This window comes from Nuphar pumila, chromosome 1 (assembly GCF_984573655.1).
Source record: "Nuphar pumila chromosome 1, dmNupPumi1.hap1.1, whole genome shotgun sequence".
Classification (NCBI taxonomy): domain Eukaryota; kingdom Viridiplantae; phylum Streptophyta; class Magnoliopsida; order Nymphaeales; family Nymphaeaceae; genus Nuphar; species Nuphar pumila.
Genome location: NC_143249.1, coordinates 26,224,894 through 26,283,663, shown reverse-complemented (window position 1 = coordinate 26,283,663; position 58,770 = coordinate 26,224,894). Strand labels below are relative to the sequence as shown.

Below are 58,770 nucleotides of genomic sequence, written 5' to 3'. Positions count from 1 at the left end.
TACTATAAAACATGAAAGTATGTATTTATTGTGATCGCTCGTATACGAGTTTAGGTTTGATACAAACCCAATAATTATGAAAGAGACACCGCACTATGAATGATACATGCATACACAGATGATAGAGTTATGACCAAAATACTTAATTGGCTGGTTCACCTTCACAGATGAAGCACTCATATGGGCTAAAAGTGTCCAAGCAATATTTGAATGGGTTGGGTACCTATGAACGAATCATAATTACCCTGGAGGGGTAGGGTTATTGAACCCTTAATTTTCTAATGATGTGAGGCATATAAAATGACAAGATCCTCTAATAAAAACCTTGTCACCCATTCAAATCTGTGAATTACTTGGAGTGGTAGGTGGTACAAACCATGAATGACAATATTATTTTTATAGTAGCAAGGTATCTCAAATGGTCTTCAGTCACTCAAAGGGTAGGAGATCGGGGCTATAAATATGTCCTAGGTGATAGATTATCAACTACCATAGCTAATTAAGGATATATCCTATTTTGTGTATATGTCATCGTAGGTTTATCCCGGTCACAGACTGCCTGCTCAGTTTGGCACTCCGGTAAAATACAATTGATGAATAATATACCCTTGAAATGTTGCAATTGCTTAAGGCAATCGTTTTCCTGTGTACACAAGGGGGCTGCAATCAAGAGAAACAAAGAGCTTCTTACTCACACAGTTTTGAAATAAAAATATGCCCTAATACTACACAATTATATTTTGAATAAAGATGCATGCTTCTTCATTGTTCATAACTCTGAAACATGTCATATTATTCCTATTAAACTATTTTCTGAATTGTATCATGCCTTGAGAAACTATATTAGAATTATATCATGCCTTGATGAACTGTGACATATCATATTGAAATGCATAATGTTTTGATGAACTATGACATCTCGTATTAAAATTGTAAAAACACTAATTTTTGAGCAATTTTCTTTCAAAAGTAAATTCAAACATTTAGGACAAGAAAACCCTAATTTTGAGGAGAGAATGAATTCACAATAAAATTTTGATGAATTTTGACTTTTATTTCATCAAAATTGAACTTGAATTGACTTCAAAACACCCTCAACAAGTTTTATGGGCAATTTGAGTAATTTTAAAGCCTTTTAGGGGTATTTTTGACTTCCAAGGACATAGTCATCCCAACCTTAGTTGACCAGCCAGGTCAACTGCGTGAGACCCATATTGGTCTCATGCACTTTGACTAGGCTTTGACTAAGGTAGGTTTTTTTTAATTATTTTATACATTAAGGTGTTTTGAAAAGTAGAAAATTTGGTTTTAAAAGTAAGAAGGGACATTCAAAACTACCTCTTATTGGGTCAATGCATGCAGAGCTGGGTCTACATGCATTGTCAACTCCTAACTTGTGCAGTGAGCTCATCATGAGCCCACTTGAGTGCTATGAACTCCCTTTGCTGCCCTCTATAGCCATTTAAAAATTGGAAAAAAAATTATTTAAAACATAATTTTTTTTTGCAATTTCACCTTTTCTGGGGCCAATGCACACAGAGCTTGGTCTACATACATTGGCAACAACAAGGTGCTACTCCCATTTGAAGTAGGGGTTGTTCCACCCATTTTGGCCAATTCATTTATTAGATTAAAAAAAAACAAAAAAAAAAGTAATGATAAAGAGGAAAGGAGGGGGTGGGCGTTTTTGCCACAGAGAGAAGGAGAAGAGGAGGGGGACGTCTAGCCCTCCCTCATTCACTTTCTCATTTCCTCAACTCTCTCTCTCTCTCTCTCTCTTCCCCTTAGTATCAACCCATTTTTTGTGGTGTTAGAATTTTTGAAACTTTGGGCGGTACCATTCACCTTTCCAGCCATAGTTGGTGTAGTTGAGGCGGTCAGCCAACTAGGGAGTTTAGTTGGTGGAGATTTTTAGAGTCACTCAGCCTAAGGGTGAAGGCCTAGTCAACCTGGGTAGGTCGGCTCTTCCGTCTTCATTTTCTTCTGTGTTTTCTAATTCTTAGGAGATGATTTTCTCTATTTTTCTTATTTTTTTTTAATTGTGTTTTTGTTCTGAACTATTTTAAGGAAGAGAACCATCAAAGAGTCACACTAAAAGGTGTGCCTAGCAATGCCTAGGGATTGTACTTGTCGGACTTTGCGAATCAAGGTAGGGGTTGACCCCTTCTATGTTGTAGTGGCATGTGTTAGGCCTATTTCGATTTAGGCTTTATAAAAAAAATTGTAATGGCTGCAAAATCTATGATTTTCTCTAGCTTTGTAGACTGGGTAAAATTTTGTCTTGATGAAATGTTATGTTGGATAATCTGGAAAAAAAATGTATAACATACATATCTATGTATATGCAATTTTTGGTTTTTGGCTTAGTTTTGCAATACTTGTTTGATTTGGACTAATTGAAGTTGAGTTAGGGAGAAAGGAATCTTCATATTATAGAAAATACTTTAGAAGTATTTTTGTGCAGGTCGAACTATAAACATTAAAACTAAAATTAGATTAATATAAATTTTTATTTGTAATGTTTTATGAATGTATTGGTGTAATTCGAAAATCTATCTAAGAAGACCCATTGTCAGTATTTTGGTTATAACTCTATCATCTGAAGTCAAAAAATTTTGTGGTTTAGCTCGTTGAAAAGCTATTGAACCCCGATAATCCTTATGTTTTACTTTTTTTCAAATTTGGCCATTATCTCAATCGAAAATATGATGGAATAGAGAGAACAACCACTGAGGTGATTGTCCAAGGTTGCGTCCAACCCACCATTCAATCCATATATGTGTTATCCGAACTCAAAAAATTATGATTTTCATTAAGTTGGTTGAATAATAATTTTATCTATTTTTTTTTTGTTTTACTCTTTTCCAAAATCGATCATTATCTTTGTCAAAAACATGCTGGAAGAGAGACGACAACCACTCAAGTGACTGTCCAGGGCTGCATTAGTCCAATCCATCATTTAGTTCGTATCTAAGACATCCAAAATCAGAAAATTCTGATTTTTATTGAGTTGGATGACTAATCATTTTATCTAAATATTTTCGTTTTACTCTTTTTCGAATTTGATCGTTATCTCTATCAAAAACATGTTGGAATAGAGAGCATAGCCACTCAGATGATTGTCCAGTGTTGTGTCAGTCCAGCCCACCATTTAGTCTGTATATGAGTCTTCCAAACTCAAAAAAATCTGATTTTTATTGCGTTAGATTTCTAACAATTTTATCTAAAAATTTTGTGTTTTAATATTTTTTAAATTTAGAAATTATCACTGTCAAAAATATGTTAGAACAGAGAGGACAACCACTCAGTTGATTGTCCAAGGTTGTGTTAGTCCAGTTCACCATTTAATTTGTATCCGGGTCTTTCAAACTAAAAAAATTCTGATTTTTTTTGCGTTGAATGACTAACAATTTTATTTACTATTTTTCATATTCGAGATTTGTCTTTATCAAAAACATTTGGGAACAGAGAGGACAACCACTCGGGTGGCTGTCCAGGTCTATATCAGTCCATACCACTGTTTAGTCCATTTTTGGGTCATCCAGACTCAAAAAGTCCTGATTTTTATTTTATTGGATCTCTAACAAGTATATTTACAACTTTTATGTTCTGTCAATCGGCAGAAAAAGTAAGTTTCAGCCTTATTCGAAACTGTCTTTAATTGGTCTATCCCAAGTAGAAAAAAAACAAGTCCACAACCAGTTTTTTGGTTTGAGCTGTAATTCGGCAGCCAATAGTCAAAATTTTAAAATTTTAGCTCAATATAAAGGTGAAAAAACTATCTACACTTTATGTGTTGACCCATTTATAGAATTGGCCTGCTGATAAGTCAAAATATAAGAAGACTGCATGGTCGGTCATAGTTATAAAAAAAGAGAGATTTCTTGCTTTTGTGCCCTACATGCGTATAAAAATAAATTTTTGCCATAGTTGATTAATTTTCTCATGTTGTACTTAGAATTAATATTTCTACATGCTCGATTCTCATATAGTTTATGTGTATAAAAAAAGAATTATATATACATATATATACATATATATATATATATATATATATATATATATATGATAACAAAAAAAAGTTAGTTTGGGGAAAAAAAGAAAGAGAATTGGGTATGCTTTGAATAATCTATCTAGGTACAAATAAATAAATCTAGAGATGAGCATGCATTCAACCCTTAGGGCTATTAAAAAAATAATAAAGAATATATATGTATATATATAATAAAATATTATATAAATAATTAGTAGAAAGAGAGAAAAAAAAGAAGAGAAGAAAGATAGAAAACTAAAAACTAGATTTTTAGTTGTTCTAAAGCCTTGAATAATGAATTATACCTAGAAATAAAAAAATATATAAAATCAAGAAAAAAAAACATTTAACCTATATAAGGGCTTGGGGGTCATTTATGAGGTTTGAGATTCATAAATTATGGATTTACCAATATCCTCAATTTTTTTTATTATTTTTTTTTAGGTATGAACCTTGAGAAATGATTTTTTCAAGCGAGAGATTACTGGCTAGGCACAATAACAACTCATTTAGAGTGCAAGGAGATATTTACACCATCTCTAGAAAATGACATTGTGAAAATAAATTTTAGTGTGTCTTGTTTGGCAAGGTCATGCGTACCTAAAGGGTACTTTGAGAAATTAGGAATTAATAATGAATTAAAAATTAAAATAAATAATATACACTTATTTTGGTTACTCCCTGAAAGATGGGGTAACTTGTCACCTTGAATGACTCTTCACTTGCCTTGAGAGCGAGTTTGCACCCAACCCCGTGAGATTGTGCTGAGTTGCCGACGAACTCCTTCTCAGTTGATGGTGGCGTGTCACTTTTATGGGCCCTACTTTGGTCACTAGGATGGACCAGTCCCCGACCATAGTGATTTAGGAGATGAGTACTTATTTTTGTTGTAGAGGTCCAGCTACATACGCTAGCGGTAGTGCACTACGACTCTTTTTCAAGGCAAAAAACTCCTTTATGAAGGATTTTTGTACATTGGTGCTGGCGACCTGTGTTCTTGTGGAGTTTAAAATAAAATATTAAATCACTCATGAATGCATACCCCCACATTGACCGACAAGACTATAGTGACCCGAGGCAGTGATGCCCTCGTGGGGATTATAATGAAACTGAGAACTAAGAAAAAATGTAATGTGCACTGGTAGAGAATAACAAATGAACCTACATAAAAGAAAAGAAAATTTTACATGCATGCATTTAGGGTATGTTCAGTTGTTTGTTTAACCTCTTGAGTTTAAATCCTGTTGAGTCAGGATTTGAGACTCATTGTTAGCCATGAACTTAGTTGGAGTCCAGTTTGGCTTGGTGACCTACCCATGTTCGCTATTGCACAGTGAGTGATCGTGTTACTTACTTAGGCTTGTGGTTTGTCTCACCCCTTTTCATTTTCTTTTTTCTAGAAAACCATGAGTAGGTGAGCTTGGCAGCGACATATGCACATAACTAGAGTATCTTTAGAGCTGGATCATGGACCTTTCTCTTCTTGGGAATGCTCTACATTTTAAGATTTTATCAGAAATGTAATTGAATAAAATTTTGTGAAACACAGTGTTAGTTTACCCCCTGAATTTTGTAATCAGTGATGAATACATGAATAAAATAAAACTTTTGTAAAAAAGTTTGTTTTTCCTTAGTGCTAGAAAACATTTGCAAAAAAAAGGGGGGTTGAAAAAATATTTTTAAAAAATAAATATTTGATTTTCTGATGTATGCTCTATTTAAAAAAAATGGCTCAATTTTTCATGTAATCTTAGTGAGGTTCTCACAAAAATATACCATGACTTGATGAACAATGATATCTTATATTGAAATGTATCATGCCTTGGTGAACTGCACTAACAATCTATCGAATGACATGAGATCACAATTGAACATGTTATACATTTTAGTAAATGACACACCACACCTAATTAGTTACTTTGTTAATTAACACATTGTTTTCTTAAGGGATATATATCACATATACGATTAAAGTATATCATAGGTATCTGATTGAATGAATTATTTTATCATTAATGTGCCACTTATATCAGCTTTGTACACTCACCACATGTTCTAGTATAGACCTATTAGGCTTTTACGAGTCTGACTAATTTTATAGGCATACAGGAGATTACAGGTTCAACTACGAAGCGAATGCAGGATGCTGCGACAACGTTGATGAACCAATCATTTTCTTTCTCTAGACACTAAATTCAGATACATATTATTATTGTTTTGGATTTTGTAATACTATGTCCTTTTATAATTGAAATACCTTAAATGAGTCATGCTATCCGTATTTGAATTCAGTATAATCATTTTTCTGTGAAACATAACCCACTTGAGGTTTTGAACCCAAGTTTAAAGATGTTTTTGCTGATGATTATTCAATAAAAATAAGTTTTAATTTTCACATATTTTTCAAAGGCTAAATTTTTTGGGGCGTCACAAGTAGTGGAGTAGGGTGAAAGAGACACCATGCTTTGGCTTGCTCAATGGGTGACACCCATGGGATTTGAAGCTATGCCACCTAAACTTAGGTCCCATCCCACTACACCAACCCCCCTTGGGGCAATAGCCCATAATGTATGCATTCTTATATTGGAAAAACATAATACAAGGTATGATCTCTAACAAACAAACCATGATCAACACATTTAAATGTTCACATTGAATCAATACATGTTATAAGTATGATTTCCACCTCATCAGATTCGTAGAACCATATATATATATATATATATATATATATATATATATATATAAGACGGTAATAGCCGCTAACCATATAAGGCTTTTGAAGGGTTTTTCTCATGTTTTACTTAAAGTTAAACATTACCATACAAATGTGTTTGGCATGATTGATTACTAGAAAAAAATACTTGGATCATGTTTTATGATAAAAAATGATTTTTAAGACTTTAATATTTAGGAAAATCTTAGACCATCGATTTTTAAAACTTTATAAAAATATACATGTGTATTAGAATTGGATGATCCAAGAGTCAATTCCCCAAAACATCAAGCATGTAGAAGACATATGTATGGCCAAATTTAAGAAAAACATGAAACCCCCCTTTGAAAGCCTTGTTAGTTGGGCAGTTAGATAAAAAGAGTGGTTAGCATATACTACTAAGGATGGCAGGGCAGAGGTGGGGGAGAAGGTCTCCACCCCACCCTGTTTCAAAATTTTTCCTCTATCCCTGCTTCCATCCCCACACTAGTTTTGATTTTAACCTTCATTCCTAGTTCATTCCTTGTTTCATGTCCTCCATTTTCAATCCAAATGGGCAAGGTGAGGTGGGGCCCTGTTTCTCTGGTCCTTTCGTTGTTGTCGCCTTTTGCCTTCCACCGCTGCCACCTTACGCTGTTAGAGGAAGGAGAATAGAGAAATGAGAGCTTGTGCTACTCTTTAGAGGAAGGAGAGATTCGAGAATGAGTTTTATGTTAAGGTTAGGAATATATATATATATATATATATAATCTTGTAATATGTACGAGGGTATAATAATAATTTTCTTAATAGAGATCAGGGATGTGGGAGGCGGAGCAGGGCGGGGGCAAGAATAAGTCCATTCCCGCCTCCATCCTTGCATGAGTTTTGATTTTAACCTCCATCCCCCATTCATTCTCTGTTTCATGTCCTCCATCCCCGATTCAAACAGGTCAAGGCGGGTGGGGCCCCATTTTCTCCTGGCCGACTACCATCTCTAGCTACCACTTGATGGTTCTATATCATGATACCATATGGTGGTATACCCTCTTGTTTGCTTGAAAAATATACCTTGTGTGTGTGTGTATAAAGGGAGAATTATCAGACAAACATTTACCGCTGATCGCTTGCATGTACTGGGTGTGTCCAACCATGTTTGACGTCCAACATGTTTGACGTTACATTGTATTATATATATAGTGAGAGAGAGAGAGAGGAATGAAAACCTACCCACTAAAAAACATGCCAAACCTACCCAATGGAATGTTTTTCGTATTTTTTTTTTAAATTTTGACTACACAATTGTGTTTATCATGATTGATTTACTAGAAATTGATACTTGGATTATAAATTTTGGATATAAAAAATGGTATTTGGAGCCTCAAAAAATTTTAAAAAATGTACACCATTGATTTTTGAAACTTATAAAGTCCTATCCTTGCATCGGAATCAAATGCTCCAAGAACTTATTCTTATAAAAACAACCATGTCCAAATTTTGAAAAAATTACTAGCAATCCAATAAAAGTGTAGTGGGTAAGTTTGACATGTTTTTTAGTGGATAGATTTTCATTCCTCTCTCTCTCTCTATGTATATATATATAGAGAAGGGAGACCTTTCAACCAAAGGAATGTCAAAAATCTACAACCAATGACGATGGGACAATTTTCTTTCTCCAATGCTTGAACATTTCATTGTTTGAATTTCATACATTTGTTCTTTGTAATTTATTTAGTAGGAAATATGCTTTATATGAAGACTTTACTGCATCTAGTCATGCTTTTGAAAACTTGAAAAATGGAGAGCACATAATACATTTAAAACTTTACAATGCAAAATATTGTGGGCCATTGAATTTTAGTGCTTTGAAAAACACATCTAAACATCGATAATTCATAACCCAAAATATGTCACCAAATGAATGATAAAAATCTAATATGTAAGGTTTGATCCATGAAAAACTATATCGTTAGAGAGGAATGCTGTCTATTATTATCGATTGTAGATTTTTTCAAATCTTTTTTGGTTGGTCGATCCCCTTTATATATAAATATATATAGTTGCTATAATCATTTACCAGAAAACACCATCTTTTTTACTTTTTATTTAGATTTAATCTTATAAATGTGATTTACATAGTTTCTTTATTACCGGACATGTTTTGTATAATGTTTTTGCAACATGTAAAAAGGTTTTTCATGAGCTTTAAAAATCAACAACCTCCAATATACCAAAATTTTGTGACTCCAAAAAATTATCCAACGAATAGAATACTGCAAACAGACGTCGGTGCTAATTCAGATAGGTTTGATACGGTTAGATAGGCAGCTCGGGACCGGAAAACTGGTCTTGTTAACGCTATGGCCACAACCAACGATACCAAGTCCAAGCTGCCAGCCCTTGCCTGCGTCAGATAGCGAGAGGCCAGTACTAACGAGGTTTGTTTTTTGACGGAGGGCATGTCTCTCTCTCTCTCTCTCTAACGACGACGATGATCGTTTCCCCTTCTACGCTCTAATTAAATCGCTTTCTTCCCTCCCTTTGCCTTCCCTTTTTCGCTTTGCTTCTTTAGGAACCCTAACGGAAATGAAAGTGATGACTGAACCTTCGCCTTCGTAGCCGTCGGCCTCTTTGACTGAAACTAAAGACCAATCGCAGTTTTTGCGCACAGGAGGGAGTGCGAGGTTCAATTTGGGCGAGGCCATGGAAGGAGGGTCCGGCCATTACAACCCTCGCACCGTCGAGGAGGTCTTTAAGGATTTCAGAGGGCGCCGTGCCGGCATGATTAAGGCTCTCACCACCGGTACTCTCTTTCTCTCTCTCTATATATATCCCTTTCTCCATGTATCTATCTGTCTACTGTGCAGTTCATGGTGGCTAACAGCTGCTTGCTGATGTTGTGAACAGAGGTCGAGAAGTTTTACCAGCAATGTGATCCAGGTGAACTTTTCCTTTTCTATCTCTCCAACATGTTCCCCCCCTTTCCTCGTTTAGCTTCTCTTGGTTGGCTGACGATTATTGAGTCTTGGGTTGTGCCCTATGCGTGCTTAGTTGATGGATTTCTTGTTCCCTTGCAGAGAAGGAGAACCTATGTCTCTATGGGTTCCCGAACGAGTCGTGGGAAGTCAATCTCCCCGCAGAGGAGGTTCCTCCCGAGCTTCCTGAGCCGGCTCTTGGAATCAACTTTGCGAGGGATGGTATGCAAGAGAAGGATTGGTTGTCACTTGTTGCTGTTCACAGTGATGCCTGGCTGCTTGCTGTTGCTTTCTACTTTGGGGCACGCTTTGGCTTTGACAAGAACGATAGGTAAACTTTGTTATGATACTGTGTGTGAGATATGTTTTGGGTCGCTTTTTGGGCGTCTCTTTGTTTTTCAAGAAAACAAAAATTCAAATATTTTTTTTTCATAAAGGTAAGGTGTAATTTGAAAAGTGAAAGTTACTTTTGTTACCCTAAAAATTGACCATGTATTTTTAAAAAATGTCATGGCTTTTAAGGTGCATTGATCATTTTAATTAGTTGAACATAGCTAATGTTAAATACAACTAGTTAATGTTATACACACACACACACACACACATACTAAACTATTCAATAAAAAACACCTCCTTTTCATTTATTTTTTTGTAAATTAGACTTTACAAATGTGATCTACATGATTTTTTTTAATTGCAAATGGGTTGTTTCATGTTATGTGACAAGTAGGTTTTTCAAAGGCTTAAAAAATCGATAGCCCACAATGTGCCAAAACTTTTATGACTTGGAAAATCTTGTATTACGTCTGAAAAACATGATCCATGATCTAATCTGTAGCAAATAAAGGATGTTGAACAAATCTATGTGATCAGATTAAGTCGTTACAACTTGCAGCTATGATTTTACCTCTAATTTCGTACACATTCACACACACTCCCAACCTTTGTCATATATGTACACGTGTTTATGTATATATCCACCATCCTTTGTATAAAAATTTTCTTTGTCTGGCACCTGTTTATGCTGTATCATCTGTCGATAAGTCATATTTGGCGATCATAAGAAGACAGCAGTTGTGAATACATTTCCTTTGTGTAGATTGTGCTGTTATACATTATGCTTCCATCAAAGTGGAACAATTGATTTTCTAGCTATGAACTAGTTCTGGAATTTATGTGTTACTAGTTTGGAATGTCTATTAAGTCTACAATCTTGTTATAGCTGTTGTTTCCTGCCTTTGTATAGATTTGTCTGGCGAAAAAAAGCATAAAATGGCTTTATTAGTCGCAATGAATGAGTTTGATGTTGGTGTAACTGCAAAATTAATATTCATCGTGTTGTATATGAACTCAATGGCTAGGTTACGCTTATCATCATATTAGAGGTACTTTGATGCTCTCAAATTTCTTGAGCAATAAAGCCTTTTGTTCTATGGTAGTGACATCATGTGAATCATGTGCTGTGCTAACTTCAACCGCATCTATATCTTGTTATTCATATTGAGGCATGTTGTCTAGACTTGGGTCCAAAGCTGGATCTGGATCTATATTGGATGGGGATCCGTATTGGACCACGACTCCACGTTGGAGTCCATATTGTATTGGTAGTATTTTTTTTTTTATTGTTTCGTATTCCTCTTTGCCCATTATTAAGTTATATTCTAATGCATTTAATAGTAGGGGTACTTTTTATACTTTGTCTTACATTGGAAAGAGTATTAATGGAGAAGGTTACCACACAATCTCCCACAATGGGAATCGTGCCGCAAGAACAGCCCCTATCTAACATCTCCTCTTCTTTCTTTCTTGTGTGAGAATACTTCAAAATCTATGCGGTACCAATGTTTTTTATGGTATTAGAGTAGTGGATCGGTCAATGGGACTCATCTAAGGTACATTTGAGTAGAACATGCTATTGACTTTCGTCCAATTCACTCTTTCTTTCATTTTTCTTCCAAAACTTTCCTCCACTATTTTTCCTTCCAAGGTTTTAAATAATTTTCTCATATCTTATTTCTTTAAGTCTTGCTTCTCTTCGTCTGGGTAAATCTGTTTTTTATTCTTATACTTGATTCCCAATCAGTTTTGCCCTAAAACTGCTTATTTACTCATGGTATATATGAATAATCTTACAAAATAGTCACTCACATGTACTGTTCTTTTATTTCTTCCAGATCCATATCACTCATGTTACTGTTCATGATGTTACTCTTCACGTCACTGTTCACGTCTTCTAGTTCCCTATTGTCTTTTATTATATATTGTTTTCCTAAAATAATCTTTATTAGTCTTTTTGTATTTTGTGTTAATAAGGGTGTTTTAGTAAAGATGCATTTTAGTGTAAAGTAAATATAATAGTCACAATGAGGCATGATTTTCCCTAATTGGGAATCATGAGAGTTCAGCCCAAACCTTTCTCTTGTCTTCTTTCTCTCTACAGGAACCTCAGAAAACCTAAATCTAACAGAACCATCCATTAGTTCGACGGGGCTGTTAGCAGGAGAATATACATATTTTGAGAAGACATCTCTCCTTCTTGCCATGTGATGGGTGGCTCTTGAATCAATTATTCATTTCCTAGACAGTAAATGAGAAGAGTTATGGTTACCCAAAGTTCTATGTGAGGAATGGGTTATTTTTGCCAAAGATGACATATAAGATTACATAAGGATCAAGCCTCTTCAATCTTCATCTCTAAACATTCAGCCCTCTTTCTCAATCTTGTTAGTGTAGAGGAATGGGCCTCAAATCTCAATATTGTCTCCAATACCCTTCCGTGTGGAGTTTGAGTTTGAAGAATAGGAGGCTCTATTTTTTTAAGAATAGACTCTTCCAACACAATCCATGTATTGTCCTCTTTTGATGTTCTAATATTCTGGGGCAACTCTTATTTTTTTTAGTAGGTCTGTGCCACCATCTTGCATTTTCTTTTAGAATCGATATCTCATTTCGGTTTGCAACTTTTCCTTTGTAGTACTTACTGGCAATATATGTGTTCCTTGTCAACCTTCTTGAGCTCATTTTCAAGAGACCTTTATCTTGAATCACTCATACATACAATTTTATTAAGCACACTGTTTCTTTTTTTTTTTACACTTTTGGAACTTACCCTAGAATTTTATTTCTTAGGGTTCAAACTTCAAACCCTTAAACTAGCAAAAAGAAGGCTTGCATAGGCTTGCTGCAGGCAGTTGATCAATCCCCAAAAAACATGAATGCTCCATTTTTCCACACTTGGGAGAGTTCCTCTCACTGATTCCTCTAAATTCACTTTAGGAGTCAATTTCCCTTAACATCGATCACCACACACAACCACTCCTCAATTAGCACTCTGCATCTCAATCTTGTCACCATACCAAGATTTAAATATTCCTTCATGTTCTCACGTTTCTTCTAGGAATCCACCGCTATCAGAACCCAGTAGTTCTCCATCAATCCATACCTGTTCAAGCAAATGAATTCACTCTACTAAGCCTCACGATACATTTAATTCAAAATTTAAAAACCAGTTCCATAGTTAGATACAAAAAAATTTGCATCTTTCCAATCGATGCTCCAAATCTCATTCAAAAGGCCTTAAAGTTTCTCTCTAAAATCAATCTGTTGTAGCTGCAACAAGACCCAAATGGGGGGCAGGTGCACTAATTGATTGGGATGCCCCCCACTTTTACCTTTTCATTTTTTGAAGAACAAAATAGGTCAAGTAGAAGCTTTGACCCCATTTGACCATGACTTGGATGAGGCATATGCTTCATGCTCAAGGTGCATTGAGGTGAAAGCGCACTTCGAGGCACATAAGGTGCATGCAGCAGACCTCAACCTAAATTTTACACTTTTAAGTGCACCTCGAGGCTTTTGGGCATGCTCCTTGTCTCAAGGTGCACTTTTGGGGCCTTGAGACATGTTCTTGACAACACTGCTTTTCAATAGTCCCTTTATGAAACCATCAAGCACTTAGCTTTTAGTTTTTTAGAATCAATACTTTCTCTCACAGGGTCATAATCTATCCAAAAGTGCTCTGATCTACATAGAAAACAAAATTAAGGACAACGTTAAAACTTAAAACACCTTATTATCACAAAATGTGGGGCTATTTTAAGCTTTAGTCCCATCACATTCAAGAAACCTCTGATCCATACCATCGTAGAAATGTTAGTTGCCACTTCCGTGTTTTTTGCTTCAGTGCTCAACCTTGCAACACACTTATATTTTTTGCTTTTCCAAGAAATAAGATTTCTTTTAAGAAATATGCCATAACTTGGGATAGATCATCTAGTGTCCCCAATCTGCCTTTGAGTATCCAACCATTGTTTTTAGCATATTTTTTCGTGTCGATTTTTTCGTAGGTTTTTGTTTGGCTAATGGACCCTTTATTATGTCATGATTCTCTTCAAGGCTTCCATGTGAGTGGTTATGGATGCACGCATAAACTGAAAAACCTGATTTATTGCACAAAATTTCTAACCTTGTTATGGTCAGATATTGAAGCACACCATGGTTCTTGGAGTAGCTTTCCTTTTCTTGATGGTCTCTTATTCACAACACAGAATCTCTATGAGCTTGTAATTCAGCATATTGAGTTTGCACAATTCATCTATTTCACATTTTTGTTGACTTGACTTTATAACAATATGATTTGTCAACTTGAATGCCAAGGAAATAACATAAAATGCCAAGGTCTTTGATCTGAAATATTTGGTGCAAAATTCCTCAATCTTATTTATCACATCAGAATCTCCTGTAATAATTATATCATCTACCTAAAGTAAAACACTGACCATATTTTCTTTGCTCTTATGACTAAATAAGGAGTGATCTATAGTTGCCCTCAAGAAACCTCTTCCACATGCTTTATGAAAACTATAAAGTCAAGTGCAGGATACTCATTTTAAACCATAAATAGACTTATTTGAGTTGCATAGATGGCTTTTAGGTCTGCTTCATGAAAGCATGCTAGTTGCTCCATGAGCACTTCTTCAAATCTTCATGCAAGATCGTGTTTTTAACATAAGTTCCATCAAATGAGAGCACCAAGGATAAAACAACTGACAATCTTCACGACAAGGCAAACATGTTTTACTGTAAACCATACTGCTGGTTGTAAAGTTCCCGTGATATTTATATTTAATTATATAGACCCATTTGCAATCTACTGCAATTTTATCTTTGGGTCTAGGCATAATATCCCAAATCTTATTATAATGCATGGCCTCTTATTTTATCTCTAGTTGCCTCAATATATTACTAGGTTCATATCCCTCCAAATTTCATTGATGAAAACCTTTTATAAGATACCCATCTTTCAATGGGATGCCTTTTATGTGTTGGCCTTCTTTAACCTTCGTGTGCTGGTCCTTTTCATTTTTTGGAAAAAATCTTGAGTGCTTGCTGTTTCATCTTGAGTGTGATCCATATTTGAGCAAGTACCTTCTTGGCTGATGCTTGCTTTGGACATTTGACATCAACTCTCAATTCCTCGTTTTGCATCAGCTCATTTGATGGAGATTGCTGCACACATGGCTGTGATTGCCTTAGTTGTCATAGGCACTAGGTGGAGCTTAGGCGGTGAGCCGCTAAAAAGGCCTAGACGGTACTCAAAATAAAAAAAAACATAAAAACCATAATAAGAAACATGTATACAACATAAAATCAATCAATAATAAGCAATAGACAAATAATGTTTTCTTCTTCTTATTGTTCTTATTCTTCTCAACAATAGACATAATACAAGCAATAGACAAATAACATGTCTTCTCTTCTTCTTCTTCTTTCTCCTCCTCGAAGAAGAAAACAAATGATGTCTTAAAAAAACTTGAAAAAAAAGAAAAGAAAGCCTAAGCTTTAAAAAAAGCCTAGGCGGTGACAACCTAGGCGGGCAATATAGGGCCGCACCACCAAGACCTGGTCGCCCGGCCGGTGGGGCTGCGCCTAGGTTCCGCCTTTGACAACTAAGGTGATTACCTATGGAGTCTTCGTTGAGTATCTTATCATTTTACTCTTCATTGAAAACAAATCTTTCACAATCTTCACTAGGACTATTGGTTATCGACCACTCTTTTCCGGTTTATTTATTGAATCTTTGGACCTTTCTATAACAATGATAAAAAAGACTCTTGAGACTCAACCTTTGCAGGGATTTATTCTTTTCTTGCATCTTGAAGCTTAGGTGGAGAGAAGAATATGTGCTTATCAAAAGGTCACATGTCTTGATGTTGGAATTCTCTTTAGCCTTGGAAAGTAACATCTCTGACCTTTATAATTATTAGGATACCCACAAAAATACATGGCTTAGGATTAGGATCTAGTTTCTTTTCGGATTCATGTGGTTGCTTTTCATCCATAAAATAAATTCTGGATTCCTAACATGAACATATGAAATAACAACCCCATTCTCATCTGTGTCCTCCTTGATGACATTCTGGTGGAGGGATGATGGACCCGTCAAGGTGTCTAGGGAGATCTTGACTCCTAATAAAATGAGTTATTTGCCTCTTCTAAGTTAAAAAATTGGAATTGTTTAATTTTTTAGAAACCAATTGCGGTAGAAAGGTTGAGGATTTGAATCCATGGAAAAGCAAAACCAGAATAAAAGATATGAAATGAAGATAATACTTGATCAATCACGTCAATACAAAACAAAGCCGGACCGACATGGATTTTTATGAAAAAGAGAGGAAGAATGTTCTTGAGTATCTTCAACAAGATACTAGAATAAGTCCCAATGTTCTTGATGAATAGTAAGTGCACACATGCACAATAAGAACACAAAGAACACTTGTGCACAAAAGCACAAATCAATCAATCTCACAAATGCACTAAAAATGAATAAAAAGCTTTATTGAATACTTGGGCTTTGACCCAAAGCCATGGAAATACAAAGAGGGAGAATGCCCCTATTTATACAATGAGGAGGGTTTTGGAGGGGCCAACTCATAGACGTTGGAGCCCCTCCAACAGTCACAATTGTGACAGTTGGAGGAGCCCAACGTCTATGAGAGTGGCCCCCCCAAAGTGCAGTGACTTTAGTAAAAAAGAAACGAAAAAGAAAAAATAAAAGGAAAAAAACCAAAATTACAAGCATATTCGTAAATTGAATATGCGCAAGAATAGAGAAATGACTAAACTATCCCTATGGCTAATAATAAAGAAATATGTTATATATATATAATTAGGTAGATACATATATATCATATATGTATATGTATCACCTTATATATATAAAATATATATGAGATTACAATATTTGATACATAATTTAACCCCCCCCTCAAACTTAGGGCAAGATGACCGAAAGTTTGCCAAGGAGAAAGTTGAATCGCGGAGCACACAACGCTTTGGTGAAGAAATCTGCCAACTGATATTCTGAAGTTACATATGGAAGATCAATGACTCCTTTTTAGGTAGGCTTCTCGAACATGGTGACAGTCCATCTCAATGTGCTTAGGCCGCTCATGGAAGATATGGTTTTTGGCAATATAAATTGCACTCTTGTTGTCACAACATAGCTTAGTGGACCCTTCTAATGTGATCCTCATGTCTTCTAGTAGTTGATGAATTTATACGATTTTCATGGTAGTAGTTGATATGACACGATATTCAGCTTCAGTTGAGGATAGAGACAGTTTCTGTTGTTTCTTGCATCTCCATGAGATCAGTGAGTCTTCTAAAAACACATAAAAACCAGTGGTTGAGTGGCGGTTATTTGAGTCACCTCCCCAGTCAGAGTCACTATAAACAATTAATTTTAATTCAGAAGAAGTGGATAAGAATACTCCCTTATTTAGTGTACCCTTTATGTACCTTACGACCCGCAAGATGGTACTCATGTGAACCGATGTTGGTACATGTTGAAACTGACTTGCAGTATGAACTACATGAGAAATATTTGGTCTAGTAATACTTAGATATATCAATGATCTCACAAGCTGTCTGTAAGGGGTGGGATCAAAGAGAGGAATACCATCATGAATCTTCATCTTCATCTTGGCTCCCACTATAGCAGAAGTTTCACAAACCTTATCATCTGTAATACTAGACATGTCGATAATCTCAGAGGCAAGTTTAGTTGGAGATAAAAAATACCCTCTATGAGAGTATGCTACTTCAATACCCAAAAAATAAGTTAGAAAACCCAAATCAAACATTTCAATTTTATCTTTTAAAATTGATTTTATGCTTTTAACCCCTTTAGAATCATTACCGGTTATAAGCATATCATCCACATACAAAAGCAAGATTACAATCCCTGCATTGGGTTTTCTAACAAACAAGGCCGTGTCAGTGAAACCGGAAGAAAAACTATTTTCTGACATTACGGAGTTAAATCTATCATACCAAGCCTTGGGAGCTTGTTTTAAACCATAAAGTGCTTTTCGAAGGCGAAGAACTTTCCCTTTGGGAGTCTCCATTCCAGGTGGAGCATCCATATATACCTCTTCATTTAGATTGCCATTTAGGAATGCGTTTTTAACATCCATTTGATAGATGTTCCACTTGTTGATGGAGGCAACGATGATGAGACATCGTACAATGACCATTCAGGCCACAAGAACAAAAGTTTCCTCATAGTAAATCCCATATTATTGACTATATCCCTTTGCAACTAAATGAACCTTATATCTCTCAAGGGATCCATCACTCTTAGTTTTTACTTTAAATACCCATCTACATCCTATTGCTTTCTTACCCTTAAGGAGATCTTGAAACTCCCAAGTTTTGGCTCTTCTTAGAGCATCAAGTTCATTCTCCATAGCTTCTACCCATTTAGAACATTTTCGTGCTTCCTTAAAATTTTTAGGTTCTACGTAAGAATGAATGACACTAAGACAAACCCTATATTTAGGTGAAAAAGAGTCATATGAGATAAACCTAGAGGGAGCTTTCCTAGGTCTTTCGGTTCTTCGCAGGTTCTCTTCTCTAGGAGGAATAGACCTACTGGTGTCATCATATCTTTCAAGAGCACTTTTGAAGGTGTTTTTATCTTTATGATCATAGGTGATGGGATCTCTAGATGATCCCTCATCGATATGCTGATGTGGAGGAGAGAGCAGAGGAGTGAGTTTCCTCAATTTCATTATCACTTGAGTCATTTTGAGTTGACTCATCATCACTTGTATCATCATCTTTAACTAACAATTCAAACAGAAAAGAATAATCCACATTCTCATTATGAGTTTTAAGACTTTCAAAGCCACTAAGATTTTTCAAAAAACTCACATTTCTATATACATATAATTTGTCATTTCTAACATCATAATACCTAAAACCCTTTTGGGTTTCCGAATAACCAAGAAAGACACAAGGAATGACCTTTGGAGAAAGTTTATCATTTTTATCCGTAAGGACAAAACATTTACAACAAAAAACCCTTAACCTGCTATAGTCAGGTTTTTTCTCACATAAATTTTCAAAGGGGGGAATTTTGTTCAAATTCTTTGATGGAAGTCTATTTATAAGATAGACTGAAGTAAGGGTTGCCTCAACCTAGAGTTTTTTTGGAATGTTTTGTGAAATAAGCAAAGTTCGAGTTGTTTCAATAACATATGCCTATGTTTTCGTTTGGCTAATTCGTTTTGTTGAGAAGTTTTGGGCAAGATTTTTGATGGAGAATACCACAACTTTCAAGATAACTCTTGAATTCATTTGAGAGGTATTCTTCTCCGGAGTTAGATCTAAGAATTTTTAAGTTTCCATTGAATTGATTTAAAATCATCATATGAAAAGTTTTAAAAGTCGAAAAAACTTCATGTTTATGTTTGAGAAAATATATCCAACAATACCTAGCGTAATCATCAACAAAAATCACATAATATGAGAATCCTCCTTTAGATATCATAGGAGCCAGACCCCATACGTTGGAATGAACGACTTCAAAAGGTTTTGTTGTAAACATGGATCTTTGATAAAATGGTAAACTTTTTATTTTCCCAAGAATACATTCATCACATACAAAATCTCATTTACAAAGGTGTTTAACAAAAGGTAAATATGAAATTTTAACAATGTTTGGATGTCCAAGTCTCTTATGCCATACATGAATATCCTTATTTTGGACAACATTACAAAATTGTTTGAACTTGGAGAGTCAACATAGTAAAGATCTCCTCTCCTAGAGCCTTCTCCAATCAACCTCCTGGACCGGCGATCCTGTATCCAACATTTATCAAAAGAGAATTTTATATCGCAACCATGGTTCGAGAGTTGAAAAATCGAAAGCAAATTCAAATTTAGCTTTGGTATGAATCTAATTTTTGAAATAAAAAAATCTTGTTTTTTGAAATTGTCTATTCCTTTAATTTTAAGAGATGTTCCATCCGCCGTTGAGACAAAAGATGAAAAAGAGTTTTTATAATATTCGAAAAGAGAACAAGCACTTGGGGTCATATGAAATGATGCACCGGAATCTAAAAGCCAATATATCTTACTGGGGGGTTGAAGAGGTTGTCATAGTGGCTCCGAAAGTTCCTCCCTTGAGAAGAGGTTGAAGAGCTTCCATAATTTGTTGTAAAGAGAGAGACACATTGAAAGATAATGGTCGTTCTTCCGGTTGAGATGTGGTAGCCATTGCAAGCAATTTCTTTTATTTTGGGCAAATAGGTTTGATATGCTCCGGTTCTTTACAAAAATGACAAGTTAGTTTGCTATAGTCTCTTTTTCCATTTTACCCATTTCCTCCTTGATTTTGATTTTTGAAGTGAGGAGGTTTGTAAGTCCTCACATTGTTACTCGGTCTTGAAACGACATTTACTCCTTCACTTTCTTCTTGAATAGAAGAGGTAGCAAAGATGCTAGGTTTGTTCTTACTAATACCCATACTGGTTTCTTCCCCACTCAATTTAGTAATAACGTCTTCAATGGTGGGAGATGTGAAAGAAGAAAGAAGAGAGGACCACATTTGTTCAAATTCGGGTCTAAGGCTATTTAGGAAGTTAAAAAAACGATCTTCTTCAAGTTGCTTGTGTCTAAGCTCGATAGCTTCACCACTCCATTTGGGTTCAAGTATAACAAGCTCATCCCAAATGGAAGACAATTCGCAAATTATTCCTGAATAGTCATCTCATTTTGTTGTAGGGTTAATGCCCTCTTTTGAAGGTAGTACTTGTGCGATAAATCTCTTAATGTATACATTTTTTCAAGATATAGCCAAGCTTCAAAAGCCTTTTTGAATTTGATGATGTTGGCATTGATCTTAATTTCAACGGATGAGAAAAACCACGATAAGATCTTGAAGTTTTTCATTTTCCATTCGTCATGTTTCTTTGAATAATCTTCAAGAGCTCTTTGTCTTTCTTCTCCTTCAAGAATCTTTATATCTCTTTTTTCCATAATAGTAATTTTTGGTTCGGGTTCCGGTATCGAACCTTGAACATACCTCCAAAGCCCCTTCCCTTTAATATGGGCTTCCATATTACCGGCCCAAACATGATGGTTTGAACCATTGAGTTTAAACCCGAGAGAGAACTGAGAGTCTTTTTCGCCAATTAGAGAGGATAGAAATAAAAGGAAACACGTATCTCAATAGGTTTTTAAGTCTTTCTTGACAAAGAAGACAAATATTGGCCGAAGAAAATGATCCACTCTTATTTCCAATGGCTTGAAGGCACATTTTTCGAGGCACCCAATAATGTGGAGAATGCACTCTCTTTCTTCCTCAAACCAAGTTCTGATACCATGTAAAAGTATCTTCAACAAGATACTAGAATCAAGACCCAATGTTCTTGATGAATAACAAGTGCACACATGCACAATAAGAATACAAAGAACACTTGTGCACAAAAGCACAAATCTATCAATCTCACAAATGCACTAAAAATGATAACACTGAAGACTTGCCTTTCTGCGTAAGGCACTGCACTGTGTGGGACAGGTCTGATCCCATGATCATCAACGTGTTAAACTTTGGCAGCATCATCACATTCTGGCTTCGCAGAAACTCCATACCCAGAATCACCTTGAAATCGTCCAGGGGCACCACAGAGAAGTTGGCTTTGCCGACCCAACTCCCCACTTGAGTAGCCACATCTCTTGCTTCACCAAGAATGAGCTTGGCCTCAGAGTTTACTGTTTTGATAGTCCTCTGCTTTGGCCCAGTTTTCAAGCCCAACCGCTCTGCCTCTTCCCGCGAGACAAAGTTGTGTGTGGCCCCGGAGTCTACCATTGCCGAAGTAGACTTTCCATTCATAATGACTTCTACGTACATAAGTTCCTTACTGACCTGCATGTTCTTAGCTGCGCAACTTCTAGCTGCGTTAATCGATCGCATGGCGCCCATCCTCGGTTGCATGGTCTCAGTGTCACTGCCTTTAGTATCGCTGCATTCTTCCTGTGCAGCATTGGCTTGCCCGTCGTCCTTTACAAGGCGCTTTGGGCATTGCCGGGCGATATGTCTATCACCACAGAACCAACATGTCACAACCGCACCCTTGTTGCTGTTGTTATGCTTTGTGTAGTTCTGTTTTTTTTCGGATTGATGGCGTGTCGACGCCTCACCTTTATCGTTGCGCTGCTCATCCTTCTTGCCTCCGTGGTCAGGCTTCTTCCCAACTTTGGTTGATGGGGTGAAAGGTTTGCGCTGAGTATCAACTAAGCGCTCAGCCGCCACATATGCATCTTCCAAAATACGGGGGTTGCTCCTTTCCACTTCGGACTGTGCCCATGGTTGAAGTCCCACAATGAACCAGTTGAGCATGTCGTCTTCTGGCATGTTAGGTATCTCCAGCATAAGCTTCTGGAACGTTCGGACATAGTCTTGCAACGAACCAGTATGTTTGAGTTCACGAACCATCCGGTAAGCCTGTCTCTGCGCATTTCTTGGCATGAAGTAGTTGCGCAACTCTACTTTGAAGTCGTCAAAGGTGTCTATCACACATTGACCCCTCTCCATGTCATTGCGCTTCCGCCTCCACCAAGCGATAACATCACCATCAAGTAAGGCCGCTGCAGCCTTGATCCTCAGATCTTCAAGGGTCACATTTTGGATATCCAAGTAGTCTTCTACTTGGAACAAGAAGTTCTCAATGGCCTTGCTGTCGCGAGAACCATTGAATTTTGCGGGTCTAGGTACATCAATCCTTGATGGTCTCTCACCATTTCCGCCATTCAGGGTCACCGTCCGCTGCAACGTACGGTTCCTCAACTCAAGATCGGTCACTGTAGTCGTCAACGAAGTGACCTGCCCCATTAGTAAGTTGTGCACAAAAGCACAAATCTATCAATCTCACAAATGCACTAAAAATGAATAAAAAAGCTTTATTGAATACTTGGGCTTTGACCCAAAGCCATGGAAATACAAGGAGGGGGAATGCCCCTATTTATACAATGAGGAGGGCCTTGGAGGGGCCAACTCATAGACGTTGGAGCCCCTCCAACGGTCACAATTGTGACCGTTGGAGGGGCCCAACGTCTATGAGAGTGGCCCCCCCAAGGTGCATTGACTTTAGTAAAAAAGAAACAAGAAATAAAAAATAAAAATAAAAGAAAAAAACCAAAATTACAAGCATATTCGTAAATTGAATATGCGCAAGAATAGAGAAATGACTAAACTACCCCTACGGATAATAATAAAGAAATATATATTTTATATATATATATATATAATTAGGTAGATACATATACATATATATCATATATGTATTTGTATCACCTTATATATAAAATATATATGAGATTACAATATTTGATGCATAATTTAACAAAGCAAACCAGAATAAAAGATATGAAATAAAGAGAATACTTAATCAATCACATCAATACAAAACAAAGCTGGACCGACATGGATTTTTAGGAAAAAGAGAGGAAGAATGATAGGAAAAAGATGGGAGAATGATCTGATCTACTCTATTTTGATGCAACTTTTACTTAATCTCCTCGTGGTTCAGAAAATGCTCTAAAACCAGATGTTACAGATCCAGATTTTTAGGAAAAAAAGCGGAAGAATGATGGGAAAAAGATGGGAGAATAATGGAAAATGGTATAAAAATAGGAGATAGTATAGGGAAATGGACTTGGCTAGTGATCAGCTAGGCTAGTATGGATTTAGGATTTTAGGGAGAGGATTAAGTGTAGTTTACTTGAGTGGGTTATCTGTAGCCTCAGACTGTTGCTTGCTCTAGAAGCTATTACACTCAAGTTTCATTGGGCCCAACCTATTACAATGTATTCCCAAACTCAATACGTCAACTCAAATGGACATGGGCCATTGTAGAGGAGATCCAACCCAAATGACTCCAAAGCACCCCAAATGGTGTGGCTGTAACAGTTAGATAGCACCTGAGGGTAGAGTCCATGTTGACATGGGTAGAAGTTGGGCTGGACTTATCTTACACCTGAAATTCACCTCCCCCCCCCCCCTGCTCACACACACGCAGACCATTTTGATCCCACCCTTGACCTAACCCCGTCTCTTCCTGTTGACCCAGAACTTTCAAGTAGTAGTAGGAGGAGGATGGGCCTATGGAGGAACCATCAGATGATATTGTGGTTAAGGTTGACAGTCATTGGATCATCATATTTTGGATCGACATACAGCTTTTAGTTTATGACCTTGCACTTCATGGGCTTATTGCACTGTACGTGCATTAATTATGGTGGATTGCCTTTCTTACACATGGAGGTTGTAGATGGAGGGATCAGGAATCTATGGTTGTAAGGTCGCCTTCTCTGTTAACATGCTACTTGTTTCTTTTAGCACATATGGACATTCACTTCCCAATATGCTTAGTTGGAAGCCTATGAATAAAATTTTTTATAGTGCTTTTGGAAAAGCTTTTTCCACCTAAAATGTGAGACAAATAGATTCCTTTGATCACATTCATGATTTATGTTCCCTTTTTTTCCTCTATTCTCTCTCATGTTTATCTTTGTGTGAACATCAGCTTAAAAAATTCGTGATACATTGATTGTTTGATGCTGATATGAATGATGCTTTCAAGTTTCTGTTGCGAATGTTGAAAGGCCAAATCTTCATTCTGGGTTTGCAAGATGTGTTTTATTATATACTGAACATGTAATTGCATTTACTTAGGAATGATCATGGTTTTCATTTGGTTGCTTGATTCATGCATGAGTATCAGAAATTACTGTGAGTGGTCTTTTACTTATAAATATAGTTAAAAGTTAGCGAATTATGTCATCACATGTTATTCTGTGAGTATGTGCAATGAGGACTTTGTTCAATAGAAGAATGGGAATAGAGCATTGTGGTGCGAGCACTTATTGTTCACTCCTTTTGTGGTTGATGAGAGATCATGGATGTATCTTCATATTCTATCTGTTTTCTAAAATGATGTCGGATTGCAGGAAGAGGCTCTTCAACATGATGGATGATCTCCCAACAATATTTGAGGTTGTGACAGGGGTTTCTAAGAAGCAAGCCAGAGAGAAGTCAACAGTCACCACCAATAGCAGCAGCAAGAGCAAGTCAAGTGTAAAAATGCAATCACGACAGTCAGAATCTCAAACAAAATCGACAAAGGTGCCTCCAACAAGGGATGAGGAGGAGAGTGGTGATGAAATGGAAGATGAGCATGGTGATGCACTTTGTGGGGCATGTGGGGAGAACTATGCATCTGATGAGTTCTGGATCTGTTGTGATGTCTGCGAAAGATGGTTCCATGGGAAGTGTGTGAAGATAACTCCAGCAAGGGCTGAGCACATTAAGCAGTACAAGTGCCCAGCTTGCAGCAACAAGCGGGCTAGGGTCTAGAAAGCCGGGAAGAATAGAACACATTCGGAACCCCGTTTTGAAGCAGAGGTGTATGAACATCTGAGCAGGTTTCTGTATGAGATGTGTTCCAGACTTATTTAGTTGCATTCTTCAGATATGTTTGTTTTTGTCAGGCCGTGCAAAACTAGGTTGTGTTTTTTGTGATTGGTTTCTGGTTCCCAATTTTTGGGTTGAAGTTGAAGCTTCTTTTCTGCGGATGGGCCTGTTACCATTTCTACTTTGCTGACAAACTTATCTTTGAGATGTCACCCACAATTCCTCACGTTTCACGTGTCGTCTGCTTTGAACCCGGGTAATGATCAAAGTTTCAAGTTAAATACCGCAAGGCAATCTCTCTCTCTCTCTCTCTCTCTCAGCACCCATCACTCTGTGAGTCTTTATCCAGTCTGTGGAAGATGAATAAAGATCAGTCAGTCGGAATGAACGAAACAGTGGCTGCTAGGCTTTCATTTGAGATTAAAACAACCTGGCTCTCTACTTAAAACTCTGTTTTTGCGTCTCCATGCGGTGCACTTGGATGAGGTGTATTGTTTTGCATGCGCCATTGACTTTGAACTTGGTTGCTTGGGTTCATGTTAGGTTAGAATAGGTAGAGCTAACGTCCCTATGTGAGGCCTCGGTTTCATCGATAGATAGTCCCACAAAGATGTAGCAGGTTCGTCACAGACACACAGATTCACTACCTCCTGAGGAATTTAAGGGATGGGGCTTCGTGTTTGGAGGAGAATTTTTCTTTTTTTTTGTTTAGCCAAGGGAAAACCTTCATCACTGACCACGCGTTGACAGACCTGCAGTTGGTAAAATCCTTGACGTCCCCTGCCCACCAAGAAATGCACCAACCTTCATCCTTGCATGAGAGACGTCCTCTTTGGATTTCAAACTCGTGATTCCTATTGATTTGGTGACATAGCCGCGTGACATCTCATCGGACCAGTATATGCATCACAGCTATAAACTCTATCGATATATATACTTTCTTTCAAAAAAAAAGTCTCCTATCGAGATTGTGATGTTCATGTTACTGATATCAGATGAGCAGAGGCCTCGTGTACGAGATCTTGTCATCCTTCATCATGCTTTCCATGGGCAGGTCGATCTAGACCTGGTTTAATTAGATTAGACTAGCTGAGGTGATATGACAAATGACAAAACGAGTTGTTTCGGCATTATTGTCACTGTCTATTCAAGCGATCAAGGGCTGCTGCTGCTGCTGCTGATGATGATGATCTCATGTGGCCATCACTCAGCAGTGTGGGCCCTACTTGTTTGCACAATGAACTGTGGTGACGAAGGGAGTGAAGCCGAAACACGACTGGTTCCTGAGTTGCCACATAATCTGATCCATTGCCCAGTTTAACCTTTGGCATAAATTCTGGCAAGCTGACATACCGTTTCTCAACTTTTTTTCCCTTCTCTTTTCGCTGAAGGGAATAAAATAGAGAATGGAGAGAAAAGTTGAGAACAATTATGGAGAATGACTTCTAATACTTTTACTCAAAAAGGCTCTTCACACTTTGATACCTACAATGACTCTTAGACTAGGCTTTTATAGCACTATTAAGACCTTTCTAGATGTATTGAGACTGCAAAAGATTCTTAGAAACTTGTACCTATTTAATAACTCTAGAAGACTCTTAGAAACTTGTACATACTCAATAATTCTAGAAGAGACTCTTAGAAACTTGTACCTATTTAATAACTCTAGAAGACTCTTAGAGACTTGTACATACTCAATAATTCTAGAAGACTCTTAGAAGCTTGTACATACTCAATAATTCTAGAAGACTCTTATTCAAGTTTAATTTATTCTCAACAATGCCTCTTCTAAATTAAACTTGCTCCTTACGCCCAATCTTTCTACATTTCTCTTGAAGACTTGTCCACTAAGTGGCTTTGTGAAAATATCTGCCATCTGATCTTCCGTTCTGCAGTACTCCACATGAACATCTCCTTCATTCACAAGTTCCCTCAGAAAATGATACCGAATCCGAATGTGTTTGGTCCTTCCATGAAGAACTGGATCTTTCGCAACTGAGATAGTTGAGTTGTTGTCACAGAAAAGAGTTGTTGGCTTATTTTGCTTCTGCTTCAAACTCTCCAAAATTCCACGCAACCAGATTAACTGACAACCTGCAAAAGATGCAGCAATATATTCTGCTTCCGTAGTAGAAAGCGCAACAATTTGTTGTTTCTTTGAGCTCCACGAAATTGCTCCACTTCCAAGATTAAATACATAACCTGAAGTACTTCTGCTAGCATCAACACTCCCTGCTAAGTCACTATCAGTATAACCAATAAGGTTGACTGCAACATTAGTTTCATAAAGAATTCCATAATCGATAGTTCCTTTCACATATCTTAGAATTCTTTTTGCAACTTCCCAATGATTTGAATATGGTTTATCCATGAATCTACTCACCAAACTGACAACATACATAATGTCAGGCCTTGTGGATGTGAGATACATTAGATTTCCAACCAAACTTCTGAACATAGTGGAATTGACAAGTTTTCCTTCACCTTCTTTAGATAGCTTCAAACCTGAAATGCATGGAGTCGAAACTGGATTAGCATTCTCCATCTTGAACTTCTTCAAGATCTCTTTTGCATAGCTCTCCTGCGAAATAAAAATTCCTTTCTTGGTTTGATAAACTTCAATACCAAGAAAATGATGCAATTCACCCAAATCTGTCATCTCAAACTCTGCCATCATTGAGTTCTTAAACTCATTCAACATCTGCATATCATTCTCTGTGAAAATTAGATCATCAACATAAAGACTTACAACAATGAATCTTCCTTCTGAATTGGCTTTGATGTAGAGAGTATGCTCATATGGACATTTTTGAAATCCACACTTTTCAAAATATGAATTGATGCGGTTGTACCATGCTCTGGGTGATTGCTTCAACCCGTACAAAGCTTTCTTCAACTTGTACACTTTATTCTCTTCTCCTTCCTTAACAAATCCAGGTGGTTGGTCAATATAGACTTCTTCATTAAGAACCCCATTCAAGAACGCAGATTTCACATCCATTTGAAAAAGCTTCCAATTATTCTGAGCAGCAAGAGAAATAATTAAACGAACAGTCTCAAGTCTTGAAACAGGAGCAAATACCTCTGTAAAATCTTCTCCTTCTTTTTGCTTGTACCCTTTTGCTACCAGCCTTGCCTTGTGCTTGTTGATAGAGCCATCTGGATTCATTTTTGTCTTGTACACCCACTTTACTCCAATAGAACTTTTGTGTGGTGGTAAATCTGTAAGCTCCCATGTATCATTGTTTTCGATTGAAACAATTTCTTCTTTCATGACTCTCCTCCATTTTTCTTCTTGACATGCATCATCAAAAGAAATTGGATCTTCACCTGCAAAGAAGGCAAAAAATATGGCATCATTTTGACTAATTTCTTCTGTGACGTCATATAATTCTTGGATGCTTCTCAATTTTTTTATAGGGCTGCTTGATGAAGTACTTGGGGAAGCAGGAGAATTTCCTGCTTGGGCACCATTTTCATTATTTTCAAATGCTAGACCATTCTCTTCTTCTTCAATCTCAAAAGGAAAGATAGGCAAATTTTCCTTTTCTGCCTCTAAGTCTTCAAATATAGAATTTTCATCAAATCGAACATCTCGACTGATCACAATCTTCTTTGTCACCGGGTTGTACAGCTTGTAAGCCTTGCTTCTTTCGCTGTAGCCTATGAAAATACACTTTTCTGATTTATCATCCAACTTGTTTCTCATAGCATCTGGAACATGAGCATAAGCCATGCTCCCGAATACCTTAAGATGGTGAACACTAGGCTTTGAACCATACCATGCTTCATGTGGTGTGCAATTTTCTAAGCTTCTTGTTGGTGATCTGTTAATAAGATAAACTGCACAAGAAACAGCTTCTGCCCAAAATCTTCTTGATAACTTCTTCTTCTTAAGAATGCATCGCGCCATCTCCATAATTGTCCGATTCTTTCTTTCACATACACCATTTTGCTGTGGTGTATGTCGGACTGTCATTTCATGTCGAATACCATTGTCCTTGCAATATTTTTCAAACTCATTTGAAAAATATTCACCTCCGCGGTCAGTCCGCAAAGTATTGATTTTCAGCCTAGTAAATGTTTCAACTTCCGCCTTGAAGTCTTTGAATTTCTGAAAAGCTTCAGATTTTTCTTTGACACAATACACCCAAACTTTTCGTGAGTAATCATCAATGAAAGAGATAAAATAACGATTACCTCCCAAAGATGTCACCGTCATCGGACCACAAAGATCTGAATGAATAAGCTCCAAAGGTCTTGTTGCACGCCATGATGATTGAGGAGGAAATGGATTTCTGTGTTGCTTTCCGAGTTGGCATGCTTCACAAACTTCATCAAGATGAACAATTTGAGGCAAGCCTTTGACCATCATCTTCTTTGAGAGAAGCTTTAAATTTCCATAATTCAAGTGTCCATATCTATCATGCCATAGCTTAGAAACTCTATTATCAATACTTGTAAAACAAGACAAATTTTTATTTTGAAGAGTGAGTGAAAAGAGATTATTTGAAGCAACTCCAACTTTTGCAATAATTTGCTTTTTCCTTGACAAGTAGCAAGCCATGTCATGAAAATGAATGTCATATCCCTTCTTCAAAAGATGCCCCACACTGAGCAAATTATTTTTTAAACCAGGAACGAAATAAATTTCAGACATTTTTTCAATTTTTCCTGATTTTGTTTTGAACTTCATTTCACCAACACCACTAATTTTGTAAGCCTTTCCATCTCCTACTTTAACTTCACCATAATTAGATTCAAACAACTTAGAAAATAAATTTTTGTTACCTGTCATATGTTTGCTAGCACCACTGTCTATGTACCAGACATCATCAAGACCTCCACCATGAGACACAAGCAACAAAGTGTCATGATTTTGCTCTTGGTTTTTGTTTTCATACACCAAACGAGCATCATGCCTTTCTTTCTCCTTGTACCAGCATTCACTTGCCATATGACCAGGTTTGTGGCAATTATAACATTCAAAATAGCTACGGCCTCTCCCTCTTTGATTTCCACGACCTCTTCCTCTTTGCGAGCTTTTGAAATTTTGATTTTGATTCAAGTCATTCTCCTTGCTTGAATAATCGCCTCTTCCACGAGCATATGAGGCTCTTCCTCTAAAGCTTTCACTTCTTCCACGACCACGTCCTCGACCTCTTTGATTTTTGAAATTCTCCTTCTCATTTATAGACAATTTCGACTGGAGTGCTTGATCCAAAACTACTTCTTTCTTCTTTTTGATTAGCCTTTCTTCATGAGCTTGCAACGAGCCCGTAAGTTCATCAATGGTCATGGAATTCAAGTCCTTTGATTCTTCAATGGCTACCACAATGTAGTCAATTTTTGAATCCAAAGAACGAAGAATTTTCTCAATAACACGAACATCATCCATAGTTTCACCATTTCTTTTTAATTGGTTAACTATAGATAATACTCGTGAACAATAATCAGAAACTGATTCTGACTCCGTTTTGTGCAAACATTCAAACTCACCTCGAAGAGTTTGCAAACGGACCCTTTTTACCTTTTCACCTCCTTTAAATGAACTTTCCAAAATCTCCCATGCTTGCTTTGAGGAAGTGGCACACGCAATCTTCTCAAAAGCGACTTCATTTGAGGTTACTCCTTGGTAGATTACCACAAGAGCTTTCTTATCTTTCTTTCTTGACGCTTTTAGACTCTCTCTTTGAGCCTGTGATATTTCTTCTTCATTTTCAACTTCAACATAGCCTTTTTCGACTATCTCCCACAATTCTTGAGATCCAAGAATAGCTTTCATTTGGATACTCCAATTGCCGTAATTTTCTTTGGCTAATTGAGGGACGAAAGGAAGAGGAATAGAGTTGCTCATTTTAATCGAACAAAGCTCTGATACAAATTTGAAGAGAATAAAATAGAGAATGGAGAGAAAAGTTGAGAACAATTATGGAGAATGACTTCTAATACTTTTACTCAAAAAGGCTCTTCACACTTTGATACCTACAATGACTCTTAGACTAGGCTTTTATAGCACTATTAAGACCTTTCTAGATGTATTGAGACTCCAAAAGATTCTTAGAAACTTGTACCTATTTAATAACTCTAGAAGACTCTTAGAAACTTGTGCATACTCAATAATTCTAGAAGAGACTCTTAGAAACTTGTACCTATTTAATAACTCTAGAAGACTCTTAGAGACTTGTACATACTCAATAATTCTAGAAGACTCTTAGAAGCTTGTACATACTCAATAATTCTAGAAGACTCTTATTCAAGTTTAATTTATTCTCAACATTCGCCATCCCCCTTTTAAGCTTTTCTGCATCATTCGATCGCTAGTGAGTGATCAAGTTGCTTGGGCCGTACAGCATCCAGAGAAGATGAAGGTGGCTGAGGGGAGGAGATGCTTGCAACGGGTGGTTTTGGCATCATCACAAGTGCCTATCGTGGTGGTCATCGATCCCACCAGTGGAGTGGAGCCGTTTAGGTGATGATTTATTTTTCCCAATCTTTGTTCACAACCCACTTCAATTGGTTTGCATCATTGAGCGATGTGTGGTTAAGTGATCGAACCAAGTACTTTACAAAGTACTCGGGCCACACAAAACACAGAAAATTGCTACCGTGTGCAGCCATTTATTGTATTGTATAACACACTCAAAAAAATCGCTATAAGCATGCATTAATTTATTGTGTAAAATACAAAACACAAAATTGCTACACGCACAGCGATTTTTTACATGTTTTGTGGCCGGATCACTAGATATGCTCTAATCATTTTCGAGAGAGGACATCGAGTAAACGGGCCGAGTACCTTGCAAGTTACTCGATCCGATCACTAGATGCAACAGATGACTGACTGGATCTACTCTGTAAGAGAAGAAAGGATCGGTTACGTACAACCTGAAGAAACATGAACAAATTTAAACAAGCGACGAATACGTAGCCGCTGAAGGAAGAAGTGGTTTTATCGGGTCCCTTCATAAATTTATTGGTTTTCCTCTAGCAACAAAACAAAACAAAATTGAACCTCCTCTCGTGTGATCAATTTTATTAATCGTAGTTATCATTATCACCATTGATCACCATCACCAATTTCGTCGTCCTCGTAAACAAAGCAGTCATCTGTTGTTGCCGAGAGAGGAGAGAAGAAACGAGAGGTCTCCTCCACCTTTTGCTTCCGTTTCCTTCATCAAAGCTTTGACAAAAGGATTACCGCGCCAAGGAGAAGAAGGAGAATCCAACAACTCCATGAAGCTCGTCTCCTCTTCATCGTCGAAGACGACCCACTGAGTGCTAACCTTAGTCTCCCACCCATAAGAGGAGAGCTTCTCCAGCTGCCCCACCGGAGGTTCTTCAGGCGGCTTCATCCCGTTGTTGGTCACCGTCTTCGGCGACGACGACGTCCGACCGCCAAGACCTGAACATATCTCTTCACTATCATCATCATCGAGTACTCTGGAGGTCTTCCCTCCTGAAACGCTTCTCCTCAGCTTCTCCTCCATCCTACAGACGTCCTCCTGAGATATGTCGATCTTCACGCTGGGGTAATCCTCGCACCTGACGCTGCAGACCATCTTGCAGCTCTCGAAGAACCTCACGAGCTCGCAGCTCTGGCGAGACGCCCTCCTCAGTATCTGCAGGGCGAGACCGCCACCCATCTGCGTCGACGTCTGCTTCAACGACTCCACCAGCGTCGTCACACCGTCGCTGAAGCTGGCGTACAGGTGGAAGCTCTCCCTCAGGATACCGTCCAGAGCCGCCTGAACCAACCGGTTCCTCCGTACGATGACCGACCCCGGGAAGCACTCCACGACGCGATCCAGTATCTCCTGGCATTTGGGCAGCACCGTTAGAACCGACTCGACCATCATTATCTTGTAATCCGATATGTCGCTTTCGATCCTATCCCAGGAGGCGAAGGTGGTGATGGGTTCGAGGCGGCCGGCCTGGTTGATGAACCATCCCATCCGTTGCTCGAGGAAGGAGGCGTAGTCTCGGAGGAAAGAGACGAGGGCGGAATTGGGGTTGGGAGGGAGGCCGTAGAACCTGAGCCTGAGTGCGCCCGAGTGGTGGGTGTCGCGGAGCTCCTGCTCGAAGCGGCGGTGGCCGCCTCGCAGGAGGCGGTGCACGAGCATCAGCAGCTTCAGCGCCACGACGGCGTCGCGGGTCCGCTCGAGGCGTTTGGTGAGGAAGGTGGCGAGGTGGAGGACGGAGTCAGGGGAGTTGGAGACGATGAAGAGGATCTCGTGCACGTATTTCTCGTCGATGGGCGACGCCTCGTCGTGGGTGGTGGCCTGGACGACGGCAGCCTCGAGTGCGCCGACGCCGTTGCCGGAGAACATCATCGCCCTCGTGAGGGAAGCCTGGTCCTTCACCAGCCCCACGGCTCGACGGAGCTTGCTTCGGACGGTGCTCACCATTTCTGTTCCCCCTCCTTCCTCCCTCCAACCCACAGTTGACTGTGCGATTTCTTTCCTTCTCAAAACCAAAAAAAAAGGCGTCGACACTCATCGATGGGAATTTATTTGACCGTTGGATGGAGGACAGAGACTGTGGAAGGAATCAAACTAAAGGTTTAGATGCTCTCTCTCTCTCTCGATTAGTTAAGATTGAGACCGTTTTTTAATGGAGACAATAATAGTTTATCTTTCTGTTTGTAGTTGAATTCTCTCTCTCTCTCTCTCTCTCTCACACACACACACACACACACATGCCCTGCATCATTCTTGCGGGTCCAATCCATCTTGCCCAGTACAATGAATTCCACCGTTTAGAATCCAATGGATGGTGGTGCCATATAGGTTTCTTTTAGAGAAATCAGGCAAAATTTCAAATAATTCAATGTTTAAATTGGCTTGAGGTGATTGGGACGAACACCCCATCTTCCTCTATTTCTTAAAGCCGTTTCAATGTTTAAATTGGTCTGGAACAAAGGCAATTTTTCAAATGGCAAGCACATAACATGGTCAAGAAAATGAATTCTTTTTAATTCCATACCATGTGGCACATCGATCTCTGTCTTTCATGCCACCAAACGTGTGTTTATCACAGATTATTCAGTAATAAACAGATATAAATATAGTTAAATATATAATACATGCATATATAAATAGTTTCTTGGCTTGCTGCGTGCTCATTTTACTCATGCCCACCACCATAGTCCCCATATGATTCTTAATCATGATGGTCCTCTGTACTCATCCTCAAACATTGCGGTCTTTTCAAATACACTTGTGGAGTCAACGGCATTATAATGGTAGAAGAACCTATGTGTCAGATGTCATCTGCGCGGAATGAATTCTACCGCACAAAAGGCCCCTCGCCATTTATGCATTCCTGTTATTGTTTTTTACTGTTTGTTTTCCTTTTTCAGATTCGTTCATCAACATCACACTTTTTTTAAAATTTTTGAGTGTGATGTGGATCAAAGCGATAGATTCTGTGCATGCTTTATTAATTTGACTTATGGCCCGTGGTGGAAAGTAAAGAACAATGCCCAATAGAATGGAACCCCATCTCTCTCTCTCATCCTAAACAGTCTTGTTATCGCCAATCATAAAAAGTTTGGCGTGTTCGCTTGATCTGAACTTAAAGTTGTCTTTTATATTTTAGCAGAAAATTTGCATTAGTTTAGGTTATTTCATGTGTCGATGTGTTTTTAAATGATAAAAATTTAACAGCTCATATTGCACTAGAACTTGATGGAATAAAAATTAAAAATTTTATTAAATTAATTTGATCTGAAAATGAACATGTGTAAAGAAAACAAGCTTACAGGCTTAAATTAAGCAAAAAACACTTACAGCTATACCCGTTTAGAAATGTTTAAGACGTTTAACACACACACACACACACACATATATATATATATATATATATATATATATATATATATATATATATATATATATATATATATATATATATATATAAAGTGGTAGCTGCTTGATCATTGCGTGCTTAACTCATACTTAATCACGCTGACCGCCCATCGCACATGCATGACAGTTAGCGAGCAAAAATGGCAAAAAAAATGCACAAAAGCCTTAAAAAGGGTGTTTAGCGTGCTTTTGAAGGGCAGCTAAAGGCCCTGCATGTTTAAAAAGTGCTTTTAGAGACATTTTTAAGCACCACTAAATCCCCAAAAATGTGTTTTGAAGTGTTTTTTCGCAGAAAAAATGTTGAGCATCCATCGATCATCAGAATCAAGATCCTGTCAAGTATTTATGAATCAAGCACCTCTCTCTCTCTCTCTCTCTCTCTCTCTCTCTATATATATATATATATATATATATATATATATATATATATATATATATATATACATTACAAGAAAACACGTTGTTAGCGACGGACGGTAGCGACGGAATATTTCCATCGCTAGTTAGCGACGGATTAACGAGCGACAAACATCCGTCGCTATAATCCATGAAGCATACAAAACCAGCGGCGGACTATAGTCTGTCGCCCAGTCCGTCGCTATTTAGCGACGGATTTTGCGACATACTATTTTGTCGTTACGACCGCACGATTTGCCGACGACTCTTGCGACAAACTCTAGTCCGTCGCTACTTAGCGACGGAGGATAGTCCTTCGCTGGTTTCATAAATTTGATTTATGTGGGCTTAGCGACGGATTAATTCCGTCGCTAAGTTTCGAATAACCCTAATCCCAGACATCTTTTCCTTTTCTTTTTTCGCTGCTCCCGTCGTTCGCCACTCCCGCCGTTCGTCGTTCGCCGGTCCCACTTCCGTCGTTCGCTGGTCCCACCGTCCGCTGGCCCCGCCGCCCAGAGAAAGGTAAAGGACCCCCCCCCCCCCCCCCCCCCGCGCGCGCGTTTTCCGGCAGGGGGTAAACCCCCTGCATTATCCGGCAGGGGGTTAACCCCCTGTTGTTCCGACAGGGCCCCCCTGTTGTTCCGACAGGGGCCCCCTGCCTTTCCGGCAGGGGGTTTAACCACCTGCCGGAACAGGCAGGGGTCAACCCTCTGCTTGCTCAGGCAGGGGGACGACCCCCTGCTATTTAGGCAGGGGGTCGACTCACTGGCGAAAAGGCTGGGGGTCGACCCCCTGCCCGAACAGGGGGTCAGTTAACCCCCTACGTTCTGTAAGGGGGTTAACCCCCTATGTTCCGTAAGGGGGTCGACCCCCTGCTGGAACAGCAGGGGAGTCGACCCCTTGTCAGAACAAAAATTTTTTCGTGGTGACTTCATTTTAAAATAGTGTTTTTTTGTACAGATTTTTCAACGAAACCAGTTCGTGCTCAACCATCTGTGGTAAGTGTCAAAAACAATGCAAATCGGATAAATACCCGTGGTAAGTGATGCAAGCGTATCATATGTTATTTAATTTATTAGATGTAACACTTTATTGTTCACACACTCACTTAGTTGTTGATATTTAGGGTTGCTTTATTGGAGTTCGAAGATCATCCTGAGCATGATTTTAATGTATGAATATTGAAGTGTTCTTATTTTTAGAGTACAGAGTCCATGCTGGACATGATAGTAGTTAGTGAGATATTGAAGTGTGTTTGCTGCATGTACATGTTTGCCATTTGTTTGATATGAATGATTATGATGTATTGCAATGTTTGATGTAATTGTATCCATGCTTGCATGTAGTTACTTTCAATTTGATTATGACTTCCATGTGAAATTGTATAATGAAAGCATGTTTCAAATGATTGTATCGTGTCATTAATAGTTTGCACATGAAAATATTAAGTTATCAATGCATGCATCAAAATTCTTGTTATTGTATGACATCATATATTGCATGATAAATTTGATATGTTCTTTATCGTAGCATTCTGATTGTTCTCTTTTAATTCGTTAGACTATTATTCATAACATCATAAGAAAATGACTACAAACCGTGAATGGATGTACCGTAGGATAGTGGACAATTAGTTATCACATGAATATATGGATGGTGTTGACAGTTTTATTGAATTTGCTACGGCAAGTGTCAGTATAGTGGATCCTTTAGGTCAGATTAGGTGTCCCTGCAAGATTTGTAAGAATAATCGATTTGTAGAACCTCATAGCGTTAGACATCACCTATACAGGAAGGGTTTTGTGAGTGATTATCAGAACTGGACGTTTCATGGAGAAGAATTTAGAAACAATTTTGATGCACGGGTGAATGTGGTGCACGATAATCCATATACGGATTTGATATTTGATGTCGCAGGAACAGAACTAGGTTATGCTATGAGTTATAGTGATGTAAGAATTACCGTAGATGAAGAATCACCAAACGATGCAGCTAGTAGATTTTATGATTTACTTAGAGATGCTGATGAGCCACTTTGGAACGGTTGCGAGAGTCACATTATCTTGTCTGCAGTTCTTCAACTAATGAATTTGAAGTCCGAGTATAATTTGAGTCAATCATGTTTTGACCATTTGTGCATGATTGTGAAGAGTATGTTGCCCAAAGATGAGAAATTGCCACAAAATTTCTATCGTGTGAAAGTTATGGTCAACGCTCTAGGTATGTGTTATAAAAAGATTGATGCTTGTACAAATCACTCCATGTTGTATTTCATGGAGCAGAAAAACAACATATCATGCTCGTCATGTGGGCATCATCGGTTCAAGCCAAAGACAAGAGACAATGGTAGCACGAGATCAAAGGAAGTTTCATACAAGTCGCTCAACTACTTTCCTTTCACTTCTAGATTGCAGCGATTGTATATGTCTTCAAGGACAGCTAAACACATGAGATGACATGCAAATAAAGTTCGACACGATGAAAACAAGATCACACATCCTGTTGACGCTGAAACTTGGAAGCACTTTGATCGTACTCATCAGAAGTTCGCAATGAAAGTGCGAAATGTTAGACTCGGTCTATGTACAGATGGATTTAATCAATTTGGGGGTAGATCAACTCCATACTTATGATGGCCAGTATTTGTAACTCCATACAACCTTCCACCAAGCTTGTGTATGAAACGTCCAAATCTTTTCTTGTCTCTGTTGATCTCTGGTCCGACCTCACCTGGCCAAAATCTTGATGTATATTTAAGGCCATTGATTGATGAACTAAAAGTACTGTGGGATGACGGTGTTACCACGTATGATGCCCACAAAAAACAAAATTTCAACATGAAGGCCGCTGTTCTATGGACAATCAGTGACTTTTCTGCATATGGTATACTATCTGGTTGGAGCACACATGGGAGGTTGGCTTGTCCGTACTGCATGGAGGATTCCAAAGCTTTTAGATTGAGGCATGAAAGAAAGCCTTGATGGTTTGAGTGTCATCGTCGATTTCTACCCAGCGACCATCTATTCCGACGACAAAAGAATGTGTTTAAAGCAGGCACAACTGAAACAGAAGGTTTATCCTCAAGATTGTCTGGCATAGAGATTCTAAGAAGATTGCGATACTTTCCAAATGTATTAACAGATGTCTGCAGTCCTACACCCTTCCATGGATTTGGTAAGGATCACAATTGGACGAAGAAATCTATTTTTTGGGAACTACCGTATTGGCCGACCCTATTGATACGACATAATTTGGATGTGATGCATGTGAAGAAAAATGTGTTTGATAATGTGTTCAATACAGTAATGAATGTTAAAGGAAAAATGAAGGATAATTCGAAGGCCCGTATGAATTTAAAATTAATATGTAAAAGACCAGAATTGGAACTCAAAGAGTATAATGGAAAAGTACTGAAACCAAAAGCAAAGTACGTGCTCGGACCTGATCAAATAAAACATGTATGTCAATGGTTGAGACAACTGAGATTTCCAGATGGATATGTCTCTAACATTGCTCGGGCTGTGAAGTTTGACGATGTACAATTATATGGGTTGAAGAGTCATGATTGTCATATCTTTATACAATGATTGATACCCCTAGCATTCCATGATATGTTAGACAAACCTATATGGGGGGTATTGTCTGAGTTGAGCGGATTTTTCAGAACATTATACGCATCGAAGGTCGTAGTATCAAATGTAAAGAATCTCGAGGACTCTGTCATCACCACTGTTTGTCTGCTAGAAAAGATATTTTCACCAGCATTTTTCGATGTTATGGAACATTTGATCATACATCTGCCATATGAACTAAGGGTTGGTGACCCTGTGCAATATCGATAGATGTACTCATTTGAAAGTTATATGTTTTTTTATATTTGTCTCTTTAATGACAGATATTTAAAATTTGAAATGTATATTCTTGTCAGATGCATGTTCGACCTAAAAAAAAAGGTTCGTAATAAAGCAAGAGTAGAAGGCTCTATTTGTGAGGCGTACACTTTAGAAGAGATTTCAAATTTCTCATCTATATACTTCGAACCTCATATTTCAACACGTTACACATGCCCGCCCTGTAACGATGATAGAGAACAAGTAACTGTAGCTGACAAACTGTCGATATTTCAACCACTTGGGCATGCATTTGGTAGTTCCCAATCAAGGCTATTGACAGATCGAGAGCAAGACGCAACACACATCTATATTCTTTTTAATTGCTTAGCGATCGACCCATACATCGAGTAAGTATATGTAGATGCAACACAATTATAAATCCTTTTATGTTCTATATATGGATACATGGCTCGGTAATATAAGTATTTGTGGTTTGCAGACGATTTGATCTGGAGTTGCAAAAAGAAGTTTCACATCTCACTGATGCAGAAGTACAAAAAGAACGTGAAACTAAGTTTGTGGAGTGGTTGAAACAGTTGGTAAAGAAGCTAACATAAATTTTGTACTTATAAACAACACTAAGTTACTTAATTGATCGTGATCACAATCATTGTTTATGTCTGTGCGTAGGTCCGCCATGGTGATGTTAAAGATCAAGGAATATGTGATTTAGAAAATTGTCCGACCAAAGTTGTGCAATGCTACAACGGGTATATCGTAAATGGTTATTGATTTCATATAAAAGATTATGGTATAAACAAATCAACGATAAATAGTGACGTGTGTGTCAAGGGTAGCAGCTACGGTGAAAATGAACATGATTACTATGGTGTTATAGAGGAAATAATGGAGTTGACTTACTTAGGCATAAATAACAAGGTAACTTTATTCAAGTGTCATTGGTTTGATCCAACTGCAACAAGACTTGACAAAGCTTCAGGCATTGTGGAGGTGAATCATAAATCCAGGTTTGGAACATATGAACCATTCATATTAGCCTCTCAAGCTCAACAAGTTTATTATACTTCATATCCGAGTATAAAAAAGTCAGATAGAAATGAATGGTGGGCAGTTTGCAAGGTGAAGTCCAAACTATACCCTGAGTATGATCAGTTACAGGAAGATGAGTTAGCTGAAGACAACGATTACTATCAATCAGATGATGTCTATGACTTCGCTTATGGTCACGATGTTGCGCATGATATGCATGTCATATATCCATTGGCCGATGAAACATTCATAGAGGAATATGATCCAAATGATGTACCAAGTGGATGGGCAAACAATGAAGAAGAAGAAGAAGAAGAAGAAGAAGAAGAAAGTCAAACTAGTGACGAGGAAGAATTCTCAAGCTAGTGAGCAAAATCTTGTACTACAAACCTCTATTTAAATGCATTGCAGTACTTGGTGTGAATGATTTGAATTATTTGAATGTATTATAATACTTGATGCGAATGAATGATTTGTATTGCAATACTTGGTGTGAATGATTAAAAATTTTATTTGAATGTATTGTAATACTTGATGCGAATGCATGAGCTGTATTGCAACACTTGATGTGAATGATTAAAAATTTTATTTGAATGTATTGTAATACTTGATACGAATTATTTGAATGCATTGTAATACTTGATGTGAATGATTTAAATTATTTGAATGTATTGTAATACTTGATACGAATGATTCGAATGCATTGCAATACTTGATGTGAATGATTTAAATTATTTGAATGTATTGTAATTTATGCAATGAATGATTTGAATTATTGAAATACTTGATGTGAATGATTTGAATTATTTGAATGCATTGTAATACTTGATGCGAATGATTTGAATGCATTGCAATGCTTGAGGTGAATGACTTGAATGCATTGCAGTACCTGATATGAATGATTTGAATGTATTGTAATACTTGTCGCGAATCATTTGAATGTATTGCAATACTTGATGTGAATGATTTGAATTATTGTAATACTTGATGTGAATGACTTGAATGTATTGTAATACTTGATGTAAATTATTTGAATGTATTGTATGACATATGTTATTTGTTAGAATATGGTTCGTGGAGGTTACAGTGGTCGCTCATCCAGTAGTAGCCTGACCCAACCTTCATCTTCACGGGCTCCTGTGATAGGTATATCATTTAACTATATGGATGCTTGATTAGTTCAAGTACGCATTCTGAGAATTTCTAACATATTTTTTTATAGATGATGTTTCGCCTATACACGACCCACCTACACCAGTTGATCACACAAGTCAGGAGCCAACACAGGAAGCATGGTCTTCTCAGTCTGACACAAGAAGACTTATTCGAATAGTGTATATCGATAATCGACCGTAGGTATTTCATTTTTAATTATTGCCTATCTTATAAATATTTTATATTGATATTTACTGTGTAACAATTCATGTGCAGCATGGGGTTTGAGCCACAAGAAGTAGTACGGGAGATTAGGAATTCACTTCTTCAATATCTACCAGGACCGGTTGCTCAATAGAAAAAGTACCCAAAGGAGGTGTTAGATAGATTGTGGTCCTCATTCACGGTATATAGTTGTTCCTCATAGTTAATGTGTTTCATATTTAATTTTTTTAAGTAATGTCTACTAACTTTATGAAAATATTTGTAGGCTTCGAATCGCTTCGCATCTACGGTGGAACAAAATGATGCAAGGAAGGTGTGGCAGAAGGTGGCTGCCAATCGATTTGCAGACATGATGCACACTATGAAGACTGCAGCAAAAAAAACATATGGCATAGTAGATGACCCACTACAGTAGAAGGGCCATGGCCCTATTACTATCAGGAGAGATTACTGGGATGAAATGTGCGATAAGTGAGCGAGAGATGCATTTCGAAATCGCTCTGCGAAGGCTGCACAAAATCGAGCGAAAATGTCCGAAGCCCATCTACACACAGGTGGATCTAAGACATTTGGGAGCCACCTGAAGAAAATGGTAACTCATTAATATATAATATTAATTTTATAAGTATTATTGCAAACTTGTGTACTAAATCTTTTGTCTTTTAACTTCGCAGGAAGCAGAAAAAGGAAGCATTGTACCATATAAGGATGTGTTTGTTGAAACACATAAACGGAAGACCATGGGAGTCTTCGTATCAGAGAAGGCGATAACGACAATGGTATGTATTTATTCTATTAATAATCATTGCAATATGCAAGTTATCATAATGTTATCATTAATTATTAATGCATACTTTAAACATTATTTTGTAGGAGGCATATGAGCAACAGATGGTAGAACGATATGGCGATGACGCTACTCAGCATCCATCATTTGATCATGCAGCATGAGTGACTGCAGCAGGTAAACCCAAAAAAGGTCGTGTGTTCGGGTTTGGGAGTAATCTGAATACTTCACCAGTTATTGCTTCTTTCGGTTACAGCTCACAGACTACTTTCGCCGACATAAGCTCCAAGCAGCAGCCTATTCTTTCCGGTGATGATGTACGCCAGATCATTAAGGACACAATGCATGACTACTTCCATGACACCGTCGCCCCCTTTCTTCGAGATGAGATCACCAGTATTGTGCTGAATAGAGGATCTTCGATTGCAGGTCCCTCTTAGGTATAATCACATATTCAATTTTTTGACTGCCTTAGCACACATATGAGCATGATAGAATCACATGTATAACTTTTTGCCTGCCTTAGAGCACATATGAGCATGATAGAATCACATATAGAGTTTTTTTATTGCCTTAGAACACACATGAGCACATGATAGAATCACATATAGTGTGTAATTTATTTTATTATATTTTGTTTATCAATACTGACTGTTCTTTTCTTGTGTAGGCTGCTAGCGATAATCAGCGTAGCTGAAGGGACAAATAAAGACAATGAACAAGAAGACGCACAAAATCTTGGCGATGATTAGAGAACTGTATGAAAGAAGTTCTATTTTTTTATGTTTCCTAATTGTAATTGTTGAATTATAAATAATTAAACTTGTTAATTTTAAGGTGAAACGATTAATTGTTGTCGATTCCTTTTATATAGAATTTTTTAGTGTAGTTTGTTTTTTATTTATAGAAAATATAATTTGTACCGTTCTCGGTATTTAATTTTCAAATATTTTTTTTTTAATTTTTTTCGTGTTTGCGACGGAAACATCCGTCGGTATGTATATAAATCTAGCGACGTCTTAGTGACGGACGTAAATCCGTCGCCAAGCTGAGGTCGCCGTTTAGTACCGACGGATTGGCGACGGAATACATCGCTCGTTAGTCCGTCTTAATTAGCGATGGACCTGGCGACAAATTTATTCCGTCGCCAGTTAGCGTTGAAAAATTCGCGACATAAGCATACCGTCGCCTCGTCGTCGCTAATCCATCGTTACGCCTGTTAGTGACGGAATAACTACGGAATGTGGTCGTCGTTAATCTACTGCTTTGTTGTGGTGATATATATATATATATATATATATATATATATATATATATATATATATATATATATATATATATAGAGAGAGAGAGAGAGAGAGAGAGAGAGAGAGAGAGAGAGATATGCATTCGTCATGGTCCATTTGCTTGGAATTGACAATTGGATCATCTTAATCCGATCAAAAAATGTGATTTTGTATGCTTGCATATTTATGAAAATTGAGATGTTGATATTCAAGCCTTAAAAGATCATTTTTATACATTATAGATCTCATCCATACAGTGAAATTTTAGATAAAAATAAAAAAGACATTGAATCTTGGTGCCTAAAGTTACCCTATATATATATATTCATTGAAATATATTAACTGGAAATATGTGAACCACAGTATAAACTAGGCATTTTCAACACTTTTTTGTAAATCCAAGCTTGCAGATGCAGTGGGAGTGGTCCATTTGCTAGGAATTGACTGTTGGATCATGTATTTTTGAGAAAAAATATGATTTTTGGATGTGAATATTTGCGAAAATTACAAGCCATTGATCTTCAATGCTTAAAAAATTATTCTTATGCAACATAAATGGATGAACCAAAAATCTGTTTCTATAAAACCAAACATCTAAATCACAACCATATGGCAAAATTTAAGAAAAAAATAAAAAGAACCCATACAAATCTTGGTTCGTACTTCACTTTACATATTTTAGTGAACAAAAACAAACGCACCATGTTGGACTGATCATATGCTAAGACTACATTTATGGATGGTCAATGACTGTTGGTGAAATTTTTTGAGTAATGTTGGCTTTTTGGTGCGCAGACCGTCTGTTTTTGTTGCCCATCCAAGGGTGGAAGCAGCTGCACTCTCTCACTATATATATATATATATATATATATATATATATATATATATATATATATATATATATATATATATATTGGCTACTAATTAAGATAAGAAACTAATGAATAGAGAAATTACTTTTTTCTTAAACAATTTTGGATTTTTTTACATCAAATGTTATAGATGTGTTCTTCATGGTTTTTTAGTAGATAATTTGTTTTGAATCATGTGAATATGACAAATAATTAGGTTTTTAAAGGAGTCAAAATATCAATGACCCACAATGTACCAAAACTACATAACTCAAAACATCACATTTTTACATTAAAAAAACATGATCCAAGGCTTAATCCTTATCAAACAAACCATGTTGAACACATCTATATCACTATATGGTTAGATTGAGTCAGTACAACTTGTACCTATGATTTCTAGCTCATTAGTTCCTTACCTTTATTAGTGGCAAATAAATTTCTCTCTCTCTCTCTCTCTCTCTCTCTATATATATATATATATATATATATATATATATATATATATATATATATATATATATATATATATATATATATATATATATAAAGGGAGTGGACTACCACGATTGAAGGAGAGATTTCTAAGTTTTTCCTAAATTTGACTACGTCAATTTGCTAGAAAATGACACTTGGATCGTAACATGATTTTTTAAGCCTAAATTTTAGGCCTTTGATCTTCAAACCTTATAAAAAGATACTTGTGCATCAAAATCGAATGTTGCAAGAGTCCATTTCTATAAAATCAAACACGTCGAACATATCTGAACAGAGTTAAGAAAAATTGAAAAAGAACCCTCCAAAAGCCTGGTAGAAAGCAGTAGGCACTTTTATATATATATATATATATATATATATATATATATATATATATATATAGAGAGAGAGAGAGAGAGAGAGAGAGAGAGAGAGAGAGAGAGAGAGAGAGAGAGAGAGAGCATTTGCCATAATGTCATGTGGCCTTTGACATTAATAGCCCCTTGTTGTTTTGATCCAATCAGACCTCATAGATGTGTCAGAATGCTCGAAATAGTATGAACTAACTTTTGAATCATATCTTGAAAACATAATTTTATGACCAGAAAAAATATCACTTCTTGTAGGCCATTGAGTTTTGAAGCCTTATAAAAACACACCTACTTGTGGTAATGAGGCAATTCAAAAACAGATTCACAAGAAAATAACGTAGACCACATCTGTAAGGTTGATTCCATGAAAACATTAAAAGAATTAAAAAAATAAGAAACCAAGTGTTTATACCTCTTTTTTTTGAGAAAAAGCAAGTGTATTCACGTAATATATCTATTTTACATAATATATTTACAGCTTTCATGACAAAACTAAAACAGAGCCAAACAACTTGTTTATTCCTCATGTCAGTGGTACCTGCCTACTGTGCAAGACAGTGATGAATCATAGAAACAGCGGTCGCTAAACCGCTGGTAAAGCCCTTTTAGGCTGAAAAAAAATGATGCGCAGAATGCTCGATTCCGCTCAGGTCTTGCCCAGAACATGTGTTAGGCAGCTACCACTCACTCTCTCTCTCTCTCCATCTTAGAGACCTCCCCTTCCTTCTGATCAACGTTCACTCATCGGTGGTGCCTTCTAGTGCAACGGATCCTGGTTGAGCTTGGCTTTGTGTCCGTTGCTATCTGTCTCTAGTTTCTTTTTTTATAGCTTTTTATTTTTCTATATTTCTATTTCTAGCTATCTTGTTCGGTTTATGGGTTCAACATTTTGTTGATCTTCATGAGTGGTAATGTTGATCTTCTTTGGTCTCTCTCTATATATATATATATGTGTGTGTGTGTGAGGAAGTTTTATGGCATGTTTGCCAAAGCTACGAGGTTTAAGTTTGTCATGGTTGACGATTGTTTTGCTTTTGGAGGGAGTTGTCACTATGCTCGGGTTCTTTTTCGAGGTGCCAATCAATACTGAAATCGAACACTAATTTTTTTATTAGTATGGGTGGTTAATTCTCAGGTGACCTACAAATTGCGCTTGAAGGCTCAAATATTTTATGTTCTTCCCGTCGGTAAAAGAATCACAATATAGAGATTTGTCCTGTTAAATCTGGTAATACAAGATCTCTGCAGGGATAAATTATGTTCAACAAAGTAAGTGGAAGATTTCTATTCAGTGTACCCCATAAAAGCCTAGCAAACAACAGGCAATTAATGGTAAAGACTCCAGCTACGTTGAGTTGAATCGATTTTTTTGTTTTAAATTCCGAAGGCTTCTTTGCTCTTTGATAAATAGTGCTTTCCTTCCTCTTCGAAAAGAAAAAAGAAAAAAAATGAGCAGCAACCGATTGGTGTTAACTTTACAGAAGTTTCCTTCTCGTGAAAAAAAAATATTCTGAAGAGCATATTATACGAGATAGTTCACGTCTATTCTTCAATGTTAATAGTCTGAAAAGTGTTCCAACGCCAGGCACAAGGAACACAGCCTTTTTTCTAGTCAAAACAGACACTGAATATGGTACATTTGTTACAGAACAGACAAAACCTGTCTTCTGTTGTTCCTTTCAATCTTGAACAAGCAATCAAACACACGCTTAGGTAATATTGTTGGGCAACCAGTTTAAAATTCACTCTGATGGGTCGTCCTAAGTTCTTCCTAATGTAAAACTGGCATCTCAAATGGGTTGGTGAAGGATACTTTTGACATTAATTATGATAATCATGCTATTGGATCTGAAGGGCTGGAAACCATTAGTAGAAAGGATGGTGAGAGGGCTTAATCAGAGTTGGGGTCTTCTGGGCCGGGAAAGTTTTCCTAGTGGGACTCTAATTAATCATAGGCAGTCTGAATTGGAAGATGACCAGGCAGAGGATTAGCATAACTGAAAGTTTCCTAGTGGAATCAAGATATTGGCAAGCAGGTTGTTCCTTCTAATTTGGTAGTTTCATATATGTTGACCAGGATTCTTCTAAATAGAACCATGAACAATTAGAGGATGAGAGACCGAATGAAAATAATTCTGAGTTTGAAGGGATTTCACAGCTGGACTTAGAAGTCTTCCCAGTTGAAACTGTAGCCGAGGAGATTGAAAAAGAACGAAGTTTCAGGTTTCCAAAAGGGTTCAGTACGCCTCCTCCTAAGAAGAAGGGGTGCCCGTTTGGATCTAAGAAGAAATCAGGTAAGCCGGGGTCATGTTATATGGTTGAGTGATAGTTTAGAATAAGGCATGTGATGCGGGATGCAATTTTAACGACCGTAAGTTTCAGTTATGCGAGGTTTACTAATTTGGTTATGCCAACTTCATTAGATCCACAAAATAATATGCAAATCTACATTTAATGAGACTTTGCGATACCAGGCGAGAGTAAAATATAATATCGCACAAACCTCAGGAGGTTCTCTTTTGTGAGAGAGGGTTGTGTATTTTCGCCCCCGATGATTCACTGAATCCCACGTCTGTGTTCGGGGCTTTGAATGAGCACCACGTATACAAGCACATGGGGCTCGTATTCCCGTGTATGTTGACATAACTTTGCATCGGACTCTGGTGTTGTTGCAAAGACTTAAGTACCCTTTATTGCTATTCTTCTCATAAAGTGATGGTTTGATAAAATGACAAAAATGCCTTTCATTCAAAAAAGAAAAAACAAATAGTTCAAAAAAAGGACAAACATGTCCTCCATCCAGAAAGTCGAGGATGATGTTGACTCTTCAAAGTCTTCTTCTTTTTCTGTTCAAAAAAAGGACAAACATGTTTTCTTCTTCTTTCTCCGTAAAACACTGTAAAACCTTTTCTCTCTCTAGAGAAGAAACATGTTCATCTCGTTCCGGTGACGGGTGTTCTACGAAATGTAAATCCCCCCTTCTGTAAGGGCAAAAGGCCATGAACACGTTGGGAGGAGCCCTCAGACCCCCCTTCTGTAAGGGTAAAAGCTCTGAATCAGACTCCATAACTCTTCAAGTTGAATGATGCTACCCACACTGGGAGGAGCTCTCAGACCCCCTTTTCTGTAAGGGTAAAAACTCTAAATCAGACTCCACAACTCCAGGGAACGAGATGAACACCCGTCACCGGAACGACGGCTCCGCTGAGACCTCCTCGCTAGGGAGAAGAAGACGACGTGGTGGAGCTTCTACTGGCCATCCTCAGCGCGACTGCACCGACTGGGTTGCTGTCGAGGAGGAGGGCGAGAACGGTGACTCTTAGCTTGGGCAATCTTTCTTTTGATGATTGTGGTTGTAATGTATCGTTGAAGTTAAAATGGGGAATGAAATGACAATAGAAATTGCTGAAAATTTCGAGAAATAAACTAGACTCAATAACGAAGACACCACTTTTTACGGATTTGGAATATGACCTCCGGTTAGGGAGATATGACTCTGACAAGTTGGTCCTAATTTGCGGAAGACACTACAAATCGCTATAGCGATTTGCGGAAGACACTACAAATCGCGGATTTGGAATATGACCTCCGGTTAGGGAGATATGACTCTAACAAGTTGGTCCTAATTTGCGGAAGACACTACAAATCGCTATAGCGATTTGCGAAAGACACTACAAATCGCTATAGCGATTTGCGGAAGACACTACAAATCGCTATAACGATTTGTGAATCGCTATAGCGATTTGCGGAAGACACTACAAATCGCTATAGCGTTTCGCGATTTACGGAAGACATTACAAATGCTACAAATTGCTGTAGGAAAGCCCGATAATACTATAAATCATTGTTGGAAGGCCCAAAAAAAATTTGGTCCGGAGGGCGCTGCCCCCCGCCAGGGGCGGCCCCCTCTGGACCCCTACCCGCTGACCGCGCAGCGGGATCCGCGCCGGGGGGGAGCCCCCGGACCCCCCTCCTGTAAGGGCAAAAACTCTAAATCAGGCACACAAGTAGAGAGAGAAGGGAGAGAGAGTGAGAGGGTTGGTGTTCATGGCCTTCTCCATGAGGAACCCTTTACGAAGAAGGAAGAAGAAGAAGATGACGATGCAGCAATGTAGGATCGTCTGTTGGATATGCACAGAAGTAGAGAGAGAAGGGAGAGAGAGTGAGAGGGTTGATGTTCATGGCCTTCTTCAGGAAGAACTCTTTGTTTTCCTTGATTTCTTCTCTAGAGAGAGAAAGGGTTTTACAGTGTTTTACGGAGAAAGAAGAAGAAAACATGTTTGTCCTTTTTTTGAACAGAAAAAGAAGAAGACTTTGAAGAGTCAACATCATCCTCGACTTTCAGGATGGAGGACATGTTTGTCCTTTTTTTGAACTATTTGTTTTTTCTTTTTTGAATGAAAGGCATTTTTGTCATTTTCTCAAACCATCACTTTATGAGAAGAATAGCAATAAAGGGTACTTAAGTCTTTGCAAAAACACCAGAGTCCGATGCAAAGTTATGTTAACATACACGGGAATACGAGCCTCATATGCTTGTATACGTGGTGCTCATTCAAAGCCCCGAACACAGACGTGGGATTCAGTGAATCATCGGGGGGGGAACATATAACCTGCTTTGCTTGTGAAGGTTAAAAAGGTTCTAAAAGTCCTGCATTTGTTGCATATTTCAAAAAACGCATCATTTTTTGTGGTAAAGTAATGTATATGTCCTTTTGAACGTGCCCCTAAATGGAGATCGTATAAGCAGATTTATATCCTTTTAATGAATGGGAGGGTCTCTCTCTCTCTCTCTTTATATATTTATAGTAGGCACTGTATGCTCACTTTTTAAAAGGGTTTTTTCTAAATCTAACACTACATATGATTTTATAAGAGTTGGCTCATGGACACACAAGTAGGTTTTTATAATATTTAATAATCAATGGTTTATAATTGTAAAAAATATTCAATACTTAAAAAGTCATGTTTTTTTTTATCAAAAACCATGATCCATGTGTCATTTCCTACCAAATCGCCGAATACATTTCCAAAGCTAGATTGCCAAAAACAACTAGAAAACACCTATTTACTGGTGATACTTTAAAAGTGGTAGGCAACTACCATTTTTCTTTCATATATATATATATATATATATATATATATATATATATATATATATATATATATATTGTCGCGAGTAAGGACCCACCTAGTTAGAAGGGAGGTTGTTTAAGGGCATTTTCTACTAAACTCTATATAAATCACATAGGGACATATGTCTAAAAAAAATTGAAAAAAGAAAACATTACATTTTTTCACTAGAGAGTTTCTTACCCATGAGGGTAGCAAACATTAACCTCTCTCTCTCTCTCTCTATATATATATATATATTGCTAATTTTGAAGTTTTAATGCTTGTTTGGCAAATTGACCATACAAATGTGTTCAACATGACCCATTTGCTAGAAATCAACTATTGGAGATTTTTTTATGAAAGAATATCATTTTATGAGTTATTAAATTTATAAAAATTGAGTCAACATTTTTTGAAGCCCTATAAAAACTTGCTCACATGTTATAATTGGGTGATCCAAAAGCCTATTCTTACTAAAAAGACTAACCCACATTTCTAGGTCAGATTTCAAAAAAAAAAAGTAAAAATGAAATAATACGATGGCCTGCACCTGCCTACCGTTAAATGGAACCAATGACTAATATATATATATATATATATATATATATATATATATATATATATATATATATATATATATATATATATATAGTAGATTATAAGAACTGAAAATATGAGAACTAATGTGTGAACCACGATTTCATGTTATTTTTGTTCTTTTCTCTTGAATCTAACCATACCATACGGATGTCATCTACGTGCTGGGTTTTATAATAAAACGCTCTTGAATAATCAGATTTTGATGCATAAACAAGATTTTTTTAAGACTTTAAAATCAATGGCTCATAATCTTCATAAATATTCAAGCATTCAAAAATCACATTTTTTCATCAAAAATACACAATCCAATGTTTGATTCCTATCAAATTCACCATGCTAAGCACATCCACATGGTTGGATTTGCAAAAAAAGTGTTGAAAATGCCCATATATCTTTATCTCATATTTCAGTGATTATATCTTGTTATCTTGCAAAAAAAAGTTTTGAACTTTGAAAGTTCAAGCAATTATCATAAATTCTCATATCATTGATCCTAAATACTAACAATTACACGCCACTGGACTTAGACACTGACAATTACAAACTTATTGGGTGTAGGTGGGTTTGTTATTATTTGATATTGTGCATCGGGAAAAGATTGGACTGCCGATCCAGTTTTTTTAAAAAAATTTGTTGAAAATTTCACATTCAATTTTGAAAAATCGTGGGATCCTACGAATACAAGTCCTTGTCCATTAAAAGAGATAACTCTAACAAGACTTGGGCTTAGATTCACTCCTAAATATCATTTACATAGTAGTGTACTTTGAACAGGGGAGCTTCGATGGTGTTGAAAATGCCATCATTGCCAAGAAAAGGGTAAGTACAAAATTGAAGGAATTAAAAATCTAAAATTATATATATATATATATATATATATATATATATATATATATATATATTAAGAGAAAGAACTTCAAAAAGCTAGGACAAAAACTCGAGAAATTAGAAGCCGAAAACAAAGAGCTTAAAAAATTCAAAAAAAGCTTCGAGAATTTGAACTAGCAAAGCAAGCACTAGGAATAAAACAAGAAAAACCATGAAAATCTCGGTTCAATCCCCAGTACACATATTTCCAGTTAAGAGGGAGAGAGAGAGAGAGAGAGAGAGAGAGAGAGAGAGAGAGAGAGAGATTATGTTCTCATAAGATCCCCACCCCATTTAGTAGATTTGTTAATTTCTCTCTTCTAATTGTTCCCATGTAAATAGCTTTCCTAATACTTTTCTCTCTCTAACATCTCATAAGATCTCATGCAACTAGATTTTCTAATTTTTTCTCTCTACTAAAATACATATAACCTACAACGAATTTAGTGAATGATAATAAAGACCGCAACACTCACCCTATCATTATATAAAATGATGGATGACGTAGGTACTCCCATGAAAAACAAACACAAAACCAATTTAGTAAATTACATTCCCTTACTCCCTTCTTTATAAGTACTCTCTCTCTCTCTCTCTCTCTCTCTATATATATATATATATATATATATAGAGAGAGAGAGAGAGAGAGAGAACTGAATACATTATGTCCCATTTTTAGTTCTGCCCAATAGTTTTGAAGTGTTTTATGATAAATCTGAACAGCTCGATATGTTTAACATGCTCTATTTAGTGAAAATCAACTCTTGGATCATGTTTTTCAATGAAAAAACATGGTTTTATGAGCCAGAAAAATTGGTACCTTCATAACTATTTTTGATCACCAAAAAAACCTGTATATGTCAGAGACTCCATCGATCCAAAAGCTGGTTACCACTAAATAAAACCTATGGATCACATCTGTAGTGTTAGATAAAAAAAATGCCAAAACGATGATTTTTGAGGGGGACAGATCACATTATATATATATATATATATATATATATATATAGCAAGACAGTCTTGGGGAAGACCCATCCCCATTTAAAATTTGATCAGAGTTTTTTTGAGCTGGGGTGTTGAACCTAGGTGTGTCAATAGGGGTGGCAAAATCTGACCCGACTCACCAACCCGCTTCTTAGCCTGGTTAGGGTTTGGCTTAAATGGGTTTGTGTCATAAACGGGTCGACCCGCCTAACCCGTTTATTAAACGGGTCTTGTTCGTGTTAGGGGTATGCCAACCCGCCAACCCGTTTGACCCGTTTAATAAATGGGTTAGGCGGGCGGGTCAACCCATTTACACGAACCCGTCAACCCACAACCCGTTTATATATATATATAACTTATCTAACCCTAACTCCTAACTTTATACTTTAATCACCCACCTAACTCCTTCCTACCCAGCCGCAGCCGAGAGCCCGAGACCTCTTCTCTCCACCTTGTTGCCATCACCGCACAGGCGCACACCACCACCCTCTTCTCTCCTCCCTCTTGTTCCTCCTCTTGGTTTGGATGTGAAAGTTTAATTAACATAAAACATAATGCAGCTGATGATTAGTGTTTAATTGTTATTGTGATGTGGAAGTTTAATTATTTATGTTTATCTTGATGATTATTTAATAAACGGGTCGTGTTCGTGTTGAGGTATTCTGACCTGCCAACCCGACCCACCAACCGCCGACCCGACCCGATTGCCACCCCTAGGTGTCAATGGGTCCGGTTTACCTGGACTAGACCCGGACCAAACCTCCAGGTATTGTGACAAATAAGAAGACCTGATCAAGACTCCGATCCGGATCCAAAAGTCTAATTAATACATGGATCCGGGTATAGTTTGTGAAATTTTATACCAGACTCAGGCTCGACCCGAGTTTCGATTAAGACCTGCACGTAAAAATAGAAAAAAATATTATTTTGCCGGGTATGGTCTGAGTCTGGTTCATATAGTTCTTATCTGGTCCGTGTATGATTTCTCTTATTGTAAACCTCACCAGACTAGGGTTCAGACTCGATACCATACCCGAAAATTTAATCCAAATCTGGTTCCAACTGGGTCTGAACCAAATCCGACCCGTTGACACCCCTAATTGAACCCTATCTTGTAATGCTCGGTGGCTAGTATTTAACCTAGGTGGGCAGGCTGTGTGTGTGTGTGAGAGAGAGAGAGAGAGAGAGAGAGAGAGAGAGATGCCAATATATGTTGGTGATCGTCCCATAGCCTCCCACCCGAAAAAAGGGATGGTCAAGGGAGGAGAGGGAAAGACAAGGGGTGAGCGATTTGGAGGAGGGTAGGGCAGCATCAAAGTAGCTAGGTAGAGAGAGAGAGAGAGAGGCAACATCAGACAGTCATGGTGCTACTTGTTCCCTTTTCTACTCACACTCATATATATAGGGAAACTGGAATATCTTTACCAACCAAATATGTTTGATGTTATGAATCAAGATTTTTATAGTTCTTTTTTTGTAAATCTAACCCTGCAAATGCATTCGGCGTGGTCCATTTGCTAGAAGTCGACTATTGAATCATTGTAATAGGATCAAAGAATGTGATTTTTTATGCTTGAATATTTACTTCTTATACATCTAGATTACATATGTTCCTATAAAACCAAGTGTCTAGATCACATCCGTACCATAATTTTTTTTAAAAAAAAAGTAAAAAAACTTATTCAAATCTTAGTTCATACCAGTAAACATGTTTGGTTGGTAAACATATTTCAGTTACCCATATATATTTATAGAGAAATAGGTAGGTGCTTGATGCTTTTTGTGTCTATCGCATGCCTACCAAGCTTGGATAAGGGTTTTTGAAAACTTCGACCTTACAGATGTGTTCTGCATGATTGTTTTTTCTAAAAATTATACTTGGATCATTTTTTTTGAGAAAAAATAATTTTTAAGCATTGATTTTTTTTTTAAATTGTAGATCATTGATTTTTTATTATTATAAAAACCTAACTTTGTGTTGGAATCCAACGATCCAAAAGTTAATTCCCACAAAATCAAGCATGTAGATCATAGTTGTATGGTCAGATTTTTGAAAAAATAGAAACAATCTTTCCAAATCTCCGTAAGCACAAAAAGACTCCATATATATATATATATATATATATATATATATATATATATATATATATATATATATATATATATATATATATAGAGAGAGAGAGAGAGAGAGAGAGAGAGAGTTGAACATATTAGGTCTCATTTCTCATTACATATTAGGTCTCATTTCTCATTTTTTCCCATGGTTTTTAAGTGTTTTATGATAGATCTGAATTATTAGATGTTTTTAGCATGCTCAATTTAGTGGGAATCGACCCTTGGATCATGTTTTTTTTTTGACAAAAAAACATGATTTTATGTGCTGGAAAAATCTGATACCTTCATAGCCATTGATTTTAGATCACCGGAAAAACCTGTATACAAATCAGATTCCCGTGATCCAATAGCCAGTTTCATTAAACAAAACCTATAGATCACACATCTATGGTGTTAGATGTGAGGAAAAAAATACTCAAAAACGACATTTTATGAGGAAGCAGAAGGAGAAGGTAGGCAGGAGGAGCCCTATATATATTGAAAAAAAATGTTTTGCTACCCTTGTGTGTAGGGGTGGCAAATTCTGACACAACCCGCCAACCCGCTTCTTAGGCGGGTTCGGGTTTGGCTTAAACGGGTTTGTGTCGTAAACGGTTCGACCCGCCTAACCCATTTATTAAACGGGTCGGGTTCGTGTTAGGGGTATGTCAACCCGCCAACCCGGCCGACCTGTTTAATAAACAGGTTAGGCGGGCGGGTCAACCCGTTTACCCAAACCTGACGTGTCGGGTTACCCGTTTAATAAATGGGTCGGGTTCGTGTTTGCCACAGCCGACCCATTTAATAAACGGGTCGGGTTTGTGTTGAGGTATGCTGACCTGCCCATATGACCCGCCAACCCGATCCGATTGCCACCCCCTACTTGTGTGTCGTAAACGCCCTTCTAAGCCGGAAACAGATCAGGTCATGCCGAGCATGAGCGTTTTTGCTCATGCCGACATAGTGGCCATCCGATTTGCATTTTAAAAAGCTCAAAAGTCAACAAATCCACGTGGCATTCATCCAAAATGCAAACAGACGGCCACGATGTCGGCATGAGCAAAAACGCTCATGTTCAGCATGACCATATGCTTCCTTCTAAACCTGTTTCGACCTCAATTGAGAAGGGTAAAATCATGCTTGGGTGATATAGCTGGTTCCATCGTGCCACAGTCAAGACAAGTACCAGAACATCCCGTGGTCATCGTTTTGACATTATGGGAGGCTCAGGAACTTTACTGCAGTGATTCTGCTGTTGGCAATTGGGATCAATCACGTCCATCAAACAGTTCTGTTCCCTTGTTGACATCTTGTTCTTGGAGATGAAACGTGCAGACAACCGGTGGTGGGGAGCCTTCCACAAGTTCACACATCACGTGATAATGCTATCAAAAAATAATGGTGGTGTATGGGGGCATCCAGAGAAGCACATGCAGGTAACGGCTCCTTCTCGAGATGGGGTGACCACTTGTCCCTTCTCTCTCCTCCCAGGCCCACCTACCATTGAAGGATTAAGTTTTTTTTTTTTTTTTACTCGGCCCTTCAGGCGTAGAGACCTAGCTATGCTGGCTCAGCCTGCCGTACTTACGGTCGCTGTCCATCTCGGAGCCAGCCGTAGTTACGGTCACTGTCCATGTCGGCGTAAAACTCTGAGTTTTTACCTTCTCAATCTCATGGAGTCGTCAAGCTTTGACTTATGCAGCGGTGATGCCCATGGGATTTGAATCTAGATTGTTCGTGAAACGGTCTAGGCTTCATCCCACTATGCCAAACCCCTTGGGGTCTATCGAAGGATCAAGGTTCAAACATTGGATTTCAAGACTTGACTAGAGAATTTACAGATTTAAACGGATTGGGTTCGGGTCAGATCTAAGCGTTACCGAGTCCAACCTAATCGGTTCTGGCTTAATCGGACTAAGAGTCGAATGGAATCAGATAAAACAGAATCTGAATCCGACTAGCTTAAAACCTGATATTTACACTTAATCCGATGGTCAGATTCGGATCTTGGTCAGATCCAAGTTAGGGTTTGAATGCCAACCCCGAATCCGATTATTAATCAGATCTACATTTTGGGTACTGTATCCGAATAATTGGATTTGGATTCGGGTCAGAAACCCGCCTTTTTTCCAGAAACAGGCGCCGCCAAGAGAAAGTCGTTTCCCCATGGACAGAGGTGCAGCTCTACTTTCACACGAACGAACCTATCAGTTTCTTGTAAAAGTGGTGGTCCTCAATGATCCTTTCCTGCGAGGGCGTTACTTTCGCTTTGTAACTTTCATGTGAAACATCGCCATCAGGTTTTTCCCTAGGAATCCAATCAGAGATAGCTGCCATACGATACGAGTTGCGAGTGTTGGAAGGTGAATGGGGGCACATCACAGCTATCATCCTCATAAGAATGATAGCCCATCGTCGTAACACCTTTGGACTAATTCAGTATATCGTTTAAATCATTGAGGTTGGGACTCCCACCTCTTGTCGTGGTGCATGCAATAGGCTTAGCCTTCCTGGGATGTCAATTCAAACTTCAAAGTTTGTTCCATTATTAGTATGTTGGGTGAGCATGCTTTACTTTAGTATTCTTGTGGGATCCCCTGGCCCCTCCATTCATAGATTGGCCCCTTACATCCTAATCAATTAAAGATTCTTCATGCATGCCCAGCCCAAAACATGGAGTTGTCTGCTTTTTTTTTTATACACATCAATGTGGTCATGTAGCTGTTTTGAATGAAATCTTTGTTAACAACAAACGAGTTTTCATTGGCCTTTTTTGGTTGTCTTTGGAAATTTTAGGACACGTTTGGAAGCAAGAAATTGATATGATAATTTTTCTAAATGAAAAATTTTCACTTGTTTGAGTAGCATGGAAGAAATACAATAAAAACTCTTTAGGAAATGAGAGAGGAGGAGGGTGGTGGTGGTGGGGCTACTCCGGCAATGTTTTTTGAGAGGTGGATGCGATAGAAAGGAGATCCAATTCAATGAAGAAACCGAGTTTAAGATCAAAGATGGATCCAACTCGGAGGATACTACATCAAGCGATCCGAATGTTGTCTTATCTAGCCAACGGAATGATCCAGCTAAAGACTTATCATCAAAAGAATCGACCAACACATTTGAAGGTGATCCAGCTAAAGCTCGATCTAGAGATTTATCATCAAGAGAATCAACTACCACATCTGAAGGGTTATCTTCAACAGGATCGAGCAAATCTTGGGCTCTATCTCAAAATCATAGAGATAGATAGAGACAAAGCCCTTACCATGATGTAGGTGGATCCCACCGATCCACGTATATTGTGTGTATTGATTTTACATTTATGAGTTCTGTCACACCATTGC

At 37.6% G+C, this 58,770-nt stretch overlaps 2 protein-coding genes across 4 annotated transcripts; one reads left to right on the top strand and one right to left on the bottom strand.

Moving 5' to 3' along the window:
* The first annotated feature begins 9,012 nt into the window (after nucleotides 1–9,012).
* On the top strand, nucleotides 9,013–25,624 carry LOC149848448 (PHD finger protein ALFIN-LIKE 4-like). Of its 3 annotated transcripts, none has more exons than XM_090011544.1 (5): nucleotides 9,013–9,166; nucleotides 9,301–9,531; nucleotides 9,636–9,668; nucleotides 9,806–10,034; nucleotides 25,001–25,624. In XM_090011544.1, the coding sequence occupies exons 2-5, from the start codon at nucleotides 9,432–9,434 to the stop codon at nucleotides 25,404–25,406; spliced, it is 768 nt and encodes a 255-aa protein (XP_089867670.1). In that variant the 5' UTR covers nucleotides 9,013–9,166; nucleotides 9,301–9,431; the 3' UTR covers nucleotides 25,407–25,624. The 3 variants fall into 3 exon arrangements, with proteins under 3 accessions (XP_089867670.1, XP_089867688.1, XP_089867679.1); XM_090011562.1 differs by having other exon boundaries at nucleotides 9,031–9,166; nucleotides 9,400–9,531; XM_090011553.1 differs by having other exon boundaries at nucleotides 9,104–9,166; nucleotides 9,387–9,531.
* A 6,945-nt stretch (nucleotides 25,625–32,569) lies between these two features.
* Nucleotides 32,570–33,871, bottom strand: LOC149848447 (putative clathrin assembly protein At1g33340). Its single transcript, XM_090004358.1, has one exon. The coding sequence runs from the start codon at nucleotides 33,869–33,871 to the stop codon at nucleotides 32,570–32,572; it is 1,302 nt and encodes a 433-aa protein (XP_089860484.1).
* Between the last annotated feature and the right edge of the window lie 24,899 nt (nucleotides 33,872–58,770).

What these genes read in the sequence shown, in the direction of transcription:
- LOC149848447 (XM_090004358.1), bottom strand. Translation starts at nt 33,871, where the DNA reads ATGGTGAGCACCGTCCGAAGCAAGCTCCGTCGAGCCGTGGGGCTGGTG.
- LOC149848448 (XM_090011544.1), top strand. Translation starts at nt 9,432, where the DNA reads ATGGAAGGAGGGTCCGGCCATTACAACCCTCGCACCGTCGAGGAGGTC. An exon ending in TTACCAGCAATGTGATCCAG is followed by an intron (nt 9,669 to 9,805) that starts GTGAACTTTTCC and finishes GTTCCCTTGCAG; the next exon opens with AGAAGGAGAACCTATGTCTC. An exon ending in GGCTTTGACAAGAACGATAG is followed by an intron (nt 10,035 to 25,000) that starts GTAAACTTTGTT and finishes GTCGGATTGCAG; the next exon opens with GAAGAGGCTCTTCAACATGA.